The sequence below is a fragment of the Dendrobium catenatum genome, unplaced genomic scaffold (genome assembly GCF_001605985.2).
Source record: "Dendrobium catenatum unplaced genomic scaffold, ASM160598v2 fragScaff_scaffold_1606, whole genome shotgun sequence".
Taxonomy (NCBI): Eukaryota; Viridiplantae; Streptophyta; class Magnoliopsida; order Asparagales; family Orchidaceae; genus Dendrobium; species Dendrobium catenatum.
The window spans coordinates 242,135-314,223 of NW_021320068.1; the positions used below are offsets into that span (position 1 = coordinate 242,135).

General features: G+C 35.5%; 2 protein-coding genes across 4 annotated transcripts; both read left to right on the top strand.

Moving 5' to 3' along the window:
* Nucleotides 1–29,585: 29,585 nt before the first annotated feature.
* LOC110114030 (isocitrate dehydrogenase [NAD] regulatory subunit 1, mitochondrial) lies at nt 29,586–54,452 on the top strand. 3 transcript variants are annotated; one of them, XR_003703082.1, is made up of 5 exons: nt 29,586–30,222; nt 40,766–41,005; nt 50,271–51,016; nt 51,301–51,379; nt 53,946–54,007. XR_003703082.1 is itself a non-coding variant. In XM_028700863.1 (4 exons), the coding sequence occupies exons 1-4, from the start codon at nt 29,686–29,688 to the stop codon at nt 54,218–54,220; spliced, it is 1,119 nt and encodes a 372-aa protein (XP_028556696.1). In that variant the 5' UTR covers nt 29,586–29,685; the 3' UTR covers nt 54,221–54,452. The 3 variants fall into 3 exon arrangements, 2 of the variants coding, with proteins under 2 accessions (XP_028556696.1, XP_020702437.1); XM_028700863.1 differs by lacking the exon at nt 50,271–51,016 and having other exon boundaries at nt 40,778–41,005; nt 53,946–54,452; XM_020846778.2 differs by lacking the exon at nt 50,271–51,016 and having other exon boundaries at nt 29,587–30,222; nt 53,946–54,447.
* A 2,138-nt stretch (nt 54,453–56,590) lies between these two features.
* On the top strand, nt 56,591–57,746 carry LOC110114035 (receptor-like protein kinase HSL1). Its single transcript, XM_020846782.2, has one exon. It carries the CDS (start codon nt 56,618–56,620, stop codon nt 57,533–57,535), a length of 918 nt encoding a protein of 305 aa, XP_020702441.1. The 5' UTR covers nt 56,591–56,617; the 3' UTR covers nt 57,536–57,746.
* Nucleotides 57,747–72,089: the final 14,343 nt, after the last annotated feature.

Sequence of the window (72,089 nt, forward strand, 5' to 3'; positions counted from 1 at the left end):
TAGAAAAAAATAGGTACAACTCGGTACAACTCAGTATTTGCTCGATATTGCTAAGGATTTGCTCGGTATTGCTAGGTATTTGCTCGGTATTGCTAGAAAAAACTAGTTACAACTCGGTACAACTCAGTATTTGCTCAGGATTTGCTCGGTATTGCTAGGGATTTGCTCGGTATTGCTAGGTATTTGCTCGGTATTGCTAGAAAAGACTAGGTACAACTCGGTATTTGTTAGGTATTTGAAATATATCAAAAAGGTGATGGGATGTTGTTCGGCTCATCAAGGATTTAAAAAAATGCACGCATTAATTTGCTCGGTATTGCTAGGGATTTGCTCGGTATTGCTAGGTATTTGCTCGGTATTGCTAGAAAAAAATAGGTACAACTCGGTACAACTCAGTATTTGCTCGGTATTGCTAAGGATTTGCTCGGTATTGCTAGGTATTTGCTCGGTATTGCTAGAAAAAAATAGGTACAACTCGGTACAACTCAGTATTTGCTCGATATTGCTAAGGATTTGCTCGGTATTGCTAGGTATTTGCTCGGTATTGCTAGAAAAAACTAGTTACAACTCGGTACAACTCAGTATTTGCTCAGGATTTGCTCGGTATTGCTAGGGATTTGCTCGGTATTGCTAGGTATTTGCTCGGTATTGCTAGAAAAGACTAGGTACAACTCGGTATTTGTTAGGTATTTGAAATATATCAAAAAGGTGATGGGATGTTGTTCGGCTCATCAAGGATTTAAAAAAATGCACGCATTAGAACCCAAAAAATAGCGGGTCGGGTCGGCGACTTTTCTTCATGCTACGTGTCGCTAAAATATTGGTGGCCGAACGTAGAGGAGCGTACGTTCACCGGACCAAATAAAAGTTCTAGGTTGTAAGACCTTGTTGAACTTCCCTAGGCACAATAAGAGGGGAGTGAATTGGTTATTTAAAAAAACTCTTTAGCACAAAAAGTATCCTTTTGAATTTTTTTAATAACTTAAAATAAACAATTTGTTCACTCGATGTAAAAAAAATACTACAATAAAAGCTTTCTTTTCATTTTATGATAGATAATGAGTTTTAAAATCAATTCTAAATGAATAACTTAATACATGCTCAAGCAATTCAAAATGTTTTATTTTTATGTACAAGTAAATTGATTAAAATATGTAATTTCTTCTTTTGCTAAACACGAATTAACCTAACTGTAGTTTGTAATAAAAAATGGAATTAGTGTATGAAATTTGAAGTGCAAAAACAAAAAATGCAAAAAATTAAAATAAAATAAGAATTAGTACACCAATATTTTATAGTGGTTCGGACAAACCTGACTTACATCCACTCCCTAGAGTCCTCCTCTCCATATGTTACACTAAATCTTTAGTGACTCTCCTTTATCCCCCATAGCTAGGCACAGAAGCCCTTACAAAATCACTTCTACCAACCCGGTGCGGTAAAGGACTATAATCTTTTCACCCTCCTGGTGAGGCAAAAAAGTTGGAATCATTTTTTACCCTTCTAGTGAAGGAAGATAATCTGAAATCTTCTTACACCCTTATGGTGAAGCAAAGAACCTGTAATCTTTTTTCACCTACCTGGTGAAGGCAGAGAACCCCAAATCACTTTCATCTTCCACGGTGCAGCGGAGTAGCTAGGTCTTTTGACACTAAGAGTTCTTCTTACAAAATCTTTCCTTAAGATAATCCTTAAGACGTAGAGGAACTCAGGTGCAAGTTCGTTGAAGCATCTGTGTAGAACTCCCTCTCACACTCCTATGAAACCCACAAGGATCTTCTCCCTCTCTCAAAAACTCCACCCTTCCTCTCCCAAGCTCTAGGATCTCTCTTCAAGCATTTTTTAGAAAATATAACTCAATTAATGCCAAAAAGACACTTACAAAGTCTTAAGAGAACACTTAAATAATGGGCTTAAAAACCCATAAAATTTTAATTTAGCCATTGAAGTTAGTACAGTACGATCTAACGATCATCTAGCATAATACTAAGAATTTAACCAATTAGTATTGTACGATCACCAATTAGTACAATATGCTCAGTTCAAATTATTATTGTCTGTACTTTAAGAAGTTTGATTAGTATAGTATGATCTTTTTATTTTTGCATGTTAGTGATGCACGATTAGCATTTAGTACAATATCATATGTTCATATTGTACTATACAAATAAATAATATTATAGTATGATTAATTTAACCAAATCATATTTCATCCAGGATGAATCCTGGGATGACCAAATATCATCTCTAACGATCATACAACATAATATAGCTTATACAGTACAATAAAAATATAAAAATTAAGCAGATTCAATTAATTAATCACATGATTAAATTAGGCAATAATTTAAACAACATATAATATGATTGGTTTCCTATAATATAAATTTAATAACATTTAAAATTTAAATTTTTTCTTAATTTAATGAACGACATGATTTCTAACTATAAGAAACTGTCTAGTACGATATTCTTTTCATACTGTATATTTAGTTATATTTTAAAATTATTTTCTCAAATAAATAAAATATTTTAATTAATTTCTATGACAACATATCATATAGTATGAAATATATTATACATTATAATGTATAAAAAAATTAAAATTACTTAAAATTATTTTCACTCCACTTGTTCGTGTGTGCTTGGTCACCAAGCTAGCATACATCATAGGACTTGATTCAAATAAATTTTACAAACTCTTTTAATACACCTTATTCAATCAAATTTTTTGCCCTGAATCTTCTTTGAATGGCGCATGTTGTAACTAAAATATTAATACACACACAAAACAATATGCAATACAAATACTAGGAGAAATAAAAAGGAAGCTTAATTATTATTTGGGTGAAGCTAGAGTGAGAAGCTGTGCGGCAGTTAAGAATTTGAAAATTTCGAATTCCCATTTTTTGCTGGTTTGGCGGATTTTCCGTGATGCCGGCAGAATCGACGACGACTACTGATGGTCGCCGGAGATCAACCATCGACAGGAACTTAGGCAATTCGGTCAATTCGGATATGAAGATGTTTCATCCTTTGAAGATCTGTGAACCAACTGATATTCCGGTAAAAATTTCTACTCCTGTAAGCGGTAAAGGAAAACAAATTTTGGAAGAAGATCTGGATCCTTCAACTCCAAAGAATAATGTTTTTAAAGATGTTTCGTCCTCATCTGGATTGAAAATCTATGTCAACAGATTTGTTACTAATCCTCCAAAAATCTCTACTCTAAATCAATCTGTTTCTAACGGATTGGTAGACAACCTGGAAACTGTTTGTGGAAATGTGATTGAAGATGGGTGTCTAAACAAGGATCTGAATAACAAAACTGTGGATGCTAGAAATCCAATTTTTAATCCTTGGATTAAGAAGACTAGCATCAAGATCAATCCCGATAATTTACATGATCTCCTTTCAGACGATGGAATGGCTGTAAAGTTAATAGAAGCCAATGTCAAAGCAAATGCAGAGAGTCTGCAATTCTCTGTGGTGGTCAAAGTTTTTAGAAAAGATATTCCTTTTTATGTGGTGGCTGCAAAACTTCGTCGACAGTGGCAACAATTTGGGAATTTTCATATAACTTCTCTTGGCCTTGGTTGGGTTCTTTGCTCATTCCTATCTTTTGATGCAATAGATAGAATTTTGGAAGGTGGACCATGGTTCGTCAATGGTCATATAGTGGGAATTGATAAATGGAGTTCATCTTTATCTCCTTCTTCGTTAAAAGTTCTAACCTCTCCTATTTGGGTTAGAATGCCTCAACTTCCTTTGCTTTGTTGGGATAAGGACAATGTGGCAAGAATTGCATCAATAATTGGAACACCCTTGTGGATTGATGGCAATATGTTTCAATGGAATAAGAGGGAATATGCAAGAGTTTGTGTTCGCATGCCTCTTGATAAAAAATTTCCTCTTGGAATTTGGGTGGATGGAACAGAAGGCCGTTTTTTGCAAAAAGTAGAATATGATAAGATTTCTTCTTTATGCTTCAAATGTGGGATGATTGGACACTCAGAAAATGAGTGTAAGACGGTTGGTAATCAGAATCCAGCTAAAGATGTTCTTCCTCAAGATAAACCAGTTCAACCTGAAATTGTTCCAGGCGGCAATAAAGAAATTGTTGAAGACTGCTCTTATGGTCCTTGGGTTTTAGTGGAAAATTTGAAGAAAAAGAAAGTCTTTGATTATAAGAAAAAAAGTGGCAAAATTGGCAACAATCAAATACAGGTGGCTAAAACTGTTAAAGTTTTTAAGCCAATCAATAAAAATCCCATTGCTGTTACGGCAGAAGAGGAATCTGGATTGGCTTCTAGCAGGGAAATTGTAGAAAATGCATATTCTGGAATTATTACTGAAACTACTTATCCTCAATCAGAATCAAATTGCTCTGGTCCGGATATAGCTGTTATTACTGTACAAGGGACAGTTTTGGCTAATAAATTTGGAATTCTTGAAGACATAGAAGAAGATTTGATAGTTAATACGGCTCCAAACTTACCTGTCATCAATAAGGTGGAAGAGGGCGAAATCATTAATGATAAAGGCGACAGAACTTCAAACATTGATTCAAACAAAAGTGAAAATGAAGGTGATTCTACCAAATTGAAGTTTAAACTTCAAAAGGAGCTGAAATCTTTGGGTAATAATAATTTCTTGAAAAAGAACATTAAAGAGGAATCTAATAGAAGAATTAGAAAAGGGAGCAATCCCATTTCTAATACAAAATGACTTCATTAACTTTCTGGAACTGCAGGGGGCCAGGAAAAAGGAAGCCTCCCATTACTTGAAGGAATTTGTTAAAGATTTTGATATCTTTTTTGTGGGATTACTAGAAATTAAAATCACTTCTATTTCTAAAATAGAAGTTGGACAGTTGATTGGAAAAAATTGGGAATTTTTTATTGTTCCCTCTATTGGTCTTTCTGGAGGTATGATGATTCTTTGGAACTCATTATTTGTTTCTTTTAATGTATTGAAGTACTCTTCTCAATATGTGATTGGTGAATTGATTCTTTCCAGTAAGAAAAAATGGTTAGTTGCTTCAGTTTATGGTAGCAATGACATGTACAAGCAAAAACTGTTATAGAAAGACTTATCTTCTTTTGCTGAAACAGATCTCCCTTTTATCATAGGAGGGGATTTTAATTGTATTTTGTCTCAAAATGACAAAATGGGTGGAAAAAATTTTGTTTCAAACCAAGGTTCACAAGATATGAGAGATTTTATGAATCTTTGTTACTTCCATGATGTTGGGACTATGGGTCCTAAGTTTACTTGGTGTAATAATAAGATTGGAGGAGCTCGCATCTTTGAAACATTGGACCGTTGTCTGTTGAATTCTAATGCTTTAAATCTGATTCAAATTTCGGTGGTTCGTCACCTTGCTAGAATTGCTTCGGACCATAGTCCGATAGTAATTTGTATTTATTCCAATCAGATGAAGAAAAATAAAATCATGAAGTTCGAAGATACATGGATTTCATTTCCAGCTGCTTACAGGATAGTAGCTAGCTCATGGAGTGAGTAAGAAGACTGGAGGGAATGCATTTGATTGCCTCAATCTCAAATTTAAAAGAGCTTTAAAAGCGGTTGATTTCTGGAGTAAATCCAAGAACATTGAGCTTAATTCCTTGAAGGAACAGCTGAAGAAAGATATTTCTGAATTACAGGATGAAGAAGCAGCTAATGGTGGTCTACCAGATTTCAAATTAGCTTTATTGAGATCCAAAGTATTTGAATTTAATTCTACTCTTGGAAGACTCAACACTTGGTGGAGACAAAGAGCAAAAGTCAAATGGGCAAAGGATGGAGATTCAAATACAAAGTTTTTTCAAGCCTATGCATCTGCTAGAAGAAGTGGAAATTGGATTCATCAAATCAAAAACTTGGATGGTTTGATAGTTGAAGATCAAAAATCTTTTGAACAGACCTTTTTTCAATTTTTCAAGGAGAAATGGAGATTCAGGCATTGCAATCTTAACAAGTGGCCAGTTCTGTCTTACGTATTGATGCAAGAAGAAAAGGAATTCCTATCAGCAGATTTCAATAAAGAAGAATTAAAACTTGTTATACAAAATCTGGAAGCTAACATCTCTCCCGGATTAGATGGTATCTCTTATACCTTCATTAAATCTTATTGGCAAATTATTATGAATGATATGTGGAATGCCATTATTCTTTTCTTTAAATCTGGAATTTTATGTGATGATTGGAAAAAGACTTTAGTTATTCTTCTTCCTAAGAATAACAATCTGGTTTATCCTTCTCATTATAGGCCAATTAGCCTTTGTCTTTCAATCTACAAAATTGTGGCTAAATTGTTGGTGAATAGAATGAAAATTTTCTTTCATAAAATCATCTCAGAAGAACAAGCTTCATTTATTAAGGGCAGATCCTTATCTAATCATATTCTTCTTGCTCAAGAAATTTTCAATAAATTTAAATTCTCTAAAGCCAAAAAGGGATTGATGGCTATTAAAATTGACATGGAACAAGCTTATGATAGCATGAGTTGGGCTACTTTGAAGCAAGTTCTTTCTATTTTTGGTTTTCCAATTGGCTTTAGTAACCTGCTCTTACAATGCATTCAAAAACTGACTTTTTCTATTATGGTGAATGTTTATAATTCAGATTGGATTGAAGGAGAGAGCGGATTTAGACAAGGTTGTCCCTTGTCTCCATATCTCTTTATATTATGCTCTCAATTACTTTCGGAGGCTTTCTCTCAAAGAGGAAAGAATATTGGCATTAAGATCTCCCCTAATGAGGATAGGATCAATCATTTACAATATGCAGATGATATTATTGTCTTTTCAGATGCCAATATGAAAAGTGCTAAGAAAGTGAAGAAAATTCTAAAAAATTATGAAAGATGGTCTGGCCAATCTATTAACCATCAAAAATTAGCTTTAGTATTTGGGAAAGCTGTAAGAAGAAGAAATAAAAGGATTATTTACGGTTTTCTAAATTTTAAAGTTGTTAATGAAATTAACTATCTTGGCATTAAGATAGCATTAAGGAGATTGGGTTTTACAGATTTTCAACAATTATTGGAAAAAGCTTCTTGTAAGCTGAATATGTGGGGTAACAAATTTATTTCTTTTGCCGGGAAACTTACCCTTCTTAAATCTGTTTACTTCTCTCTTACTAATTTTGTTTCATCTCATTCTCTGGTTCCCATGAGAGTGTTAAATGATATTGATAAAATGGGAAGGAATTTTTTATGGCAAAAACAAGGAGGAGAATCCGGTCTTCATTATGTAGCATGGGAGAAGATTTGTAAGCCCAAATTGTATGGTGGTCAAGGTATTATTTCTTCTACTCAAAGAATTGGCCCCTTAAGAGCTAAATTTGCATGGAACTTTATCAAAAATCCTAATTCTCTTCTAAATAAAGTTTTAATTGCCAAATATGGTAAAGATATTTGGAAATCTGAATCTAATAGCTCTTCTTCTTCAACTTGGAAAATTTTGTTAAATGGAGCTTCCTTTCTTAAACATGTGGTGAAATGGAATATCGCTAAAGGTTCAAGCATTAATATATACGAAGACGTCTGGTTATTAGACAAAAATTTGGCAAATTGGCCTAGCTTTATAGCTTGTATGGACCATAAATTCATAAATCTTAATCACTTTATTTCTGAAGATGGATGGATTATTCAAAAATTGAAGGAATTTTCTGGCCAGCAGCTATTGGAAATTATTACTACTATTCCAATTTATTCAAATAATGAGGAAGACCAAATTGAACTGAAGTTTAAACTTTCAAGAAAGTCATTATCTGCTATGATAATGAAGAATAGTTTTATCAATTCTGAAGAAGATGAGAATTGGCAGTGGATCAAAAAGCTACACCTGCAACTACGAGTTGAATCATTCTGGTGGAAAGCAAATCTAAATGCAATACCGACTAATGAATTTCTCTGTTACAGAAAAATTTCGGACTGGAATGGATGCCCGAGGGGCAGTTTATGCATTGAAGATACAGATCATGTAATTTCTACATGTTCTTATTTGATTAAAGTGGTTAAAATACTGATTTCATGGGGATTTCAGCTGTTCATCAACAATAACCTGGAGGAAACTTACAAGTATCTTAACGGGTTGGCCAACTCTAATCCATATTTGGGAAATTTATATTGCTCTGCTGTTTTTTTCACCTGGAAAAGCAGAAATAGACTAATTCATGAAAATAAAGAGAATGGAACTGTGTCCATTGCTGCTAACTCAATTTGCTATGCCATTTCCTCCTATAAGCTTGCTATTTATTCGGACATCTGGGATACTAACTGGCTGAATAAGCTGTCTTATTTTTGGTATCCTCCACCTCCCGAATGGATCAAGCTCAATGTGGATGCTTCTTTATCTAATAATTACAAAGCTGGAATTGGAGGAGTCATTAGAGATAATAAAGGAAGATTTCTTTGTGCTTATGGATCATCTTGCTTACATTGGGATATCTCTCAATTGGAATTGTATTCTATTTTTTTATTGAAGAATTACTTACAAAGATGGATGCTTGAAGCTAAAGGCATTATCATTGAAAGTGATAACTACAATGTTATCAATTTCATTCGGAATTCAGTGAGTAAAGGATATTTCAAAGTGGATCTTGGCCAAGGTATTGATTTCTCTTTTCTTAAAGAGTTTAATCAATTATTATTTCATTGTGTAAATAGAAATAGCAATAAGTTAGCCGATTGTTGTGCTAACATTGCTCGATCTAGAGATTTCTTTTGGGATGATTTAGCCTCTGATAATATTCCTCCGATTTTTATTTATTTATTAAAGGAGGAAAGTGATAGGATAGCTATCACTTAGCTTTTGTATTAATTTCTTTTTCTAATAATATTGCTATGTGTATCTTCTCAAAAAAAAAAGGAGAAATAAAAAGGCGATTCAATAATATTTATTATCCTCAAAATCATAAACTCGGAAGCCCAAGTTGCAACACCTAGATGGATGTCTCTCAATCTCTTCCCAACTAGCTAACTTCATTAAGTATCTTGGGATAGGTTGAAAAGTATTTGATAGCACTCTATAGCCTCAAGAAATGTGAGGTTAGCTATGAAAGAAGCATTTTTATGAGTCATACAACCTTAAAATAACTCACAATTCTACTCTGAAAATATATTATTTATTTAACATCAAGATGTAGGCATCTTAAGTAACTAAACATGCACACTGTGATAAATATAAATAGACAACCATATCATTGAAAATACTCTATATTACATGATCTCGACATACTCATCATTACTGGAGAAGGCCTTCCTTAGCTCACTTTCAATGTCATCATCATCCTAATTTGGAGGGGAGTACTTAGAGGCTTGGTTAAGAGACATCCCTTTAACTTCAACCCCAATCTTGCATTATACAAGTCAAACTCCTTTAAAGCCATGAACAATGCCTTTCTAAAGGCACTAATGCTCCAGATCTTTATCTTCAACATTAAATAACTATTATAAGCCTCTTCAACATGATTTTGGATCTTCTTTAGATAAGTTGAGGATGCTTTTAAATAACTATCATAAGCCTATTGAACATGATTTTGGATCTCTTCGGGATAGCCTAAGGATGCCTTGAATTCTTCCACAACATTTAATGAAATAGCCTCTTTGTAAGCATCAACATCTAATATGATAGGATCTTTTTCTAGAAGATGATCTTGTAATTCTTTATTCTCCTTCTAAAGAGCCTTTTTTTCAATCTAAAGGGCAATCTTCTCTACTGTAAGTATCTTTAAGGCTTCATTTTTTGACTGATTTCTATTGTTGCAAGTCGACCTTATGAGTTTATGTTTTTGATGACAACAAAGATTATGGCTCATTTTTTATTATCTACTTATATTTATAATATATGTTTATTTGTGTGTATACTAACTTTTTAGGATTACGATGCACCATTCAAGACTCAAGTATTGGTAGAACATGTTTTATTTGTAATATTCATTAATGTATTTTTAATTTCTTGAGTTAAATCCTGTAAGGGAGTATGCTTACTTGGTAACTTGTATATACACTTTCAGGGGAGTGAGTGTTGAGTCTAGTAATTAGGTTGTTAAGCCTAAGTTAATGTCCCAAAGGCTACCAAGAGGGGGGGGTGAATTGGTAGTTTAAAAAATTTAAGCCCTCTTTTAAAATTATGTTGAACCGAAATTTAACTTTAAATGAATTTTTTATAAAAGTTTTTCAACACAATTTTTTAAAACACCAAAATTAGATTGCAGAAAAATAAAAAAAGTAGTAAAATAAAAGGACACACGATTTAAGTGGTTTGTCTAAAACCAGGGACCTACCATCCACTCCCTGAGGCACCCTGCTGAGTATTGCCATAATACGCAATAGTGTTCTCCTTTGCACCCACAGCAAGGCGGAGATAGCCTTACAACACTCGTTTTCACCACTCCCCGTGCGGTGAGAATCCGTCCATCACTTTCCTATGTTGGCGGACGTCATCCTTTACCTCGTAGTGTGGGTAAGAACCTTCATCCTTTTCACACTCTCCTGTGTGGGCAGAGACCCTTCGTCCTTTTCACCACTCTTTCCTAGTGTCGGCAGAGGACCGGATCTCCTTGACAGATCCTCTTCGCAAGAAATCTAAGAAGGAAGAAAAAAGATAAGTAATCTCAAATCACAAGTAGAAATCTTACCCTTTGAATCATGCAAAGTCTTCCGCTCCAGTGGTAGAAATCCTTCTTGACTTTGCTCTCTCTCACTTTCTCCTTTACTCTTCTTCCAAAAGGCATGAAGGTCAATGAGCAAAAAGATTGGGTGGCAGGTCTAATTTGAACTATATATAAAACAAAAGGACAAGAAAAACTGCCCAAAAATTGGCAAGTTTTCAATTCTGTACGCAGTGGATCGTCCCGTACGATCGCGGATCATCCTAGCGATTTTTAACTTAAAGTGTCAGAAATGATCCATAATATATTATGGTACGAACTTGTTCGTACCGCTCATCATCTCGACGAACTATGTTCGTCCGGTACGAAGCAGTTATTACATAGATCGGTTCCCAAAATTCTACAGGACGTACCCAACTGACGTAAGTCGGTTCAGTTCATCCTGGGACGAACATGTTTCATCCTGGGACGATGTTATACAGAGAGTTTCGTCCAGGGACAAAAATTTATTTCGTCCTGTATGATTTCATACAAAGAGCTTCGTCCAGGGACGAAAATTTATTTCGTCTTGTACGATTCCATACAGAGAGCTTCGTCCCGGTACGAACCATATTTTTCATCTGGACGAATAGTGCAAGGTGAGAATCCCGAGTCGTTCATCCCGAGATGAATATTAAATTCGTCCTGGACGATTAGGACTTAGAAAATTTTCTACCCGCCTGTTCGATCCATTGCTCTTTAGAGGGGTTAGTTGACATGATCGTCCCGTACGAAACAGGTTCGTCCCATACGATCAGTTTACAATAAGTGTTCCCCAAGAGTGTATGTTGTGATTTTTCACTCAATTACAATCACTCCCTCTCATTTAAAAACTTAATTTACAAATGAATAATTTGAAGTCTTCATCGCTTGGAGTTAATTTTCCTGAAATGTTAGTACACACTAGAGCAAAAAATAAATCTTTCAAAAAGTGTTAGGAGATATATAAAACAATAATATTTGAAATCATCAAAACAATATAAGTTGCAACAATGTAAAACATGCAAATAGCAACTCTCTCTACACACAACGCACTGTCAAAGGCAATCATATAAGAAGTACACCTATGGATCTGAGGGGCCCTCGTCTGGAGGAGGTGGCTAGTTGAAGAAGGAAAAATATATATTCATCATAGCCACATTGTTGTTCACCGAGTCAAACTGACCTCATATCCAATCCATGTCCTGCCAGTATTATGCGTCCTACTGATTTAAATGAGTTTGAATTTGATCAAAGCATTGATCAAAATGACTCTCCAGTTGGTCAAAACGCTGGACCATCTCCTGAAAGTTAGGTTCATAAGCAAGCACAGGCGTAGTTGCAGGTGCAGGTGCTCCCCCTTCTCCCTCAGAATCATCACTTGCATCATCCCTCCCAAAGAGTGCTCTAAAAAAAGCCTTAGTGAAGTAGATCAGTAACTCAAGTAGAGGATCAGGATGTACAAGATTGTACTTCTTATCAAGAATGTAGGTCACTAGGTGTCCTAAAGCAATATTCTTCTTTCTCTTATGAGGATATGACCAATTTCTGAAAGCCCATAAATGTAGTCAATAATGAGTTGGGCTTCATCTATAGGTTGACCAGTCATAATAAGGTAAATGACAGTGGATAGAAGAGGAGTAATATTGATACAATCACCAGGTTAAGTAATAATAGAGGTTCTAAGAATATGCTAGATGATCCTTGCATTTTAGTTCAAAGTGGACATCCTAGGTAAATGGCACACTTGTTCAATCCTTCTAATCACTTTATTTATTTCTGTCCAATCAAAATCAAAAGTAGAGGTTAAACTATGGGATCTAATTTCTTGGGTCCTTAAATGCAAAAATATCCTCAAATCTTCCTTAATAATTTTTTCCCGCTTCTTCAGAACATAGGATCTAAACCTACTTTGGTCAGTACTAAAGGTCATGTTGGCAAGAAAGTAGTGAAATGTGCCCTTGTTGTATGCGTGAATTAGGGTCAGAATGAAAGTAAATTGGGTGGTGGCAAAAAGATGCATTACGAGAAAGTTAATATTTTCTTGGAGAAGGATTCTAGAGGGTGTAATCTTGGCAGAAACAAACCTAGGAAATGAATCCTCATTAGTTCTAAACAGAAAGTTGTCTTCATCATTCCTAGAAGATGAACCCTTAGTAAGTCTACCTCTCTTGCTAGAACTTGCCATTGAAGGATTAGAAGATGAGAAGGATTTGAAAGGCTATTGAAGGGAATGAGATTTGAGTTCTAAATCCCTTCTATTTAAAGAAAAATAATCTTTTGTATGTTTGAAAAGAGTTTCATACCGTACGATTGATAGGTTCGTATGTACGAAAATAAATTTCGTATGTCCGAACAAATATGTTCAAAATAAAATGACTTCATAATCACACAATTTATGAGACATCCTTTCGAACAAACTTTTTAACCATATGTTCGTAAAGATGAATAGGTGTTCGTCCGGGATGATCTATTATTTAAGATCATTTTAATGACGGTTTGATTCGTCCCCCACATCGAATGCCACATGATCATATGTATGAATCTCAAGTTCATACGTACGATCAGTTATAATAACTAATTTTGCCCATATAACCATCTACATTCGTGTATATGAATGAATACACATCGCCCGGGATGATCTATAGATCGTACAGTATGATATGTAGAAAATTAAAATGATACGCAAATAGATCAGAACAATGATCGACATGCTACAGAATTCGTACAGGATGAAAATCATTTCGTACAGTACAAATAGAACACTTAAAAAAATTCACATGATCAATCAAAAATAGGAAATTTGATGTAAAAACATTTCAAAAATCATATAAAATAGAAAAATACAAAATCACAAATGCAAATACACACATAAAATTCAAAAATTGAAAACACAAAAAAAACACATATCAAGTTTAGTTAGGAGGCTAAACAGAGAAACTAGAGAGAGATTGTATGGATTTTCAAATTTCTTTTTCGGCGGGTCTAATTTTTCGTGGTTGGTTTGGCCGGAGCTCCGGCAATCCGGCGGCACGAAGGGACGGAGATGGAGCAAAGACGTCTCATTCCTTTGGATGCTTGGAAGAATTATAAGAATGGTATTTCTGTTCCGATTCTTGATTCGTCTGAGATCTTTAATGGCGGATCCAAGATTATGGATGGTTTCAACAAGAACTTTAAAGGGTTATTTAATAAGCCTTTGGTTATAAATGAGGGGGGTTTTTTGCTAAGGAGGAGATCCCCAGCCATGTTCCTAGCAAGGGGAAGAAAGTACTCGAAGAGGTTTTTCTGAAACAGCTGGAGGATTCACCAAGTCTTGACGGTGGAAGTATAAGTATCCATGGTCTAAATTTAGGAACTTCATCTTCTAGAGGACTGAGGATCAATTCTAGTCTTGATCGTGATACAAAGTCTTTGCCATCTTCACCAATTGTTAAGAATTCTAATGTTCCGTTGAATTGCATTTCTAAGGATGTGGAGAATGTGGATGTGGATTTGTCTTTGAAGAAGAATATTGGTTTACCTATAGAGGCTCCAGTTGTGGATTTAGCTAGTCCAGGTATTGCTTATGGGGGGAAGAATCAGAATGTGTGGTCTCAATCGGCATGGAGAAAGAAATCGGATGTGAATCTAGACAATCTGGAGCTGGGATCGTTTTTGTCTGAAGATGGTAAAATGGTGGTTCTTCACACTAAGAAAGAATTGGAGAATGTAAAGAGATTGGAAAAGGCTATTGTGGTGAAAACTTTTGGATATAATATTCTGTTTCATGTGGTGAGTACAGAGTTGAGAAGACAATGGGAGAGATTTGGTAAATTCCACATTACCGGTCTAGGTCTTGGATGGATCTTATGTTTGTTCTTGGAGGAAAAAGCTGTTGACAGTATTCTTTTTGGGGGTCCATGGTGGATTAGAGGACAGGTAATTGGTGTCGATAAATGGTCAGTTAATTTCAATCCCTTATCTCTTAAAGGCATTTCTTCGCCAGTGTGGATTAGGTTGCCCAATTTACCTTTTAAATGTTGGGATGAGGTAAATATTTGTAGAATTGCTTCGTTGGTTGGCAAGCCTTATCTACAAGATGGGAACATGTTCCAGTGGAGCAGAAGGGAATTTGCTCGGATTTGTGCTCGCATTCCTCTTGATACGAGACTTCCACAGGGTGTGTGGGTGAAAGGTTCTGCTGGGAATTTTATCAAAAAGTGGAATATGAAGGGATTTCCAAAATCTACTCTGATTATGGTAGAATTGGACATTCTTTTGAAGAATGTGGTGAGTTGAAACAGAAGGTGGAATTCGATTCCAGGATTGCAAAAACTGTAGGTGTGATTAATGGCCAGAAATGCAAACGGTGGCTGAGAAAGCTCTGGATGTTAAGGAAAGAAGTATTAATAATCCCTGGATTCATGTTCAGCATGGTAAGAAGGGACTGAATAAGGTGGCTAATAATAGAAGATTGTTTAATAAGAAAATTTCTGTTCCTATGAAGAAAATTTTTATTCCTAAGGTGAGTATGTCTATTTTAAAAAATATGAGGAATGTGGAAGTTACTAACTTGGGTAATAAGAAAGTTGAAGCTTTGGTAAGTTCGAAAATTCCTGAAGATGTTGATAACGAAGTAATTGTAGATGACAGCCCGGATGTGGAAATGAATCCAGCGCCTGAAGGTAAACAGGGAGATATAACAGAGGATAATTCTGCTATTGAAGTTCTGAACAGTTTCAAGGTGTTATCTGATTTAGAAGAAGCAAGTACCTGGATTGGAGTAGAGGAAGGGGAGATTTTGGTTCCTGACAAAGAATTGGATTTAAGTTGTATAGTGCGGTGTGATAAACAAAAATCTGAGAGTTTTCAAAAGACTGGGAAGGAACTGTCTATTCCTAATGGATCTAAGGTGGGGAGCCATTCTTATGAGAAAAAAGTTAAGCTGATTAAGGAGCTTAAGTCTCTTGGATCCGGAAATATTATTCCTCATAATAGGAAGATTGATGGTGGAAAAACTAAAAAGGTTAGGGGGCCTTCCCCCATCTTTAAATAATGACTTCCCTGCTTGTTTGGAATTGTAGAGGAGCCAAGAAGGTTGAGGCTGCTCTATATCTTAAGGAGGTAATCAAGGATAATGATGTTTTATTTGTGGGCTTATTAGAAACGAAGATTAGTTCTATGGAGCAAGCTTACGATAGTATGGGATGGCAAACATTAAGGCAAGTTCTTACTTAGTTAAATTTTCCTTCTAAATTTATGGAGCTTGTTTTGCAATGTGTCCTCAACCCCAAGTTTTGTATTCTTATTAATGGGAAGAAAACTGGATGGATAGAAGGGAGATGTGGATTTAGGAAAGGTTGTCCTTTATCTCCTTTTTTGTTCATTTTGTGTTCTCAAATACTATCTGATGCCTTAATCTCTAGAAGAAGTGGTATGGGTATTCCAATTTCTCCGTTAGCTCCTAGAGTATCTCACTTACTCTATGCATATGATATTTTAATCTTTTCGGAAGCTAAGATCAAAGAAGTCAAGGAGTTGAAGGAAATCATTTCCAATTATTGTAAGTGGACGGGGCAGAAGGTTAACAATTTGAAATCTATGATTATTTTTTGGGAGGTTTACTAAAAGGAACATCCAAAAGAAGATTGTTAAGAAGCTCAAATTCAAAGTGGTGAAGGAAATTAGCTACCTTGGTGTGAAGATGACCTTAAGGAGGCTGGTTGCTTCGGATTTCCAGGTTCTGCTGGAGGCTGCTACTAATAGGCTTAATACTTGGGGGAAGAAATGCATTTCCTTGGAAGGAAAATTAGTTTTAGTTAAATCAGCTTTCCTGTCTTTACCTAAGTTTTTGTCTACTCTTTCGTTAGTTCTTTTGAGTATTCTCAAGGAATTTGATAAGATGTGTAGAGGGTTCCTTTGGAGTAAAAATAATGGCAATGCTGGACACTCCATTATGCTTCCTGGGAATTGCTTTGTAGGCCGAAGATTGAGGGTGTTAGAGGATTGTTTTCTGCTGTGTCAAAGGTTGGTCCTCTTCGAGCCAAATTTGCTTGGAATTTTTACATGAAGCCTCATTCTTTATTGAATCAAATACTAAGAGCTAAGTATGGGGAAGATTTGTGGTTGGAGTCAGTGAAGGGAGGAAGTTCATCCACTTGGAAGATTATTACTATGGGAGCTAAATTTCTAAAAAATATTGTTAGATGGAGTATTTCCAATGGGGATTTTATCAACTGGATGAATGACTCTTGGATTTTAGACAAATGTATTGCTAAATGGCCTACATTTGTTAATATTCAAAACATTTCAGATGTTAAACTTAGCTCTTTCATTTCAAACGGTGACTGGAATTTGGAGAAGCTTAAAGTCAATTTTGGGGAGCAGCTTATGGAGATAATTTCTAATATTCCTATTAATATCAAAAGAAATTCAGATGTGCTAGAGTTGAAATGTAAGTTCGTTGGGAGATCTGTCACGACCTTGACATTTGAAGCAACTATGGTTCATGAGGAGGAGGTTGCTCATTGGAATTGGATGAAGAAGCTTAAGTTAAAACAAAAAATTGAACTTTTTTGGTGGAGACTTCACAGAAATGCCCTTCCATCCAATACTTTCCTGGTAAATAAGAGAATAAGCAATTTTCCTGGTTGCCCGAGAGGTTGTGGAGCAGATGAGGATAACTGCCATTTGGTTGGTAATTGTTTCAAGATCCGAAATGTAGTAGCTTTGCTGAACAGCTGGGGTTTTTCAATTCCAATTTTTAACGGCTTTATGGATTGCCTGGAGTGCCTTCAAAGGCTTGTGGGAAAAAAATCTCTTAGTGCAAACATTCTTTGTACTGCTGTTTATCTTGTTTGGAAGAGTAGATGCAAGGTGGTTCATGGTGATAAGGATGATTCGGATAATACTATTGCTGCGAATACTATTTCCTTTGCTGTTAGAAGTAACTTTTTAAATATTCAATCGGATAATTGGGATGCTAATCAGCAATTGCTGTTGTCTCCTTGGCATCCTCCTCCACTTGGGTGGATTAAAATTAATATAGACGTAGCTTTGAAAAGGGATATTTTGTCTGGGATTGGTGGTGTTGCAAGAGACGAAAAGGTAGATTCATGGTTGCTTTTGGAGCTCATTGTTTGCATTGGGACATTTCACAATTAGAGCTTCTAGCGGTTTTTTATCTGAAAAATGTGGTTAAGGAGTGGATGTTTGAAGCACAAGGTGTCATCATCGAAGGGGATAACTTCAATATCATAAAGATGCTTCAAAATTCGGTCAAATCATGGAAGGTTAGTAGATTCATTGATGATAATTTGGCCTTTCTGCTGAAGTTTAATCAAGTAGTTTTTTTCCTTTTCGAATAGATGTAGAAACAAATTAGCTGATATTTGTGCTAATTTGGCTCTATATAGATCCTTTTTATGGGAAGATCTACAAGATGATTTGATTCCTCCTTCTTTCTTGTATTGCTTGAAGGAGGAATGTGATGCTTTAGGAAAGACTTGATTTGTATTTTTTTTTTGTTTTTGAGTTTTAATGCATTTTAGCATTTTTTTCAAAAAAAAAAGCATTCAAATCAATCACACCAAGCCTTATTCTTAAAGTGCTAAATGTATCAAAGGCTAGCGGTTTAGTAAAAATATGTACAAGTTGATTTTCAGTTGAAACATGTTTCAATTCAATTTCTCCCTTGGATACTTGATCCCTTATGAAATGATGTCTTGTGTCTATATGTTTGGTTATAGAATATTGAATAGAATTTTTTGAAATACAAATGGCACTAATGTTATCATAATAAATTATAATTGTGCCTATTATAAATCCTAAATCAATCAACTGTTATTTCAACCAAAGAACTTATGTCACAGAACTTCCTAAGGCGATGTATTGAGCTTCAATAGTAGATATGGCTACGGAATTCTATTTTCTACTAAACCAAGAAACTAAAGAATTTTCAATAAATTAATATGTTCCATATGTACTCTTTCTATCAATCCTACAACCTGCAAAGTCTTAATATGAATATCCAATTATTTCAAATAAAGAGCTGAACTTAGGATACTAAATTCCTAAGTTCTGAGTTCCCAAGAGATACCTCAAAATCCTTTTTACTGCTATCAAATATAATTCTTTTGGATCTGATTGAAATCTAGCACACAAACAAATACTAAACATAATATTGGGTCTACTAGCAGTCAAATAAAGTAAATATCTAATAATTTCCCTAAATTTCTTTTGATCAATAGATTTTCTCTTTGAGTCCTTATCAAATTGAACTGAGGAACTCGTAGGTGTACTAATAGGTTTAGCATTGTCCATTTCATACTTTTTGAGGATGTCATAAACATACTATAACTGACTAAGAAATATTCCTTCTTCAATTTACTTAATGCTAAAAATTAGAAAGTAACTTAAATCTCCCATTAGGCTCATCTCAAATTTACTACTCATTATTTTAGAAAAACCAATAGGCCTGTACTTCAATTTGAACCAGTATCATCCAAAGATGATATCATCAACATAAATTTATATAATGAGTATATCTTCTCCTAATTTCTTTAAAAAGAGAGTGGCCTGCACACTTCCTTTTTTAAAAGATATCTCAAGTAGGAAAGTGCTTAACCTCTCATACCAAGCCCTAATTTCCTATTTCAATCTATACAATGCCTTTTTTAATTTAAAAATATGATTTGGGTATTTTGAATTTTCAAAATTGGAAGTTGTTCAACATAAACATCCTCTTGAATTATCTCATTTAAAAAGACATTTTTAACATTCATTTGAAATAATTTGAATCCTCTAAATTAGGCAAAGGCTAACAAAACTCTAATTGCTTCAAGTCTTGCAACAGGGGCAAAAGTCTCCTCAAAATCAATCACTTTAATTTAATTATACACTGTAGCTACCAATCTAGCCTTATTTCTAACAATAACTCCTTCGTCATTCATTTTGTTCTTAAATACCTATTTAGTTCCAACTACACTTTGATCCTTTGGCCTTATAATTAATTCTCAAACTTCATTTCTTACAAATTGATTATATTCTTCTTACATTGTCAAAATTTAAAATTCATCTAAAAGTGCTTGATTTATATTTGTGAGTTTTATCATAGAAATAAAGGCTGAATGATTAACTTTTTTGCTTAGTCATATTACAAACATATTTTTTAGGTTATGATTTTGATGATGGCAAACATATCGATAATCAATTCTAAAACAGTAATGCAAAACTAAACAAGCTTTCAAATTTTCGAACAGAACAAGTACAAACATACTATAAGAGTAAGTACAAACATACTACTTGACATCTCAAAAAGGAGGAGGAAACTAAAAACACAAACTAAAGTAACTAAAAATATAATACAGAAAAAGAAAGCAATCCACAGAAAACAGAAACTAAAACTACATAAACGAGGGATCCTGATCATCAGATGGAGGCGGAGGTGGTGGAGCCTGCTAAAAGTAGCTAGCTAGATTAGTAAACTGAGCATTGAACCAAGTTATATCCTGGTCATGCTGCTGCTACTGGTGAGTAATGTAGCTGTCCATAACGGGCTAAGTCCTCTATGCGGTGCTGCTCGTAGCGGGTAATGTCCTCAAAATATTGCTACTCTTGTGCAGCAATGTAAGCGTCAAAATGGGTCTCCCAACGATCAAATATCACCACTAACTGGTCAAACTGTGAGTGCTGGAGAAGAGGAGCAGGATCAGGAACGGGAGCGGGAGCCTCCTCCTCTTCGGCCCCTTGAGGTTCCCTTATCCCCTGGGTGGAGACGAGTACTATAAAGGATATTGAAAGAGCTGTTTGAGTAGCAAGGAGGCTGAAGGTCATGACAAGCAGAATATTGAAGATTATATTTGGTTTAACGAATATAGGCTATGAGATGTCCTAAAGCAAGGTTGAGTTTCCTCCTATGGCCTGGATTGCGAATTGTTGTTAAATGATCAAAGTATCAAAAAATCAAGTCAATAACATTAAACTCTCTCCGGGCCATGATGAAAAAGGTAGTCAGAGAAAGCAGAGGAGTGATGTGGACTCGGTCCCCGACTTTTGAAATAATGGATGTGCGAAGGACATGCTGAATTGTCCTAGCATCTTTGACTAAAGAGCTAGTCTCTCCAACATGAAAGGGTGTGTTGGTCTGGCGAAGAAAATGATTTGCCGTGGACCAGTCAAAATCATGGATAGCTGCAATAGTTCAGCACAGTCCAGATATGTGATCTCGACCGGGCATCGATTCACATAAGAGGTCAGGGCTGTGAAAGTAGAATTTATATAAAGATTTGCATAAAATTCTAACAGAAGTTCTGAGGAAAAAGGGACAGCAAGGGTAAGAATGAAATAGAGAGAAGTGTGAGCAAAGAGATCCATTACCGTATATGAAAGGTGGACAGGATTGATGGTTCTGGAAAGGGTGATGCCACATTCTTTGTAACGACGGTAAGCTGCTTGATCCTCCACTTCCCTGAATCGAGGGTCCAGAGTGGCCCTCGAGGAACTTTCAGAAGCCTATCGGACTCACTTCCCACCGGGACGATCGCAAGATCGGCCTGGATGATCCATTCAAAAACCCTTGGTTGCTCCTGACTGATTTGGATCAGACAGCTCAAATTCAGGGCGATGCTCTGGACGATTTTCCTCTGATTTGAACTGATCGGCCGGGACGATCGTGAGATCGTCCGGGACGATCAAGCAAATTTTCAATCGTCCAGTTTACATTCAGGGCGATGCTTTGGCCGATCTTATGAGATTTATATGAATTGGCCAGGACGATTTCAATATCGTCCTGGATGATAAAGTCGGCAACTTATAATTAATGAGCTCCTATAAAGCTCTTCTATTTAAGAGCTCTTGTTCAATGTTTTTGAAAATCCTTGGCTGTTGTCTTGACCTGAGAAAACCTAAAGGAGAGAGAGAGAGAGAGAGAGTGAGAGAGAGAGAGAGGATCTTGTGAGTGGATTCACAAGGGTTGCTCCAAGCATTGTTCCACTTCTTCTTCCCTAGAGTCTCTTGTCCTTGGAAGGGTTGGGAGAGATAAGTTTCAGCAAGTGATCGTGGTTCTCTGCCTGCTTCAGGAGGAAGCAAAAGGAGTTGGGTTCTCTGCCTTGCCAGGTGTGGCAATAAGAGGTATTTGTAAAGGCTTCTCCGCCTATGTGTGGGGGCTAAAGGAGAGTCATGATTGTAGTGCAATACTCGGAGGGCGCCTCCGGGGAGTGGACGTAGGTCGAGTTGACCGAACCACTATAAATTCGGTGTGTTCTTGAAAGTTCGTTAGGGATGTTAAGCCCTATAGAACTGGCCCAAGGCTAACCAAGATTTTCCGTACTTATTTTTCCATGGTGATTTTGGTTTGTGATAATCGTTCTTTTGATCTTAAAGAATTTTTTAAAATACCAATTCACCCCCTCTTGGTTAGCCTCGGGACTAGTTCATAGGGCTTAACATCCCTAACGAACTTTCAAGTCCACGCCTAGTCCTAACACCCTCACTAGGTTTACCTATAATCAATTCATTTGGGTGTTTTTTAGAAAATCTTAAATCTCTAGAAAATGAATTTTCTATCTCCTTCTTTTCATCCAAAGCAATTTTCTCAATATTTTAGGAGTTATTTTCTATCTCATCCTCTTCCAAATTTGGCTCTTCTAAAATTTCAGATTCATCAAATACAATATGTGTGGTCTCCTTAACAACCAAGGTTTTTTATTAAACACTCTATAAGATTTTCTAACACTAGAGTATCCAATAAAAATTTCTTCATCTGATTTTAAATCAAATTTTCCTAAGGTAGATTTTCCATTGTTGTGTATAAACACCTTACATCCAAAAACATACAAATGTGACAAATTAGGTGTTCTCCCACTAAGAAGCTTATAGGGTGTTTTGTTCAAATTCGATATGATGTTCACAATATTCATAATATAACATGCAATGATAATTGCTTTAGCCCAAAAATATTTAGGAAGTGAATATTCTGCCAACATGGCTAGAGCGACTTCTATTAATGTTATGTACTTCTTTTTGATTACCCCATTCTGTTGAGGGGTTCTAGAACAACAACAAAAATAATAACAACATCAAGCCTTCATCCCACTACATAGGGTCGGCTACATGAATCCTTTTTCTCCATTATGTCCTATTAAAGGTCTAATTCTCATTTAAATATAATAAAAAAGGTCATTCCTAATATTTTCTAACCAAGTCTTTTTAGGTCTAGCTCTATCTCTCTTAACATAGGTCAAATCTAATAACTCTACTCTCCTAACCTGGTCATTGGAAGGCCGCCATTTTATGTGACCAAACCATCTAAGGAGACTCTCTCTAATCTTATCTTCTACTGGGCTACTCCAACCTTTTCATGTATATGCTTATTTCATATCCTATTTCTAAGTGTAAAGCCACTCATCCACCTAAGCATCCTCATCTCTGCCACACTTAATTTAGTATTATGCTTCTCTTTTAATGGCCAACATTCAGCACCATAAAGCATTGCAGGCCTCACTACCATCTTATAGAATTTTCACTTAAGTTTGAGGGGTACTTTTCTATCACACAACAAGCCTGATGCATTCCTCCACTTTAACCATTCAACTTGAATCCTACTGATAATATCCCCATCTATTTTACTATCACTCTAAATAATAGATCCAATATATCTAAAATGTGTACTCTTATTAATGACTTGATCACCCAAAGTCACAATCCTCTCACTAGGTCTATTACTACTAAAATTACACTCCATATATCCCATTTTAGATCTACTCAAGCGAAAACCTTTAGTCTCTAATGTTGACCTCCATAATTCAAATTTACTTTTAACTCCCTCTCTAGTCTTATCGACAAGAAGAATATCATCAACAAAAAGCATACACCAAGGTACATCCTCTTGCAAATGTCTAGTGAGAACATCCATGACTAAAGCAAAAAGATATGGGCTTAAGGATGATCTTTGATGTAACCCAACCAAAATAAGGAAATACTTGGTCAAACCACCTTATGTTTGAACACAAGTAATAGCTCCTCCATACACATCTTTAATTATTTGAATATAAGCATTATTAACTCCTTTCTTTTCAAGAACTTGCCATAGCACTTCTCCATATGCTTTTTTCTAAATAAATAAATATCATATGTATATCCTCTTTATTTTCTCTAAATTTCTCCATCAACCCTCATAATAAATGTATGGCTTCCATAGTCGTCCTACCCGGCATGAATCCAAATTGATTGTGAGAAATATTAGTATCATGTTGCAACTTATGCTCCATAACTTGCTCCCATATTTTTACTGTATGACACATTAAATTAATTCCTCTATAATTTGCATAATCTTGTGCATCACCTTTGTTCTTTAAAACAGGAATTAACACACTCATTCTCCACTCATCTGGCTTCTTTTTTGTCTTTAAAATAGCATTAAAAAGTTTAGTAAGCCAAGAAATTCCTTCATCTCCTAAGAATTTCCACACCTCTATTGGAATATCATCAGCTCCAACAACTTTTCCACCTTTTATTTTCTTTAAAGCCTCTCTAACTTCGGTTTTACTAATACACATACAAAAATAGAAATCTTTATTATCATTTAGGATGCTAAGGTCGCTATAGTCAATCTTATTTTCACAATTTTCATTAAAAAGTTTAGCAAAATATCTCATCCACCTTTGTTGAATATCATCTTCCAAGAAAGTATTTTTTGATCTTCATTCTTAATACACTTCACTTGAACTAAATCCTTACTACTCCTATCTCTTTGTTTGGCTAACTTATACATATATCTTTATCCCTCCTTAGTATCTAATCTATTATATAAATCACTAAAAGCTAAGGTCTTTGCATCACATATTGCTTTATTAAATTCCTTACGAGTCTCTTTATATCTTTCCCAATTATTAGAATTTTTAAAATTAAACCAATTTTTATAATAAATCTTCTTATTTTTAATTTTTTCTTACATATTTGGATTCCACTGCCAATTATTTTTACTATTAGAAGTTTTTCCCTTTGATACTCCAAGTACATCTTTTTCAATATTCTTAATATCACTAGTCACTTTTTCCCATATAACATTAGCATCTTTATGCACAGATAAGATCTTACGATATAAAATTTTATGCTCAAAAATATTTTTATTAATATTCTTTAAATGCCCCAATCTAATTCTAGAATATCATTTTATTTTATTTTTTATTTTTTGCCCCTTTATCTTAAAGTCCAAAACTAATAATCGATGTTGGGTGTATAAATTTTCACTATGAATAACTTTACAATCTTTATAATCTAAGCGATCTAATTTTCTTTTAAGAAAATAATCAATCTAGGTTGTATTATAACCATTTTTATAAGTGATGAGATGCTCATTCTGCTGAGGGATCCTTGGTGCAGAAAAATTGTAATCAATTTATTTCTCTTTATAATAATCCTCAAATTTTTCATTTTCAAATTCATTGTCGTGATCACTTTGGATTGTTAATACCTCACATCTTAGTTTCCTCTGAATCCAAGTTGAAAAATCTCTAAATTCCTCAAATGATTCACTCTTATGATATAAGAATTTAACCCAAGTGAATCTTGAAAATCATCTACAATAACAAATCCATATACCTTCCCTCATAGACTTACAGTTCCAACCGATCTAAAAAGATCCATATGTAAAACCTCCAAAGGTTTACTAGTTTTAAGATTCTTATTGGACTGAAAAGAGAACTTCACTTATTTTCCTAATTGACAAGCATCGTAAAGGTGGTCCTTAGAACAGTCTAATTTTGGCATACCTCTCACTAAGTTCTTTTGGGTAATTCTTCTTAGATTTTTCATGTTAGAGTGACAAAGTCTCCTATACCATAGCCATGACTGATTAGAAATAGTTTTCAAATAAAAAGTAGTAGGAGTTTTGATACAATTTTTTAAATCTAGCATATAACATTATTTACCCATTAGCCATCCAAAACATCATTATCATTTAGGCTTAATATGCACCTAGTAGGAAAAAATTTTACACTGTATTTTTTATCACATAGGTGGCTAATACTCAAAAGATTATGCTTTAAGCCTTCTACAAGTAGCACATTTTCAATGAAACATTTTTCAAAATTTCCAATCATACCTAACCACCTTCCTAGTGGTGTTATCTCCAAGTGTAACCCTGCCTCCACTTCTTTCTTCCAGCAATATAAATTACTTAGTATCTTCAGTCATATACTTTGAGCAACTGTTGTCCACGTACCAAATTCTCTCACGAGGCCTTGTATAAGAGCGTGCCTGTAAAACTATCAAATGTTAGACCTGAGAACCCAAACAAGTTTGGGTTCTCCTTTTGATAAATTAAAACTAGATGCATGTATGATATATTTAGGTTTATGCATCTTAGGTTTTCACATCAAATGAGTTTTCCTATCCAAATTACAGGTGTGTGCTATATGTCCAATCATCCCACAAGAATAACACTTAACTCTAGAAAATGGATTTCTTAATTTTCTATAATTACTGTCTCTTCCTGGGTTGTATAAATTTTGGATATAAAATAAAAATTATAAGATCTTCAAGTGTTGGTGGTTTCCTATTTTTCTCAAGAGCCTCCACTTTCAATTTCAAAAATGTGTTCATATCTTCTAACACATTATTACTATATTTCAAATAATATTCTTTATTTTTTGATTTGTCCATAAATTTCTTAAATTCTTTTTCCAATTTTACATAGGATGTTTTCAAAATCTCATTCTTTTTATTCAAGTTATCAAATTCATCAAGTAAGATCATGTGGTTGTTATTAATTAATGCATGATCTTTTCTAAGGATTTCGTGTTCTCTCTGCAGTTCTTGTAATTCCAAATTTAGACTAACATGTGTTTTCTTTAGCTTCCTATATGCATTATGTATCCTTTCAGAAACTTCTAATAGTTCAGCATAGGTTAAGTTACATACCTCTTCTTGATCTAACTGATCAAGATTATCGGCCATCAAGCACAAGTTGGTGACTTCCTCTTCGTTTTCAGTTTCTGATGAATCCGAAGCCGAGTTCGCCCAAAAAGCTCTTTGGAATCTCTTCTTACCCTTCTTCTCTTTTGATTTCTCCTCTGCCTTCTTCTTGTTAGGAGGGACTTTTAAGTTTGGTTAGTCTGACTTTAAATGTCCAGGTTTTCTGCACTCAGAGCAAATTACATTATTAGAAACCTTAATATTTATATTGAACTTACCTCTGTTTCATTGTTGGCATCTCTTCTGCTTCCTCTTCAAAAAGCTTTTAAACTGTCTATTCATCAAAGATATATCATCCTTATCCTTAGGTTGCGATAGATCACTCTCCGACTCCTCCACTTTCAGTGTAATGTTCTTCTCCTTCTGTTGTTCACCTGCAACAATCTTTCTTTGACTCACTCCTAACTCATAAGCAATTAGTGATCCAAGAAGATTGTCAATAGAGTAATCATTTAAATCTTTTGACTCTATAATTGCAGTTATTTTAGCATCATATATAGTAGGAAAACAACAAAAATTTTTTTTAACCATTTTAGCGTTCATTAGTTCCCTACCCAATGCATGTAAATAAGTGACAATTTGAGTAAATCTTATGTACATATCGGAAATAGATTCATTGGGTTTCATGCGAAATAATTCATAGTCATGTAACAAGATGTTTAGTCTAGATTGATTTACTTCATTGGACCCTTCATAAGTAATACAAAGTCTATCCTATATGTCCTTTCCACTTTTACAAGTGAAAACTTGTATGTAGTTTCTAACTTAAATGCACAAAAGAAACTGTTTAAATATTTTATGTTAAGTTGTGCTAAGTCACGTTATTCTACAGTCTAATCTACAAAGGGTGTTTCAACTCTAACACCATCAACTAATCTAGTTGGTTTTGTATACCTTTCTTGAACTAAGATCCACATACAATAATTTAGTGACTGTAAAAATATTGACATGCGTGTTTTCTAAAAATCGAAAGGTATGTTGTCAAACAAAGGATGTCTAGTTATAGAGTAATCTTCTGGTGTGTTCTGATTTCTAAATGTAGCAATGCTCATTAATAAAAAAGTAGTCTAAACTTATGATTTTGAAACAATGCTCTGATACCACTTGTTGATTCTATAATAGATTGTTAAACCTAAGTTAATATCCCAAGGCTAACCAAGAAGGGGGGTGAATTGGTACTTTTAAAAGTTACTTCTCTTGGATTTAAAAAGTAGAAACCAGTTCATGATTAATAGTAAGTTAATTGAGATTTTCAAAGCAAAATTTTCAACCACCCAATTAAGTAACTTGCATTAAGTAAATATGTAATGGAAAAAATAAACGACACAAATTTATAGTGGTTCGATCAAACACGACCTACATCTACTCTCTAAAGACTCCCTCTTCAGGTATTGCACTATTACCATAAGTGTTTCTTCATTTGCCCCCACAATAAGGTGGAGAAGCCTTTACAAAACTCTCTTCCACCAATCCTCGGTGCGATAGAGAACCGTCGGATTTTCACACTCTCCAAGTGTAGGCAGAGAACCTTCATCCTTTTACATCCTCTAAGTATAGGCAGAGTACCTTCGGCTATTCACACTCTCCAAATGTAGGCAGAGAATCTTCATCTTTTCATACTTCTCAAGTGTCGGCAGAGAACCGGATCTATCTGAAGATCTTCTCACGAGCAATCTAGAAAGACAAGAGGAAGAGTGATAACAAACAATTACGTAGAGATTCTTACCTTTGAGTAACATTGTGAACCCTTTCACACTCCACTTACAAGAAATCTCACTCAAACATTCTCTCACACTCTCTCTTACAATTGCCCTTGAAGACTCACGAAGACAAGATGATAGATAGATTGTTCACACGTAAGTTTTAGTGGACCTTCTATACAAAAGACACGAAAAACCGTCCAAAAAACTGAAGTTTTTAATTTTGAATGTACACGATTGTACTGTCCGATCGTATGTTCATATGTACGAATAGTTCAAATACTGTTGCGTATAAACCCATTGTGAATTGATACGAAATCATTTCTTACCCGATCATCGTTCGGTACGAACAGAAAATTTTTAAAGTTTGTATGCATGAAATGTCGAGACGAAATGAACAAAACAAGAACCGAGACTTTGCCCCGGTATGATTAAAAATATCATCCCATACGATCTTCATATTTGGCCAAAACAGAGGCTTTCGTCCCGGTACGATCCAAAATTTCGTCCCATACGATCTTCGTTCGAGGACAAAATAGAGGCCTTCGTCCCGGTACGATAAAAAATATCATCCCGTATGATCTTCGTATTTGGACAAAACAAAGACCTTCATCCTAGTGCGATTCAAAAATTTCGTACGTACGAACTATACTTAGAAAAGTTTTTGACATTTCTGTTCGTTCCATTGCTTGTTGGGGAAAATAACTGACCAGATCATCCCGTATAAAGTAATATCATACTGTACGATCATTTTAAAAATATGAATTTTAAAACTCTCCCCCGGTGTGTGTGTGTGCTCAGTTATTCAATTACAATCACACTCTCTCAGACTCAATAAAATGAAAAATACATATTTCAATTACAATACACTCTAAACTGATCTTGAATGCACTAAACTTTTCTTATAAAACATATTTTAGTTTTTTTTTTCAGATTGCATGTTGAACGCAAGCCTGTCTTGCCCACTTTGCATTTTGCATGGAAAACACATGCCTTGTTTGCATTTTTCATGCCAAACGTGGACCTGTTTTGCGTTATTCACTTGAATGATACTTTTTACACAACTCTCCTTGGCCTATTGGTTGAGAGTTTAGGCTTCCAACTAAGAGGTTCAGGGTTTGAGTCTATGTGTATGCGTTGTGTGTGTGAGTTTGCTTTAAATGGCCTAAATGCCCCCAAAAAAAGAATGATACCTTTTAATTTTTTTTTCATGATTATTTTCCTAATACTTTTAATAGAAATGCTCCATTTAAAAATTTCGCTTAGATTAAATGTGTATTATGCTTGCTTCAAAAATTTGTCCAATTACAAAACCCTATTTCTTCTCTGGACAATGCTTTCTTTGTGAAGAACTGCTGGCCGCTTCTTCAGGAGCTAAAATCTAGCAATGGCATTTAGATCTATTTCTCGTTTTGGACAATACCTTCGATACGCCAGTGGTTTCTCTCCTTCACGGTTTGGATCAGTGTTCAACGAGAACCGGCGGTCCGTGACATACATGCCACGGCCCGGCGACGGTGCGCCTAGGGCAGTGACGTTGATTCCCGGCGATGGAATCGGTCCCTTAGTCACTGGAGCCGTGCAGCAGATCATGGAGGCGATGCACGCGCCCTTGTACTTCGAGACCTATGAGGTCCATGGGGACATGACGTCAGTGCCGCAGGAGGTGATCGATTCGATTCGAAGGAACAAGGTTTGTCTCAAGGGGGGCCTGGCTACGCCAGTAGGGGGTGGTGTGAGCTCGCTGAATGTGCAGCTAAGGAAAGAGCTCGACCTCTACGCTTCGCTGGTTAACTGTTTCAATCTCCCTGGGTTGCCTACTCGGCACGAGAACGTTGATATTGTTGTGATTAGAGAGAACACCGAGGGGGAGTACTCTGGGCTTGAGCATGAGGTGGTTCCCGGTGTTGTAGAGAGTCTGAAGGTACTTAATACTTGGATTTGAAATTATGTAGTCGTGCTTTTAAATTATTGGGATTGCAAAGAAAAAATGTATTTAGAACAATCATGTTGGTATAGGAGAATCCATTTGAATTTATCTTTGGAAGATTTATTATGAAAGCGGTTTTTTCTCTAAGAAAATTAATTTAAAAAATTTATAAAGCAAGCAAATGATTTTGTATATGATTTTTACTGCTATGGCAAAGATATTGATTGACTACCATGATAACTTTTTCGATGCACATGACCTAAAAAGATGTTAGGTATGTTAAATTTTAAAATATGCATGATTGAACATTAAATAGCATTGGAATAAATTGCGGAGGGATTAAAGAGATTTAATCTATGTCTAAGGATCAACATTTGGCAAATTAGTTGTTTTATTATTGGTGATGCCATTATTTTCCACACTTGACTGCTCATATTGTCTCGTCTGATTTTATTTATCTTCACAAATGTAATCTTAAGTAGCAATAGAAGCAAGATAAAGCAAATACTGACCTACGTTGCAGGATTTTTGTCCGGCCCAAATTATTGCTTCCTATCCATGATGAATTATGCATGATCTTATCCATTTACAAAAAAACATGATATTCTTGGAAGTATAAACTTCAAGGAATCACAGTAAAAGGCTACAAGCAAGTCATTGGATTTAGAATGTTTTTTTTTTTTTAAATTAGAAAAATTGGCAATGAAGATTATGAGAATACGATTGACTGCATTGATCTCAGCACTCTAATTGAATTAGAGTTTTTTTTATCGTCGTATTAGTAAAATGGAAGTTAGAGAAACTTAAAAAAAATAACATGCAAAAAGGCAGTCCAACTTGATGATATTCTAATAGAGGTGTGGACATGCTTTGGAGATGAATGAATTTATTAGCTTACTAAACTTTTTAATATTATTTTAAAGACTATAAAGGTACCAGATGAGTGGAGTAGTGTTTTTATTCTATTTTTAAAAATAAAGGTGATGCAAAAGAGTGTGCGAGTTATAGAAGAATTAAATTAATGTGTCATACATTGAAACTATGAGGGAAAGTAATTGAGCATAGGCTATGAAGTAATACCAATGTTTCTCAAAATCAATTTGAATTCATGCCGAATAGATCTACTATGTAAGTTATACACATGGTTTAAAATTGCGCAATATGAGGCTCGCCTTGAGGCCCGCCTTTGCGCAATTCCAGTAAAAAACGTCTCGATGCTTACGCATCGAGTTTTTTTTATGAGGCTTGCGCCTCAACTTGGTTGATTCCCGCCTTGAGGCCCGCCTCGCCTCACTGGCATGAGGCTTATGCCTCTTGAAATAAATGCCCGACATTGGACTCTATAGGGGAGGAGGAAGGGGAGAGAGAAGTTCACCATAATTAATGATGATTCAAATGAAGAACCCCTTAGTGATGACAGTGCTGATGACTTATGAGTTCATGTGATATGTCATTGTTATTTATTTTTGGAAATCGGAATTATATATTAATGAAAAGAATATTGTGATTTCGGAAAGATAGAATTTTGAGTTGAATTATATTTCATGTTGTCTTATTATTGAGATTTTTTGATTTCACTTCATATCTTATGCTTTTTTATGTTTTATATTATTCACTCATTAGTATATAACAAATTTATCACTTTATGTTTACGCAATCTTTTGATTTTGAGGCTTACGCCTCAAAATGCCTTGAGGCTTACGCCTCGCCTCACGAATGAAAAAGGCCTCAATACCCGAATACGCAATTTTAAACATTGGTTATACATTTATTAAGAGATTTGATGAAGAAGTATAGAAAGAATAAGGAGGATCTACATATAATATTTATTGATTTAGAGAAAATATATGATAAAGTTTCAAGAGAAGTGCTCTGGAGAGTTCTAGAAAAGAAAAGAGTTAATAATGCTTATATTCAAGTCATTAGGATATGCATGCAAGAATTGTTACTTGTGTTCAAATAGAAGGTTGTTTGACCAAGTTATTTCTTATTTCAGTTGGATTACATCAAGGATCAGCTTTAAGCCCATATCTTTTTGCTCTAGTCATGGATGTTCTTACTAGAGATTTGCAAGAGGTTGCACCTTGTTGTATGCTCTTTGTCGATGATATTCTTCTTGTTGATATGACTAGAGAGGGAGATGAAGGAAAACTTAAATTATGGAGGTCAACTTTGGAGTCTAAAGGTATTCATTTTAGTAGATCTAAAACTGAATACATGAAGTATAATTTTAATAGTAATAGATCTAGTAGGTGGATTGTAATTTTGGGCGATCAAGTTATTAAAAAGAGTACACGTTTTAGATATCTTTGGTCCATTGTTGAAAGTGATGGTGAAATAGATTAGGAGATTATTAGTAGAATTCATGTTGGATGGTTGAAGTGGAGAAAAACTTTGGTTCTATTGTGTGATAGAAGAGTACCCCTCAAACTTAAGAGAAAATTATATAAGATGGTAGTATGACCTGCAATGCTTTATGGTGTAGGATGTTGTCCAATAAAAGATAAGCATAAACTAAAGTGTTGCTGAGATGAGGACGCTCAGGTGGATGAGTGGCTTTACATTTAGAAGCATAATGTGAAACATATATATATATATATATATATATGTATATATGTGTGTGTGTGTGTGTGTGTGTGTGTGCGTGTGTGAAAAAGTTGGAGCAGTTCTAGTGGTAGATAAGATTAGAGAGAGTCGCCTTAGATGGTTTGGCCACATAAAACGTTGCCTTCCGATGACCCGGTTAGGAGAGTAAATGTATTAGATCTGACCTATATTAAGAAAGTTAGAGGTAAGCCTAAAAAGACTTGGTTAGAAAGTATTAGAAATAACCTTTATTTATTAGATTTAAATAAGAATTTGACTTTAAATAGGACACAATTTAGAAAAAGATTCATGTAGCTGATCCCACTAGTGGGATAAATGCTTGATGTTGTCTTTGTTTAATGTAGAAAAGTTGTCACAAGTGTCTTATAAGAAATTTAAAAGGCAATAAGTATTAGTCTTGATATATTTCCTTAATTTTCATTGCTAATCATTTTCAAGTGTAGATTAGTTTTATGTGGTTTTGGTAGGTGCAAGTTTTATTTCACAACTAAATTGCACCAGTTTCATGCAAAACATATTTAGCATTCACGATTGGTTGCAGTAACACCCATGCATATTCTTTTACTAATTTTGCATTCATTCTTTTAGCCCGTTGCATAGCAGTTATGCTACCAGGTTGTTCTTGACAACATTTTTGCCCAAGCTGAAATTATTTTACCATCATATTGGTTCACGTGTAACTTTCCATCGACATTTATCTTGTCAAATTCATAAGTTATTGCTTCTTGAAGCATGCAACTACTGATGGATGTTTTAATTCTCTTTTTCCTAGTTATATGCTACTTTTATCTCCATCTATTTTAGTAGGATAGAAAAATCCTATTTATAGAAAAACTTAACATTTCATGATCAGTAGTATGCTGATAGTGTTTCTAATAGCCTATTAAGCTTGAACACTTATAGAGGGTTTTTGCATCATGTTGTACATCACGTCGAGGATTTGAATGCTATGTTGATCACACCATTGACATGTCCTATTTTTTAATTACTTCTCTTTTTTTAAATTCAAAATTTCATATACATCTCTTGAACACCTTTTAGTGAACTATTAATAAATCATGAATATGTGCTGGATATATATTTTACCTTACATTTTTTAGAATTTTTAATAATATAAATTGCATACATTTTATGTTTAATATTCAACCCAATGTTCACATGTCTTATGTTTTAACTAATTCTTTTTTTTTCTAAATTAAATATTTCATAAACATTTGTTAAACACTGTTTAGTGAGTTCTTAATAAATCACGAATATGTGTTCGGCATATTTTACCTACAGCTTTTTTTAAATTGATAATAATATAAATTGCATGCATCTTATGTTTGGTATTCAACTTGGTGTTCACATTTGATGTAGAATTGTCATGCTTACAATATTTTACATTTCCATGTTGCCATGCTTGTGTATGCACATCGTTAGTTAGGTAGAGCTGCTGAGTGTTCCAAATCTTGAGGTTCCTGTTCCATAAAAAGGATATTGAAATACTTCATGCAACATAAAAAGAGGTAATGTATGTTTGGGGGTGGAAAATCACTATTTATTTTGGTTCTCAGATTTGACATCAAGCCATTTTTCATTGCTTGTGATGGATAAAATGGTTTATCTCAATGAAGGCTTAATTTATCACTCAATGGCCTGCGGGATATATTTAAGAGTACATGCTTGTAATACAAGGATGCAACATCTAGGGGCATAAACAAGACGAGCATGAATGAGCGAGGGCTATGTTTGACGTGGCTCAACAACTATCGAGCTGAACACATGTGCTCATGTTTGTTAACAAAGTGATAAATTTTGTTTGTGTTCTCCCATTTATTATTGAGTTAATATAAGTTGAACACAAATATTTTAGTCAGTGACCATCAATTATATTAAGAGAGAGATAGATAGAGGGAGTTGTTGTGCCCATTTCCCCATGCTTGTGTCTGTACATCTTTGTCAAAGTCTAGTTAGGCAATGTTACTAAGTGTTTCAAAAAAAGCTTCATTCTACAGGAAAAAGATGGATAAGATAAGTTTAGGCATAGAAAATGGAATTATATTTTGGTTCATTAATTGGACCTCAAACCAATATTCATTACTTGTGATGCATAAAGTGGGATAGTGTTCATGATGTATGAATGCAACATACTAGTGGGGCAAACGAGTCAAATATGAGTGAGCTAGTGGCCCGTTCGATTTAATTTGCTATCTATTGAGCCAATTCATGTTTGATAATGAGTTGAAAACTCCTATTCTTATGGGGCTCTTTTGTTACCAAGCCAAACACAAACATTCCTAGTTGATGGCCATCAAATTCATCAAATATTTATTAATTTATGGCTTAGTTTGCATTAAATAAAGTTTTTTTGTTTTAGATAATTCATTATCATTTAAGATTCATAGAATTTAAAAATATATATTTTCATGATTTATTTGGTATTTTCGATGGATTCTAATAATAAAATGCATGAGTAAAATGAAAATTATGTGTGTGAGATGGAGAGAGCGTAATTGTACATGCTCTTATATGTTTGACTCATTTTTTAAACGAACTAAAAAAATCTTATTTGAACTTGTGTGAATTACTTAATGAACAATTATTGAGTTGAATGAGTTGCTCGAAAACATTGAGGTTTTGGATACTCCTATAACACACATGATACGATATGAACATGGAAATAACTTAAATTTGACATTGCCTTTAGCGTCTTTATATGAGTTATGAATTTCTTTGGTGAGGTGTTTTCTTATGTAATTTGTGTGCTATTTTAGTTCATATGGGAGAACAGGGTCTTTATAATACCTATGGGGTGTCAACTCATATAAACAGGTATTATTTGGGTTTGAATTGAATTGGATCTGACTTGAAACTATGTAAATACCAAATATGATATTGTTTATAGTATAGGTTAGAATGCACAACCAAAACCCAACTTGATACATACCCGATTGACTCGAATAACTTGGTTAATTTGAATATGACTTGTTAAGACAAATGAGAGATGCTAACTAGTCAATCAGATGATGCGTTTTAGACCTAAAATTAGAACGATTTATTTTTTGGGTTGATTTAGGGATTTTTGATCAATCGGAACTTGACCCAAATATTAAATGGGTCAACATTTAGACTCTAAACCAACCTATATATTATTTTGATCAACCAAAACCTCCTATTTTTTTAGTTAGGTCTGTGTCAAATCATTTATTGATTCTTTTAGCCATGCCATCAAACTAGACATCCAAGTTATTAGTTAACCTCTAGCATGATAGGTTATATGAATTCAGTGAACCTAGGGGCAGAAGTACTATATATCAGTAGCATATAGTGCACAACAACAACAATATTAATATTTTATGCTACTATATGGGGTTGGCCACATGAATCATTTTTCTCTGTTGTGTTCTACAAGAGTCAAGTTTTATTTAAATCTATAAATCAAAGGTCATTTTTAATATTTTATAACAAAGTCTTTTTAGGTCTAATTCTACCATTTTTAACATAGGTTAGATCTAATATATTTATTATCCTAATTTGGTCATTGGAAGGTCGATATTTTATGTGATGAAAACATCTAAGACGACTCTCTAATCTTATCCTCTATTGGAGATACTTCAACCTTTTCATGTATGTACTCATTTTTCATTCTATCTCTAAGCGTAAACCTACTCATCCAATTGAGCATCTTCATCTCTTCAACACTTAATTTTATGCTTCTCTTTCAATAAATAACATTTTGCATTACAATTCTTATCATATATAATTTTTCCTTTAAATTTGAAGGGTACTCATATCACACAACATGCCTGATGCATTCCTCCACTTCAACTATCCAACTTGAATTCTACTTATAACATCCCCATCTATTGCAACATTATTTTATATAACAAACTCGAGATATCTAAAATGTACACTCTTTTTAATGACTTGTTCACCCAAAGTCACAAACCTACAATTGAATCTATTGCTATTAAAATTGCACTCAATGTATTCAATTTTATATTTACTCAAACAAAAACTTTTAGACTCTAAGGTTCGCCTCCTAAATTCAAGTTTTCTTTCTATTCCTCTAATCTCATTGACAAGAAGAATATCATCAGTAGAAAACATATATCAGGGTTAAATTTTTCCCATATAACATTAGCTCTTGCACGAGTAATCCAAAATTTAAGATTTTGAATTTTGTTCTCAAAAATATTTTTATTAATATTTTTTTAAATGCCCCATTTAATCCTAGGATAATATTTTATTTTGTTTTTTTATATTCAACTCATTTATCTTAAACTCCAAAATCAGTAAGTGATTTTGGGTATATAAACTTTCATTTGGAATGATTTTATAATCTTTATAATTTAAATGATTCTTATAAAGAAATAATTAATTTGAGTTTTACTATGTTCATTCTTAAACTTGATGAAATGTTTTTCATTTTTTTTAAATACGATATTAACAATTATAAAATTATAAGCTAGTGCAAAATCTTAGATGATTATATCTCCTTCATTAGTCGCTTCAAACTCATAGCTACTATAAATGCTTTTAAAAATTTCTACCACTTTACCAATATATTTATTCAAATCTCCTCCAAGAAAAACTCTTTCTTCAAGAAATTTCTTTTGTATTAATTATTTCTAAATCATTTTAAAATTTTAATTTTGAAAACGTATCTAAACCTACTTGAGGAGTATAAACACTAATAATATTAATAATTTTAGCATTAACAATAATATTTAAAACTATAATTCTATCTCAAATTCAATTAATTCCTATAACATTATTCTTCAAACTCTTATCTATAATCACATCCAACATTTTTTCTAGTATGACTCTTACATGAAAATCAAAATTTAAATCCCAAACTATGAATCTCCTTAGCCTTTTCTCTAACCCATTTAGTTTTTTGAATGCATAGAATATTTATCTTACTATGAATCATAATATCTATTAACTCCATTAACTTACTTATTAGAGAACCTATATTTCAAGATTCTATTCTAATTCCAATTTGAAGGATTAGCTTCTTTGCCCACACCAACTATGATGTCCCTTATTTAACACTACATCAGTGCATCGATGCAATAGCCATTGCACACTATTCTCTGTATTAAAATTATACTGTGTTGCTTAGAATTAACACAATGTTATATATATTCGCCTATAATCATTTATATGATGTTTTTTATGATATTCAATGTGAAATCTAGGTATAAAATATTAAGAGAAATTTTGGTATTATTCTTTATGTATTTAGGGTATTACATATAACCATCTCCGTTCACTAATCTATTTATTTTTATCATTTAATTAGTATTTATAGAAAGATGTTTTTATTTGATTCTTGAGGAATCTTTTGATAGGAAATGGATGCACTTTTTAAAAAAATTAGTGAATGAAACACGAAAGTTTGAGAAGAAGATCACCCTAAAATAATTTTTATTGAAAGAACTATAAAGAGAAATGCAAGATACAATTCGATCTTCAATTGGAGAGGAATATCTGGCTCTCTCAAATCCCCAGCCGCCGGCTAGAGCCCAAATAACCTAAGAATCAATCTAAATTCAGCAAACTCCAAAACATCCTCTTGAAATCACCCTATTGTCAGCCTTAAATAGGCTCCCATAATTCCTTCCCAAATCATCCCCTTCCCCTAAATAATTCCCTCTCATATTTGAAATTAAATTAGATTTATTTTCCTAATTAATTCCTCTTAATTATAATTAAAACTTTCCTAAATAATACCCTTAATCCCTTCTCCTCTTCCCTAAATAATTCCCTCTTAGATTTTTATTTAAATTATATCTCTTGCTTAAATAATTTTCTTTCAATTATATTTTAAACATTTTATAATAATTTTCTTTTGATTCAGAACCTTCATAAACAAATTCCTCTTGATTAGGAAACTTCTTGATTCTCTCCCAAATAAATAGGCCGGTCCATCAATACTCCCCTATTAAAGTGTCACCTTGTTCTCAATGTGGAATGAAGACAACTGCTATTGAAGCACTTTACTATTAGCACTGGACTGAAAAATAAATTAAAACTGGGTCGAATGATCCCCTCCTGCATCTCCCTAATCAATCTCTCGATCTCATCCTTCTGGATTTGGGGATGGTGGTACAGACGAACACTGATAGGTGAGACTCCTTCCAGAAAATCACATGCTCTCATTCTTGTGGAGGAGGCAACCCTTGAATTGGCTGGAATACCTTTCGATGCTATTGGAGTTATTGAACCATGTCTGGTGCTTCTATCTTCTCCTCATCTTCTTCTCCTTCCAAACTTTTTAGCTCTACAAAAAATCTCACTTCTTCACCCTTTCCCCTCCTTGGAAATGAATCCAAAGATGGCATCTACTCTTCTTTCCCCAAAACATCTACCTCTCAATCCTCCCTCATTGTCCCTATATTAGGGCTTCCCCCACTTCCCAGTCCAGTCAATGATGCTCACTTCTCCGATGTTGTCGGTTGAGTGTGAAACTCCAATAGTTTCCTTATCATTCCTTTTAGGTTGGAAACTTTTCCTCCATTGCTGTCATTCTATCCTCAAATGCCGATTTGAGTTGGCCAACTTTTCGTTTAATACGCTCTTCCAAGGCATCAACTTTTTTTACTGCTATAGGTCCCAAAAAAAAACTCTAATACCAATTTAATAGGAAGTGGATGCACTTTTTACAAAAATCAGTGAATGAAACACAAAAATTTGGGAAGAAGAATGCTCCAAAATAGTTTTTATTGAAAGAATTATAAAGAGAAATGCAAGACACAATTGGATCTTCAATTGGAGAGGAAGATCCGACTCTCCCAAATCCTTTGCCGCTGGCTAGAGACCAAATAACCTATGAATCAATCTAAATTCAGCAAACTCCTAAATATCTTTCTGAAATCACCCTATTGTTAGCCTTAAATATGCTCTCATAACTCCCTTCCAAATCAACCCCTTTCCCTAAATAATTCCCTATCATATTTGAATTCAAATTAGATTTATTTCCCTAATTAATTCCTCCCAATTGTAATTAAAACTTTCCTAAACAATCCCCTCTTAATTCCTTTTCCTCTTCATTAAATAATTCCATCTTAGATTTTTAATTCAAATTAGATTTCTTGCTTAAATAATTATCTCCTAATTATAATTTAAACAGTCCTAAATAATTCACCTTTGATTAAAAACTTTTTTAAACAGCTCCCTCTTGATTAGGAAACTTTCTGATTCCCTCCCAATCAAATCGACTGGTCCATCATCTTTTAATTTATCTTTTTTGTGAATTTGTAAAAAATGATTAGAAGATTATAGTGATGCATATTAGTCCTCATCTTCCTTGTGTGAAGCTGCTTCTCTTGATCAAGCGTCCTTGTTTTTTTTAAAAGGGTCTCCTGCTTGTTCTTTCTTTTACCTTGGGCTAGTTTTGGATTGGATGAGCAACCGATGAGGCAAATTGACAGGTCCTTTTGGAGTTATGCAGTATCTCAAGCAGAGTAGGCTGGTGCTGTTGCTATCACCGCATGTTCACTTATATTCTTTGTCCTGTTTATGCCTGTATTATCAATCATACATATATGTAGATATTTGTGATCTTGCGTCATCTGGTGTGGAATTCCAAAGGTGGTACATCAACTTGTAGATCTCCATCAACTTGTAGATCTCAGTAGATTCTTGAGGGTGTTATAGCATAGTAATTTAATAATTTTATAGAAGCATGTCTCACTCTATTTTTCATTATTAACAGCTCTTCAAAAGGATTTGTTAATTACTTAGAAATTAGTTTTTCAAACAAAGAATTTGCTGCAGTTACCTTAAGGTTCTCCTTAAAAAGGCTTGGGCCAAGATTTATTGTTCAAAATTATTCCTACATATATATATATATTTTTTTTCAAACTGCATTATATTTATTTCTTGTTTGTTTTTTCTTGCACATTTGGTGGTTTTCATGTTCTTACAAATTTCTTTCTAGGTGATGACAAAGTTTTGCTCAGAGCGGATTGCAAAATATGCTTTCGAATATGCCTACCTTAACAACAGAAAGAAGGTTACTGCTGTGCATAAAGCCAACATAATGAAACTTGCAGATGGTTTGTTTTTAGAATCTTGCCGGGAAGTTGCAACAAAGTACCCGGGGATTAAATATAATGAAATTATTGTTGACAATTGCTGCATGCAACTTGTTTCAAAGCCTGAGCAGTTTGATGTCATGGTGTGCCACAAAACACTTGATATTTATTTTGACATATGTTTACCTTTCTCATATGCCTATTTGATAGGTTGCTGATCTCTATCGTATTTCATGCTAATGCCAGATATTATTCAATGTTAAATCTAAACAGTTTTTTTTTATTTTTTATTTTTGTGTATTGTCAATATTTCTTGTTTTTTGGATGGGAAGTGCTGGTCTTGATTTGGCTGGGGCCAATTATCATGTTTAAGCTCTTAGCAATGCTATCATATCTAGTATAGAGGTTTTAGGGACTATTTGGTTGCCTAAAAAAGGAATGCAGTGTAAAATAAATCTAGTATAAAGTAAATGCAGTGTATTTAGAATACTTTAGGGCTGTTTAATTATCTGCAAAGTAAATGTAGGGGAACTGGTTTTCTTGTTTGGTGAGGTATATCCACAGTAAAGTAAAAGCAATTTGTTTTTAATACCTTGGTTCTGTTTTGTATGATGTGTAGTATCAAGTACAATATAATATTGAAATGCAATAACAAAAATATAATTCAATATTTTAATATAAGATATTTATTATTTAAACAATGTGAAATTTCATATATATACTTGTCAACAGCGCAAAATGGTGCTTGCTATGGCTCATGCACAGCGTGGCGCACCTACGGCGCTAGCTGCATGGTGCGGCGCACCTGTTCAAGTTTGCGTGTGCCATTTGTGCCATGTGTGCTTAATGACTCATGGCGTAATGGCGCACGACACGCGCAATTTGAATTTTAAGGATTTTTTTAATATAATTATAAATAATTTTTAATATTTATATATTTAATTTCTAGAATAATGCATTAATTAATTTTAAAATTATTTGATATATTTAAAATAGTTTAGCTAGGTTTTATTAGACTTTATTTGTATTCACCCATTTGTATTTCGTAAATCCAAAATATATGTTAAGGCATTATAGCTTAAAATATATATATATATATATAATTTAAAACATACCTAAATCTTATACAAAAGCCCCAAAAAAAATCACACATTCTTGCACCCCAATGCCGCAACAACTTCCTCTCAATTGCTTCGACGTCTAGCCCACCGCCTTCACCATGGCCATCACCGTCGTAGCCTTTGTAGGGGATCACTAGAAAGCTACACGCCCTCATCATCTCGTCTTAAAATTTTGAAGTATTATCTTAGATGAAGATACTTAAATAAATGAAGAAGAAGCAAATTGAGAAGTATTGAACCATACAGGATGAGGCACAAAAGAGATCAATTTGTTATGACAATGATTCAAATAAAAACCCCTCTTAGTAAAGATCCCTCACTCTCACTCTTAATAACTGGTTAAGCGAAGAAAACTTGCATGATCTTTGTAATGCAACAATTGAGACGGACTAGGAAGAAATAAGATTCGGGAGAGAGTTCACCTTTTGTTTGGATTCGGATGAAAGTTGCCACTGAACGGGAGGTTGTTGTTGATCAATAGCGGTTGCAAGAGAGAAGAGGAGTCATTCCACGCACTCTTCGACGGAGTGGTCATTCTTAAGGTCTATGTTGAAGAATGGAGAGCGGATGATGTCAATTAACCCTTGATCGTCGAAAATGAAGCCATGATCTTGTTCTGGATCAGCCATACATGAGGGGACAACAAACTATGGATTGGGGGAACTTCTGACAACAAACAAAGGACTTCGGGACGTCAGGACAACAAATGACCTTTGCTGAAATTTTTGGACAGCAGTTTTTATATGTCCATGAAATCCTGACAGCAGTTTGTGAGGTGGAAAATCTTCTGAATCGAGGTTTGATGGTAGGGAATAGTAGGACTAGTTCCAAGTAGAGAGGGGAGGTAGTGGGGACCGACTATAGAGGAAGGAAAGGGAAAGTAGCTCCGGATTTTGTGTTTTGATAAAGGAATGGAGGCAATTCAAAATCTGAAATTTAATTTCAGATTTTAATGATTGGGGAGGAGGGAGAAGGTTAAATTCTCCATTAATTGGGGATAGGGAGGGGCGACAAACTCTAATGGGAGGGGATTTGATTGGGAGCATTAATAAGAAAGAAAGAATTAGAGGAGAGAGTGGTGGGGCCGGCTGCTAAACCTAGGGGGAGGATTTATGGATTGCTTGATTTGGAATTGTAAAATAGGAAAAGCGATTTAATTAACTCCTATTTAAAATCCCAACTGGCATAATATGGGGAACTTTTCTAAAATAACTTCCCTATTTTAAGAAATACTTTCAAATTAAAATTCATTTGAATTTAAGAAAAAAGAAAGACTTCCAAATTTAAAAGGGATTAAATTAGGAAAGTTTTAATGCTTGGTTTGGAAATTGGAATTTGAAGGGGAGGGCGTGGGCTAGCGGCTTGGGGAAAAGGAGTGGGGAATAGAGTTGGTGGCTTGGAGAGGGGAGATGGTGGATGATGGTTGGTTGAGGCGGCCTAGGGTTTAGGGTGAGGTTCGGCCAAGGGAGATGAGAGGGAAGGGGAGTCGGCTTGGGGTTTTGAGGTTGTGGGGTTTTGGCCGAGAGAGACATAGGGGATGGGGCCAGCGGTTTGGGGAAAAGAAAGGGGAGGAAGTGGGTGGAGGTGGACCACGAGCCTTGACGCTTCTTGCGGCTGGTGGGTAGTATGTTACCCTCTCCTAGGGACTTGAACCTCTCACCAAAACTCTCTAAGCTCTCAAAACACAATTGCATAAAATTTTCTTAAGAATATTCATCATCCCCCTAAAAGGAAGAGGAGGGGGCTTTAAATAGCCAAAATACAATAGCAAGACAAAAGACAAAAGTGCCTCTAAGGGTCACAAACAACTACTACCTCAAGTGAGGGTAAAAATTAAAAACTGTGATAATAAATCAAACTTCTTGTAGTTGGTGGGTAGTATGTTGCCCTCTCCTAGGGACTTGCACATCTCACAAGAGCTCTCTAAGCTCTCAAAACACAATTGCATAAATTTTCTTAATAATATTCATCATCCCCCCCCCCAAAAGGAATAGGAGGGGGCTTTAAATAGTCAAAATACAATAGCAAGACAAAAGTGCCCCTAAGGGTCACAAACAACTACTCCCTCAAGTGAGGGTAAAAATGAAAAACTGTGATAATAAATCAAATACACATATAAATCTAATACAAATGATAACTCAAAAATAAAGTGGTGTGATCGTGGCCGTAGATCGTCGGCCCCTTCTCTGGTAGACTCTCCATGGTCGGATGTCCTCATCACCTAGCCTTATGTGTACCCTGGTAGACTCTCCATGGTCGGATGTCCTCATCACCTAGCCTTATGTGTACCCTGATATTGGTTTCGCTTGTCAAGTACAATCAGGAATTGAGGTCCTAGCCTATGTACCCTAGTTTATGTAGGAGCATTTGGTGCAAATGCTTCCAAAGCCCCAAGTTGATGGGAAGTTTGCAAGCAAGTTTGATGGCCAAGGTACTAACAATTACAAAATCTATGGAATTTGCCTGGCCAATCAGCACGGAATTCCCCTACTTATTAGTTTGTAGCTATGAGGAGAGATGGGCTAACATATGGGACAAACCTCTCAACACATTGGTCAGTCCTCTGTCATTTTTAAGGAATAAAAGAGTTGCGTACATTGCTCTTGCATCCTTCTTCTATGGAGAAATAAGTCTAGTAACATTCTTTATGAGCTATTAAATGCTTGATCATATAATCCTGCATTTTATTGCTTCTCTTTTTGTTGGCTTAACGCAAATAGTTAAATTGTAATTTGAATGCTTATGCTTTGTTATGGATGTTGACATTATCATATTTGGGGTCAGGATAATGTGATGGCTAGAAAATGCACCATGCTCATGAAAGTATTAACCAAGTTATCAGTAGGCTATCCTCCAAGAGGTTATGCGAGTACCTTGCTGAAAGATGACCATTTCCATTGCTGGTTCAATTATTTTGAATTGTGTCTAATCAGCATCCACATGCTTAGTAGCGGGAAAAATCAGAAGGTTGAAAGTTGGGTAGGGACACGTATTTCAAAATATGGCCATGGAAATTAAATTGAATGTTTTTAATTTTTGAACTGTAGCAAGTGATAGGGTTTCCTTTGATATCTATTAACAGTGATTTGAGAAGGAAAATTCTTTATAATTTTTTTTAGGGGCAATGATTTAATTATTAAATTTTTTTGCTGCTGTAATCAAAACCTAGATCTCAACTTGGATGTTAAGGGGCAATTCAATTATGCTATTTGCTCAATTTTGAGCGGGTGTGATGATGTTTAATTCAAGGATAAAGTAAAAGAATAATGAAATGCAGATGAAGAGAACACTATAAAATGTTAGCAGGATTAGGTAGCATGTTACATACAATGCAGTTTGTTATCATATAAAGACAACTTAATCATGATGACAGCCTATTTATAATTGGTTAATCTTGTTTTCTTGATGTGATTAATGTGCTCTGCAGTTATTCTCTTGTATGTATATATATATATATATATATATATATATATATATATATTGAGATTTAATTACAATCATGTGATACTGAAGATCATGACTTGAAATGATGGTGTGGATTTGTGCAATTTAAGATTCATTTTTTAATATTCTTTGAAGTTTCATGAACTACTTGTGTGTAGGCCTACCCTAATAAATGTGTTGCTATATATTATGCATTTTAATGACACCTGAGGACCTGCAAGAATTCCAGACCAGGAAACAAAAACAAAACAAAGATCCTGAAACAGTGAAAAACAGAGAGGCTCACCTCTCGAAATGAGAAAGGGAAGGAGTTCTTACTCCAGGCGAATTTCTATAGAAATAGTTGTAAAAGCTGATTCTACTACATTCCTTACTACCTTTATATTTCCCTATGATTTTGATACTATGTAAAATATGATAATAGGAATTACTAAATATAGTGGAGCAGCAACTAAGCAGATAAAAGAAATAATATCACTACTGTAACCGAAATGGCAGAAGAGCGTGGAGGAGAAGTTGAGTGGTATGATGTGCCTCAGCTCCAACGTATGTGCTGCATTAGTCCTCCCCGGCATCAGAAGAGCTCGACTCCGACGAACTGATCGTAATCAAAGATGCGTCTGGTGGCTTATATAGCCAAATATCGGAAACGTTAAATGTAGGGGAGGTATTGTGGCCAGCTGGTAACTCTACTGTATAGCGTTGTTGTTGATTTCGGTAATGATTGGAACAGGACCAATCTTGCGGCGGCTCAGTTTGTTGTAGGTGCCCGGAGGAAATCGTTCATGCTGCATTCTAACCATCACAAGGTCTCCCACATTAAATAGTGTCTGTCGACGGTGGCGGTCGACTGCCTCCTTATATTTCAAATTGGCTTGATTTAGCTTTTCGTGGACATCAGCCAACATCTTGGAGTATTGGTTGGTAAAATTGGTGGCGGATCCAGACTTGCATTTAGGTAACACAGCTACATCCACGGCAATGTTAGGTGCTTTGGTATACACAATATTGAAAGGAGGCTTACCAGTGGATCGATTGACCGTGGAGTTAAAGGCAAACTCGACTGTACTTAGCATTTCTTCCCACTGTTTCGGGTGGTCTTGAACTAGGCAGGGAAGCATACTACCCAACGTGCGGTTCACCATCTCGGTCTGCCCATCCGTTTGAGGTTGATAAGCAGAGCTGAGCCGTAAATCGGTGCCTAGCCGCTTCCAAAGCTCCCTCCAAAAGTGGCTTATTAATTTGACATCTCGGTCTGATGTGAGACTCCTCGACACACCATGAAGACGGATAATCTGGTGAAAAAATAGATGAGCAATATGGAGAGCATTAGAAGTTTTATTACAGGCGACGAATTGTGCCATCTTAGAGAAGAGGTCGACGACGACCATAATTGAATCATTGCCCCTATTTGTCCGCGACAACCCAAGGACAAAATCCAGGCTGAGGTCCTCCCAAATTGAGTCTGGAGTGGGTAACGGTAAGTACAGACCGATGTTTTGAGCCTTGCCTTTGTAGCTTTGGCATATCGAGCAGCGATCTACGAAACGAAATACATCGCGGCGAAGGCGAGGCCAATAGAAGCGACACTTCAACTGAGCCAATGATTTGTCCCGACCCATGTGAGCAGCAAGCGCACCGCAGTGCACTTCCCGAATGAGATGTTGGCGCTATGACAAGATAGGAATACACAGCAGGTTGTTGTGGAAGAGGAAACCATGCCTAATAGAGTATCCTGGAGTTGCTTCATTTAGCTGGCATTTGTTCCAAATGTCGAAAAAGTCAGGGTCGGTTGCATATAACTCCTGTAGGCACACCAAACCGGAAAATTCTGTTTGGAGTTGAGTAGCTAAGAGGGCCTTCCGACTAAGTGCATCTGCTACTTTGTTATGCTGTCCGGCTTGATGCTTGAGTGCAAATGAGAATTTCTAAAGGAAGGCCACCCATCGAGCATGCATTCTATTGACATGTTTCTGATTATTGATAAATTGGAAAGCTCGATTTTCAGTACAGAGTATGAACTCTTGAGGGAGAAGGTAGTGCTCCCACTGTTTAAGCGCTCAAACAAGAGCATATAATTCTTGTTCATAGGCCGACCAACGTTGACGTGTGGGGCAAATTTTTTCACTCAGGTAAGCAATTGGCTTGCCGTCTTGTGACAGTACCGCCCCAATTCCGACAGATGATGCATCAGTTTCCACCATAAAGAGCTTGTCGAAATTGGGTAAAGAGAGAATTGGGGCTGTTGTGAGAGCTGTTTTAATGGCAGCAAAACTGAGTTGTTGTGGTTCTCCCCAGCTGAATGTTTTCGACTTTAGACAGTCAGTAATAGGACTCATTATCGTGCTAAAACCATTTATGAATTTACGATAAAAGTTTGCCAAACCATGGAAACTGCGGACTTCGAAGAAGGAACGCGGCGTCGGCCAATTCTGTATTGCGGCCACCTTGTTTGGATTTTCCCGGAAACCTTGCCCCGAAATGATAAACCCCAAGAATTGCACTTGAGGCGTGGAAAACTCGCACTTATGCAAATTGAGGAACAATTTGTTGGCTTGCAGAATGCTGAAGAGCTGTGTGAGGTGTTCCAAATGCTGCACCAAGGTATTGCTATACACCAAGATGTCGTCGAAGTAGGCAATGCATAACTTCCCCCAAATTGGTTTGAGGATATCTTGCATCATTCTCATGAAGGTGGATGGAGCGTTGCATAACCCGAACGGCATCACTCTCCATTCTTATAACCCGAAGGGCGTTTTGAAAGCTGTTTTCCATTCGTCGCCAGGACGAATCCGAATTTGATGGTAGCTGCTTCGCAAATCCAGTTTAGAAAAAATTGAGGAGCCTTCCAACTCGTCTAGCAGTTCATCGATTCGGGGCACTGGAAACCGATATTTCACAGTGATCTTGTTTATGGCTCTGCTGTCAACACACAAATGCCATTCGCCATTTTTCTTTGGTACTAATAAGGCCGGAACGGCACAACGGCTGATGCTCGTTTGAATGAGCTGTTTATTCAAAAGCTCCTCAATGATAGCCTGCAGTATCTGCTGCTCCTTGGGATTTAACCTATAATGAGGGAGGTTCGGTAAGGTGGCACCCGGTACCAGATCAATCTGATGCTGGATATTCCGTAGGGGAGGGAGCGAGTCAGGAAGTTCGTTCGGGCTAATGCTACTGAACTCCTGTAGTAGACGGCGGACTTCCGGAGGGGCCTCCAAGGACTCAGAGCCAGGAGAATCCACTATAACTAAAGCCCACATAGGAACTAATTCTTCCAAGTGAGCAAGAGGCTAGGACCCGACACCAACTACATTACTGATGATTGTGGTTGATCAGCCAAGGCCGGTCGGTTTTCACGGGGTCCTGGCAGCAGCCTGAGACGTTTTCCCTTCCAATCTTGTGAGTATGCATTGGCCCGACCATCATAGATAGCGCCTGTATCGAATTGCCTTGGTCGGCCAAGAATTAGGTGGCACACATCCATATCTAGCACATCGCAGACGTAATGGCGCCCAATAGAAAAAGTGACTTGGCACATTTCTGTAACAAGAATATCAATTCCTCTTTTGACCCAGCTGATCTTATACGGCTGCGGATTCTTTGTTGTTTTGAGCTGAAGGGTTTGAACCACTGAACGACAGATAATATTTTATGTACACCCGCTGTTAATAAGCAGGTCGCACACCTTCCCTCTCACAGTGCATCGAGTTTTAAAAATTGTGTGACGTTGAGTAGCATTGGGGTGTCTAGGTGCAATTAGCAGCTTCTCAAGAACACATACCAAAGGATCGCCATCGTCACCTTCCAAGTCTTCAACAACCAAATCATTCGGCTCGGCTTGATCCTGTAGCGCATCCCCCTCTTCCGTTTCTAGCAACTATGACTGTTGCCGCTGAGGACACTCATTGGACTTATGTCCTGGCTGAAAACAACGAAAGCATTTCAGTGTACTGGGCTTGGCATACGGATTATTCTGCTGCAGTATTTTTGACTTATGCTGGGACTTGTTCTCCAAATTCAGTGCGGGCTGTTTGGATTGTGTTGGGGATGGCAATAGTGGGGAAGTATTACTAACGGTTTGGAACTGAAGGGAACTTCCTTTCGTGGCGTCAGGTGTGGAATCAGGAACTTGGCGTTGAGTGAAGGGAGTTCATGTGGGCCGATTGAGCTGCATTTAAGCTCGGAGGGCGAAATTGATGGCCTGTGATAATGACCACATGGAATTTAATTCGAGACAGTCTTGAATGCTGTATTTAAGCCCTTCGATATATTTAGCGACCAGCTGATTCATTGTTTCTTTCAAATTGTTCCTGGCGCTTAGTCTATGGAACTCTTCGGTATAATCACTTACCAAACGATTGCCCTGAACACATTGTTGATACTTCATGAAGATGATCTATTCATAATCAGTGGGAAGAAATTGAGCTCGGGAAGAAATTGAGCTCGGAGGAGTTGTTTCATTCATACCCAGCTACGAACGGGACCTCTACCTTCCCTATGCCGCACTGCAACAACTGAGTCCACCACGCGCTTGCCCTGCTGTGGAGTCTACAGGCCACATACTTAACTTGCTTTGTTGGCTCAATTTCCATGTATTCGAAGAAGTTTTCCACAGCCTTCTCCCAATCCAGGTAGTCCTCAATGTACAAATTACCGTCAAAAAAAGGTATATCTACTTTGACCTTAAATTCTGCTTGGTGTCGTGGCGGTAAATGACGTTGTCGATGCCTGAATGGATCTCCCTGATGCTCTAGATCAACATTTTCTTCCTCCGTCTCGCTGCCGAATCCCTCTTGTTGCCGATATAACTCTTCTTCTGAATCCGAATCTCTTTGTGCAGGAATGGGAATTCGGCGCTGGTGCCGATCAACTCCCAAACTACGTCGGCCACCGGGAACAATTGGCGGTGCCTGTTCCCGACGTGGTTGAAGATTTGTGTCAGCCGCCTGATTGAGGTTTAGCTCACGGCGCAGCGTTACCGAAAGACGTTGCACATCTGTTGTCAACGATTTCAGTTGGCGCAAGATGGCAGTCTGGTTTGTCCACAGCGTCTCAAAGCTCCGATCATCATCGGTGGCCGGTTCTTTGCCTCGTTCTGTCATCCCGTTCGTCTGGAGGTGCTGTCTCTGATACCAGATAATGTCACCTGAGGACCTGCAATAATTCCAGACCAGGAAACAAAAACAAAGATCCTGAAACAGTGAAAAACATAGAGGCTCACCTCTCGAAATGAGAAAGGGAAGGACTTCTTACACAATGCGAATTTCTATAGAAATAGTGTAAAAGCTGATTCTACTACATTCCTTACTACCTTTATATTTCCCTATGATTTTGATACTATGTAAAATATAATAATAGGAATTACTAAATATAGTGGAGCAGCAACTAAGCAGATAAAAGAAATAATATCACTACTGTAACCGAAATGGCAGAAGAGCGTGGAGGAGAAGTGGAGTGGTCTGATGTGCCTCAGCTCCAACGTATGTGCTGCATCACATTTGGATCCTTTCCAAATGCCATGGAAATTATCGTATCAACCATACAATCCATTTGCGGCTGCTGGGATTTGACTCCACCAATATTAAGGTGATTCTGAAAAAAAAAAAAAAAGAATCGTTCCCAGCCATCCCAGTGGATGGACGACTGAGATGAGGGAATTTTATCATATAATTAGAATTGTAATTTGGGGAGAATCTACTTCCATTGTTTCACTTTTAAGTTCATTTCTGCAGTTAAATTTATTTGGATTGATTCATAAAAGATTTCAGGTCCTGATTATCCACTTTGAAATAATCCATAGTCTCCAAATTTTATGACTACTAATGTTTCATTCACCATTGTTTTAACTCAGGGCTCTATTTTATTTGCAGGTCACTCCAAATTTGTACGGGAATCTTGTAGCAAATACTGCTGCAGGTATTGCTGGAGGAACGGGTGTCATGCCTGGAGGTATCAGCTCAGCACAAGCCCTACTACTCTCTCTTTTTTAATTGTCTATTGATGGAAAGTCATTATACTTGAAAAATAGATTTACCACATGTATTTGTGGCAGATTGCATCATTCAAAATTTTGTTTAGCAGTAACCTCGGTTCCTTTTTGAAGATCTTCCAGCCGTTTCATCACATATAATTGCTGGAGGAAAGGGTGTCATGCTTTGGTCGCCCATGGACGTCACCATATTTGGACTTTATAGTACATTCATTTTATTTCAAACTAAAAAAAAAAAACATTCACTTACATTTATTTTATACTTATCCAAATAACATCAAATTTCAAACTTAAAAAAAAAAAAAAAACATTCACTTACATTTATTTTATACTTATCCAAATAACATCAAAGTATTTATTTTACTCTGCATTTTTTTTACACTCCATTCCTTTTACATTACATTCATTTTTTAGCCACCAAACAACCCGTAAATCTTTTTATTTTATTGTGACATTAGCATGTTTGTTTTAATATTGAGAATATTAATATGATGGTAAGTTGTGATTTACATGACTTCAGCTCGTCTTATTGAATGCCTTCTTTTAATATGCTAGTTCATTCATGCAAACCTAGAGTCCTGCTCTAAAATCTGGTTCACCTTGGAACGATGCTTACAAACCATGAACAGATCGCATGTTCTTGAACTTAAGAATGAGCTGCATCAACTCAAAATGAGAAAGACATCCATATTTCAGCATCACTTTGAAATCAAACAACGTGTTGATGCTATCAACCCTGTTGGATATCAACCCTGTTGGTTCTACGATTGATCTCAAAGATGTATACACTCAATGGCCTCCCGCCTGCATATAATGCGTTCAAGATTGCAATTCGCATGAAACTTCATCCCATAAGTCTAGATGACTTATATGCCTTGCTGTGTAGTGAGGAAGTTAACCCATCTACTGACTAATCTTCTGAGTACACTGCCACTAATCGAATGAGCTCTTCATTTACTCTTATGGCATACCACACGCCAATAGTGCAGTAGGGTTCTACAACAGGCAATTAGTGGAGCAAGGTATTATTATAATGTAAGATGTATCTGCTAACACCGCCCCTCAAGTTAACAATTTGTCATGTATCGTTAACTTGCTATGAAATTGAATGAACCGAGGAATTGATAACGGTTTGGTGAAGATATTTTTCGGTTGATCGAGTGAGGCTATATGATAAACTCAATGTTTAAAATTGCGTATTCGGGTATTGAGGCATTTCTCATTCGTGAGGCGAGGCGTAAGCCTAAGGCGTTTTGAGACGTAAGCCTCAAAATCAAAAGATTGCGTACTCATAAAATGATAAATTTTTTATATACTAATGAGTGAATAATATAAAACATAAAAAAGCATAAGATATGAAGTGAAATCAAAATATCCTAATAATAAGACAACATGAAATATAGTTCTAACTCAAAATTCTATATTTCCCAGATCCCAGTATTCTTTTCATTAACATATAATTCAAATTTCCAAAAAATAAATAGCAATAACATATCACATAAGAACTCAAAAGTCATAAGCACTGTCATCACTAAGGGGTTCTTCATTTGAATCATCATTATGATGAACTGCTCTCTCCCCTTCCTCCTCTCCTATAGAGTCCAATGTCAGGCATTTACTTCAAGATTTATGTAAGTTTTAATATATATATAGCGTGAGGCATACGTAAGCCTCATGCTGGTGAGGCGAGGCAGGCCTCAACCAAGTTGAGGCGCAAGCCTCATAAAAAAAACTCAAGGCGTAAGCATCGAGGTGTTTTTTATTGGAATTGCGCAAATGCGGGCCTCAAGGCGAGCCTCATATTGCGCAATTTTAAACCATGGATAAACTACAATGTGTTGGTCTTTGATGCAATCCCGAATGAAGTGGTAGTCAACTTCAATATGCTTAGTACGGATATGAATGACAGGATTATGAGGTCAGGCAATAGTGGTGGTCTTGTCATAGTAGACTGGAGTAGGAGAAGTGGGAGAAATCTGAAATTCAGTCTTCTTAGCCGCATAAGATCACCAGTAAGTGAAAGCTGCTTTAAAAAATAGTAAAAAATGTTCCAAATAAAACCTAAGTCACGAACCTCCGTTCTATTATAATAAATGATTGAGTAGAGCAATGTTAATTAGCTACATCCATTGATTTGGGTTGGTTAACATTGTGCCTTCAAGCATTACAAAATTTAGGACTAGCCAGTTACACCAAGTGACCCTGGTATTACGGAAGTCGTATTTGAATCCTCCGTGGCCCAATTGGGTTCCCATGGGGCGGAGGGAACAGCTAAGGATCATCAAAGGGAAATTATAAATTTGTCATCTTTCTTGAGGTACATGGCTGATGATGTCATGAATTTGTGGTCAACTATGATTTACAATTTGGTTGTACAATCAAGATTATTATTCTGTGTTCCACCTTAAATTACTAGTCATTAGATGAAGCTAACATGCTCCTAAATCAATTTTGTATATTAATATCAATCCTGCCATCTGATCCTAAGCATTTTAGTAATAATACTTACGAAGTAGTTGGTTTCAGGCAATGTAGGGCAAGACCATGCAGTTTTCGAGCAAGGTGCTTCCGCAGGCAATGTAGGTAATGATAAACAAGTGGAGCAAAAGAAGGCGAATCCCGTTGCTCTTCTCCTCTCATCTGCTATGATGTTGAGACATCTCCAGTTCCCATCATTTGCTGACCGTCTTGAGACGGCTGTTAAGGGAGTGATTGCACAAGGTAAATACATGACCAAAGACCTCGGAGGTAGCAGCAACACACAAGAAGTGGTTGATGCAGTTATAGCACAGCTTGATTGATTGGTTGCCTTGTCAGTGTTGTATCCCCCACTTGGTTAAATCTTAAAAATCATTTTTTGACATTGCACATTCTAACAATCCTCATCTTATATATAGAATTTTATTTACAATAATCTTATTGCGGATCTACTTGTATTGAGTTTCCATCTCTCCGGGAAAAGAAGAAGTGACTATAATTTGGAAAATAATCAACAGTCAACGAATTTTAGTTGGTGGTTGCATCGTTTCTTAAGTTTTGGTCAATGTTTAGCGGAAATTTATTTTATTATTATTATTTTTTTCTCTGGAACCTCATGGTGAAGTCATATGGCCAATTTGGCAGTAATTTGTTTTTTTGCTTGATTATTTCGTTATGCATATTGTTGCTTTATTTGAGCTTTTGAAGTTGAAATAAGTCAGGGCACTGGTGCATTTCTTTCGTTTGTAGACGATGATATACGAAATTGAACAAATTACGCAGCTAAGTGCGATGTGTGTAAACCAGAAGGACCATAAACAACTTGGAGCTTTATTGACTTGTTGCCGAGTATATATATATATATATATATATATATATATTAAAATCATCAATTGTTGCCTTCACTTGAGATTGTTTTCAGGAAATGGCATAGGTAAGCGCACTTTCAATCTATCATCATCATTAGACTTATTCAAACTATAAAAATAAGTTTTGTGTGCATTTCTGTATATATGTGTAGGTAGGAGCTTCAATTCTGTACAATAAGTTGCAGGTGTACATACACTATTCCTTGATTCTAGAAATTTGGGTGACTGGAATTGAAGTCAAATCGGAATTTAATCTTAGCCATCTATTCTTAAATGTATGATTGAAATTAGGGAACTTAAGAGGTGAGTTCCCATTATAATTGTAGAGGACCCAAACTCTTGGAGCCAACTTTTGTTCAAAATTTTCTTATAAAGGAGACAAACTTTAGCCAACAATATGAAGAATGCAAATAATAATTAAAAAAAAAAAAACCACTTCTTATTGTAAAGATAATCCGGTGATTTAAAAAAAAAAAAAAAAACAAAATAATCCGGTGATTTTTATATCACAAGCAAGCAAAATTTATAGAAGAGATTAAGCTTAAGCAGCATGTTATATGGTTATGACTGTATAGATTAGATGTATGAGTTTGATTTGACTTTTAAAACTAAATATTTATTGGCTTCTTACGTGGAATTAAATATTAAATTAGCTTTGTGGCTCCCTTGATTGAAATTGGCCTGGTGCCCTGTTGCTTGCTTTCAGTTGGTAATAATAATAAATAGTTGGCAAGTGAATCTTTCAAATGTAAAGAAAGATATATTCATGTTTGATGTTGGTGATATTGATGCGGAGCATCTTAGCTTATAATGTCCCTTAGGTTATTTTATTTGATTATTACAATTTTGTTACAAGCTTTCTAGAATCTTTTAGGATTCTATAGGTTTTTCTTACATTAGTATATTATATATAGGGTATGTGTAAGAGGAAAGGACTCATTGATGATATATTACTCTCTTTTAAAGCTTTGAAGCTTTGTGTTTCTCATTTTTCCTGGATTGGGATTAAATACTTCTTGCAAGTCGATTCTTCTGACGATCCACTACATCAGTTGGTATCAGAGCCCGGAGCTTGCGAAGAACGATGGACTGTAGAAGGTGGGCTGTCGACGATGATCGAAGCCGAAGAAAATGGGCGGTCAACGAAGATCGACGCCGAATAAGATGGGCGATCGACGAAGATCTCCACCGAAGGAGATGGACGGTCGATGAAGGTCGCCGCCGAAGGATATGGGCGGTCGACGACGAGCGACGAAGCCGAAGAAGAAGGGCTGTCGACGACGAAGAAGACGACTATCCTCGGCTCCAACTTCCACTCCAATGGCGAGATCCGCTGCGGGCTGTCGACCGTGATCGACGCCGTACAGCCCTTCGGGTGGCTCAATTGGAAGCTTCGCTTGCTCGGATTGATGCTCTATTTGTTGATTTCAATCGTTCTTTAGAACGAATATGCACGTGGGCGGACATCTGCACGCACTCGCTCACTCCTAATCTTACATCAAAGGCCGATTATGCACTTGTCCGACCTCCACTCCCGCACGACATGCCACGGCCCGAATCCGCCTCCACCTCAGCGTTCTCCTGCAATCCGACTTCACTCCCTCGGGAAACACCTGAGGCCATCTACCCGTTTCCATTGAATCGAGCTCCTCCGCCTCCGCGGACGACCTTGACTGAAGCAAGCCCGACTGAGCTCCAACGCCTCTTGCCTATGGATGCTGCGAGAAAGACCACTCAATCTCCGCCAACCCCAATTCCACCTCCGCTTTCTCTCACGACCAGAGCTGTGATCTGAAGCCCTTTCAACGTGATTTCGACCCTGACACCACTTCGCTCCGCTTCGGCAAACCCATGCCTGACCTCACACTTATGTGCAATCTGCGCATGTGTTCTATTAAAGAGGAAGTTCTGAAAGGGAAGAAGGACGCGTCAAAGGAAAAATCTATGGATGTATCCTTTGTTCAAATCGAGCTTTACAACAACTCCCTTGCAGGTCACCTAACTGTTAAACCCTCCAACCTCACAGCTCTTCATCAAATTTACGCCCCCATGAACCATTTCTCCTTTTCGATTCCAAATGATATTCTCACCATCCCAAATCATGAAAACCTCCGCCCTTATCAAAACCAGCTGACCGACTCCATTACCAGAACTGCCGCCTCAGAGTCAAAACTACTTGAGCTACATTCGTTGGTGAGCTATATATTAGGCAGTTTTCCAGCTAGACTCGGGGCGCACTTCCATCTCATGTCTGTCAAATTATTCAAAAAGCATCTCTTTGTTGATATTCCGAGAGGAATAGATGTTTGTTGTTTACTGCAGGAGTTGCTTCTTGTAGAAAAAGACTTCACTATAACTCTGCCATCGGGCCTTAGCATAGCTGAAATAACTACAAATGATATGGAAGCGTGTGGCAAAGCCACTGGAAGTGGTAATGTTTTTACTATAGGTGTGAAAATACCCGGTCTGAAATTGATTGCTAAAGATGATCCATCACTATGCTCCCAAGCTGTTCGATGTTATGTCACTAAAGGGTTTTATACCAAATTTGTGATCAACAGGGATAAAGTCAACATAACGCATGGAGACAGAGTGAAGAGCTTGTTGAAATTTAATGAACCAAGAGTTGTTGCAGCTCTTGAATATGATAATGGCATTTTTGCTCCTGGAAGGTGCACAAGCTGCACTGTTGGCGGGAACTCTACTACAGAACCTTACATTATTGCCCACAATCTGATCTTACTTCATACTACTGCAGAGAAAGTATAGCATGATAACTATCAGGTTAGTCAGAAAGGCAGGATATATATTATGCTGGATTTTGTTTGGTATGAACCTCTTACAACTTCAACAGTTGATGAAGCAGAAACTCAAAGGGTGAGGGACCTCCACATCAGATGTTTTCTCCACCCTATAATGTATGGTGAGTATCCAAAATCAGTGCCAGAAATTGTCAAGAAAAGGCTTCCAACTTTCACTAAAGAATAGATTAATATAGTAAAAGGTTATGTAGATTACATAGGAGTTAACCAATACACATCATACTACATGTTCGATCCACATCTTCCAAACAAAGCACCAACTCACTATCGAACATATTGGAATGTTGGATTGGCTTATCAGCGCGATGGTGTGCCTGTAGGACCAAGGGCATTCTTAGACTGGCCGTATATTGTCCCATGGGGAATGTAAAAAGCTGTAACATATGTCAAAGAGAATTATCATAACTCTGAAAATGGAACGGATGATGAGCTAAAGAGGGCAATGGATGAAGGAGTTACATGGAAGAATCTTTTATCTGCATTCAAAATCTTCGATCTAGGCGGACTGAATTTGATGTCTACCATTCGCCGATGACGCGCCTCGACGGAGTCGAGCTCTTTTCACGCAAGGAGAGAATGATGTGGAGCATCTTAGCTTATAATGTCCCTTAGGTTATTTTGTTTGATTATTACATGTTTGTTACAAGCTTTCTAGAATCTTCTAGGATTATCTAGGTTTTTCTTACTTTAGTATTATATATAGGGAATGTGTAAGAGGAAAGGACTCATTGATGATATATTATTCTCTTTTAAAGCTTTGAAGCTTTATGTTTCTCATTTTCTCTGGATTGGGATTAAATCCTTCTTGCAAGTCGATTCTTCCGACGATCCACTACATCAAATATGGATGTAAGCTATCTCATAAGAAGTTGATTCTTCGATCTTGTCTGAAGCTGGTGAAGATCGAGAGGTCTTACAATGTAGGCTTTGTTTGAGATGATTTTCTTATTGCTTCTTAAATTAGTTGTTTAATAAAAAAATTTAATTTTAGGAAAAAGCGGTCCCAAATGAAAGGGGCGGCTTTCTTACCATTTCCATTCAAATTTTAACTTTTGTACTAAAAAATTGCTTTAAGAAAGTGTAAGAAAGTCATCCCAAACGAAGTCATCATCAGTATTTTAGGAAATAGCGGCGGTGTTTAATTTTTTGTGAGATCCTTTCGACTACTTTTTAACTGTTAGTTTTTACTTGTATATCATTGATATAACTAATGTCCAAGTTCAAACATTAACTATGATTTTTTAATTCTCCTCTAAAAAAAAAGTTATCCATAATGATCATACTGATTCAATTTATTTGTCCAGGGATTATTTAAGAATAATGTAGAATTATTTAATGTTTATTTGCAATGCGTAAATACAATCAAATTCACCTTTGTGTGAAACGAGTTAACTTTGATTTGTCATGTACTTAAAACTATGAAATCAATTCAATCTTAACTGGCCCAACTAGCCTAATTTTTAAAAGAGAGTCCCTCTTATATTGGGCATTCCCTTGGGCATGGGAGAGATACGACGACATTGAACCCTATCTGATATTGACGATGAATAAGCAATTATCCATGTAAGGGGCGTTAATGATCCTCATGATCGTGACAATGTATATGCTTATGCCTAAGTATGGTGTTTTGAAATTGTTCGAAAATAAAACTTGTTCAAGTGATTGTTGAACTAGATGATTCTAGGTAAGGGCATATAAGATTCAAATTGGTGGCAAGTTAGTTATTCATACTTGTTTTGAGGGTCAAGTCATACTAGCTTAACTATCTCATTTAAAAATTGACAATGCTAGAAATGTAGTTAGGCTTAGCGTACCATGGCGTGAGACCCTTCTTGATTTGGAAGTTTGTTAAGTGTGAAATCAAGAAAACTTTAATATCTAGCATAAAGATTAAAAATAGGACCAAGGTCTTAGGACTGGTCGATAATTTTTTTTCAATCCTTTTCCACTTGAAATAATAAGCAAAGTTATGTGTTAGAATAACAAACATTTCAATTTTTTCTTAAATTGAGGGGTTCTCTTGGTTCATCACATCCTAAGGTTGGGTTAAGGGGCTTATGATCAATTCATATTTTCTCAGGGGATGTATCCCCTATAAGAGGGATATTTTGGTCCCTTATAAGGGATTTATGATGTACTTAAAAATTAACTGATGAGAGGGATAATTTGTTTGATTAAATGACACATAAGGATAAGTTATTCACTAAATCAAATGGTGGTATACAAACTCACTATAGTAGTCTAATCATCTAAACCTTGTATGATAATACATAAGTTGGGGCATAAGGACATGAACGCACTAATAAAGTTTGGTCATATTTTTTATCAACAAATGTTATTTAACTCTTTTTCAACATATGTGACATTTTTTATTCATACACACCATGGGGTTCCTTTATTGGCATCATCTTTTTTGGGACGTATAATTGGCTCTTAATGCTTGGACTTGCTTAGCTTAAGTTATTATTATTATTATTATTTTTTGACTAGACTGAGTTAATCATTCTTACTGCTACTTCATATACACATGATTTGAAGTGTATTACAACACCTAAAGAGAGGTTGGGGGGGGGGGGGGGGGGGGGCGTGAATTCATAATATATATTTTAATTTTAATTAAAATTTATTTTATGTTATTTTATTTCAAATTAATATAAGCAATATGAAACAATTTGATATCAACTATTTTTATGTAGCCCAATCAAACAATGATATCCATCGATATGATAATGGCTATTTTGATAGTCCAATCATATAATAGAACATGTATCATATAATATGTTATGACTTCTTACATGCGGTTTTTTTTTACATAATTGATTTACGTGACCTTTACTAGTAAAAATTCCTATCACACAATATGATATTTGATTGTATAGTAAGTTGTAGATTATGCATTATGGACATCGTACATACCATTGCTAAATTTTAATTCTCATTAACTAACCCCAAAAGACATGATTTTCATAATAATTAGACTATACTAATTCAAGAATTCAATACAAATAAAAAGACTAAACTTTGAAACATGACACAATCACATAAACATAAGAAATATTAAACAACAAACAAAATATATGAAATAGTAAATAAAAATAGTTTTTTCATGGTTTAAGCACTAATATCAATAACCCCAACTCTAGTTCTAAAGATGCTAAATTTATTATGACCTAGTGATTTTATAAAGATATTTGCCAACTAACTTTCATTGTAAACAAGTTTGAATATTATATCACCCTTTGATATGAGATCTCTAATAAAATGATCGTGAATATTAATATGATTTCTTTTCGAAAGTTAGAGATGGTTCTATGCAATACAAATTACACTAGTATTATGCAATACCTATTGTTCTAAACTCATGTAATTAATGAAATTTTAGAAGAATGTTATTTAAACTTAATTTAATTAGTTATTATAAGTCCTATAATGCATAATTGATCATGAATAAATCCAAAAATTAAAATTGAAAAAAAAATTCAAGTTGCCAAAGTACTAGGAGCATCGACGCATTGGGATGGCCATTACTATAAGGGTGGTGCCACCGCGGTGCTCAACTCTCAAGTTTGAGAAATTTTGGAGCATCTAGAATATTCTACTTGAGCGTAACAGTACTAGGAAGGTTTGTGCTGAGTGTGTATATATATAAAATATCTCAAACTATTTTTCACTCACCCTTTTGCAAGACATCTTTTTGGATAAGGGAGAAGATGAAAGAGAGAGAGAGAGAGAGAGAGAGAGAGAGAGAGAGAGAGAGAGAGAGAGAGAGAGAGAGAGAGAGAGAGAGAGTTAAAGGCTGTAGCTCAAGATTCATTTATCAGGTTTGTTAAGGGTTTCATATAGCTTAATGAAGACTTTTAAATTCCTATCTCAAATTTTAATTCTAGAAGTCAATCACCAAAAAGGGGGGGGGGGGGGGGGGGGGGGGGGGGGGGGACGCCACCCCCCGGCCTAAATTCTTTTGCATAGTCCGGAGGCCAGCCACAGCAGAGCTGCGGGACATTTCTTTGCTACGCACCTCGCCTGGCGCCCTTCCCGGACCTAGCAGCAGACGGGCGGGCCGGGCCTGAATTTAGAGCGGACCAGACTCTTTTTTGTTTCAGCTGCTCCCACGCATGTAGACCGGAAGATCTCAGTTGTAAAGTCTATATGTATTCTTGGTTTTTACAATATTTTTACTATATAACTTTTAGTGTGTTGTTGAATGCTTTATTTTAAACATTTTCCTATAAGATGTTAAATTTATACTGGTTCGATTTCTCTAAATTGAATTAGGGGAATATTAAATAAATGAGGCACTTTAAATTTATATATATAAAAGCCTTGAAACACTACTATGGATATTTCTTTGAAATTATAATTTGAATAAAATAGTTTTATAGGTATGTTTTTATCCACACAATATGAATTACTATCTATAATTATGGTACTTCATACATCATCTTAATTTCTTTTAAACTAATATTTACTTTCTGTTGCATTCAAATTGAATTACTCATGGCATGACATTAGTGGAACTCAAAATTATGTGATATAATAAGTGTACTATTAATGATACAAGTGCCCTATATATTATGTTCTTGCCCCATTTCCCTTATGTGAATGCGAGAGAGATTCTAGCTCCAATTACTGAAAGCAAGTGTAGGAGGTTACTCTATTCTATTATGGTCCCACTAGCTATATACATGTCTGGGAGATTAAAGGAAGTTATCTAGGATGGGTAGTTATAAAAAAACATCAGGACATGTGCATTTGACTCATGTATTGTCTAATTTATCAAATAAAAAATTAATTATGAATGATGTTCTGAATTGGTTTTGGTAAATTTCGATGATTCTGAATGAATTATAAAGAAATGGGAAAATTAAGTATGAAAAATATTATGATATCAAGTATCCTCTAACATCTCAACAAAAATAATAACAACAACATCAAGCCTTTATCCCATTACGTGGGGTCAGCTACATGAATCCTTTTTCTCCACTGTGTCCTATTAAAGGTCAAATTCTTATTTAAATCTAATAAAGAAAGGTCATTCCTAATATTTTCTAACCAAGTCCTTTTAGGTCTGCCTCTACCTTTCTTAACATAAGTCAAATCTAATACCTATACTCTCCTAACCAGGTCATTGGAAGGCCGCCGTTTTATGTGACCAAACCATCTAAGGTGACTCTCTCTAGTCATATCTTCTACTGGAGCTACTCCAACCTTTTCACGTATATGCTCATTTTGTATCCTATCTCTAAGGGTAAAGCCACTCATCCACTTGAGCATCCTCATCTCTGCCACACTTAACTTAGTATTATGCTTCTCTTTTAATAGCCAACATTCAGCACCATAAAGCATTGCAGGCCTCACTACCATCTTATAGAATTTTCCCTTAAGTTTGAGGGGCACTTTTCTATCACACAACAAACCTGATGCATTGCTCCACTTCAACCATCCAACTTGAATTCTGCTGATAATATCTCCATTTATTTCACCATCACTCTGAATAATAGATCCAAGATATCTAAAATGTGTACTCTTATTAATGACTTGATCGCCCAAAGTTACAATCCCCTCACTAGGTCTATTACTACTAAAATTACACTCCATATATTCCATTTTAGATCTATTCAAGCGAAAACCTTTAGTCTCTAATGTTGACCTCCATAATTCAAGTTTACTTTCAAATCCCTCACTAGACTTATCAATAAGAAGAATATCATCAGCCAAAAGCATACACCAAGGTACATCCTCTTACAAATGTCTAGTGAGAACATCCATGACTAAAGTAAAAAGATATGGGCTTAAGGATGATCCTTGATGTAACCCAACCGAAATAGGGAAATACTTGGTCAAACCACCTTGTGTTTGAACACAAGTAATAACAGCTGCATACATATCTTTAATGATTTGAATTTAAGCATTATTAACTCCTTTCTTTTCAAGAACTCTCCATAGCACTTCTCTTGAAAGTTTATCATTTGCTTTTTCTAAATCAATAAATATCATATGTAGATCCTCCTTATTTTCTCTATATTTCTCCATCAAACCTCTTAATAAATGTATGACTTCCATGGTCGACCTACCTGGCATGAATCCAATTGATTTTGAGAAATATTAGTATCACGCTGCAATCTATGCTCCATAACTCGCTCCCATCGTTTTAAAGTATGACACATTAACTTAATTCCTCTATAATTCACATAATCTTGTGCATAACCTTTATTCTTAAAAATAGAAATTAACACACTCATTCTCCACTTATCTGGCATCTTTTTAGTCTTCAAAATAATATTAAAAAGTTTAGTATGCCAAGAAATTTCTTCATATCCTAAGCATTTTCACACCTCTATTAGAATATCATCAGGTCCAACAACTTTTCCACCCTTCATTTTCTTTAAAGTCTCTCTAACTTCGATTTTACTAATATGCTAATAAAAATAGAAATCTTCATTTTCATTTAGGGTGCTAAGGTCATTATACTCAATCTTATTTTCATAATTTTCATTAAAAAGTTTAGGAAAGTATCTCATCCATCTTTGTTGAATATAATCTTCTAAGAAAAGTATTTTTTGATCTTCATCCTTAATACACTTCACTTGAACTAAGTCCTTACTACTCCTATCTCTTTGTTTGGGTAACTTATACATATATCTTTCTCTCTCCTTGGTATCTAATCTATTATATAAATCACTAAAAGCTAAGTTCTTTGCATCACATATTGCTTTCTCAGATTCCTTATGAGCCTATTTATATTTTTCCCAATTATCAGAATTTTGAATTTCTGTTGGTTTGTCGGCGTCGCCGGAGCTGATTGATCGGCCAGTCGGCTTCCTTCTCAGGTGGTCGGAATATGGTCGATCCTAATGGTCGGCCAATTTTACCTCATCTTGGATCTGCGATGGGGAGTTATGTCAATAATCCAAAGATCCGTAATAATGGAGCATTGGTGATCAAAGAACCTTGTGTTGAATAGAAGAAGGTTTCGTCCCCTGTACCTGGTAAAGGAAAACAAGAGTTAACTGATTTAATTAATGGAACTCTGTCTTCAATTCTCAAATATAGTACTAATGAAGTGGAATCTTCTTCATCTGGAATGAAGATCTTCGTCAATAGATTTGGGAATTTCTCAAAGGAAGACCCTTCAATCCAAGATGGTGAGACACACTCATTGGATGTTCGTGGGAATGTCCAAAAGATTTCTGAAGTTTTGAACTCAGGAAAGATGGAATCTGTGCAGAATCGTTGGACTAAACGTCCATTTATCAGGGTGGTAATGCCAATTGTTGAATCGATCTTATCTGAAGATGGAAAGGCTATAAAATTGTTTGAGCCCAAAATTACTGAAAATTCTAAAAAGCTCCGAAATTCAATAGTTGTTAAAGATTTTGGTATGGAAATTCCAGTACAAGCAATAGCTGTGGAATTGAGACGCCAATGGTCTCAATTCGGGAAGTTCCATTTGACGATCCTTGGCTCGGGGTGGGAGCTGTGTTCTTTCTTCTCAAAAGAGGCTGTGGATAAGGTGATCTCTGGAGGTCCATGGTTTGTCAATGGACAAATTATTGGGCTAGATAAATGGAATGCTAAATTCTCCACTACATCACTGAAGGGTCTAACTTCACCAGTTTGGATCAGACTGCCGTATCTTCCACTATTTTGTTGGGATGAGATTAATGTTGTCAGGATTGCATCATTGATTGGTTCCCCTATGCTAATTGATGGTGATATGTTTCAATGGGGAAGAAGAGAGTTTGCAAGAGTTTGTGTTCGTCTGGAACTAGACAAACAACTGCCTACGGGTGTTTGGGTGGATGGGCCTGAAGGAAGATTTTTTCAAAAAGTTGAGTATGAAAAAATCTCAAATTTTTGTTTTAATTGTGGTAGAATTGGTCATCTTATAAATATTTGCAAGGAGAAGGGAAGCTCTCCAAATAATTGTGATGCTCCAGTGACTAAAGAAGGTAATTTTGATTTGCCAAGAAATGAAGAACATGTTGAAAATTCAAATTATGGGCCTTGGATCCATGTTAGTCATAATAGAAGGAGGAGGATGAATTTACTGCCTCAAATAAAGAAGGTGGAGATAAATAAAGGTTTGAAGGAAGGTTGGATTGAAAAAAAAATTATTTCTAGAGAAATATCTAATTCTAATTGTACTTCAACAGAAGAAGTTGCTGAAGTTGCAGCAATTGTTACTACAGATACTGAGAAGATTCATAGTGAAGAAAATACTGCAGGGGAGCTCAATGATCCTAATAGTGCTGCAGAAACTGTGACAAAGATCTCTTCTTATTCTGAGGTATTTCCAGTCCAACAGAACAGATTCAAAGTGTTGGAGGTTAGCACTGAAATGAAAGACTCAGAATTGGCTGTATTGGAAGATCTTGTTTTAGAAGAAGGAGAAATTGTTATAGAAGCTATTGCTTGTAATGAAATGCTTCATTCAAATTCTGGCAAAATTGTTGAAGAAGTTCCTCAAAACATGGGAAAATTATGTTTGGAGAAAGCTAATTCTAGACCTCAAAAATCAAAACTATCAAAAGAACTCAAACACCTTGGGCCTTTGAACAATTCATCTAGAAAAAAAGCTGAAGGTTCCATTAAAGGGAAGAGTGGGTTCCCTCCCACCTCTTGTCCAAAATGACTTCTTTAGCATTTTGAAATTGTAGAGGGGCCAATAAGAGAGAGGATTCTCTTTATTTGAAAGATTTTTTGAAAAACTGGGATGTGTTTTTTGTTGGTGTAGTAGAGACTAAAATCTCCTCTTTTGATAAAGTTGAGATTAGTAAATTGTTGGGTGATGAATGGGATTTCTTCTTGTATCCCTCAGATGGTGCTTCGAGAGAGATTATTATTTTATGGAAAGCAAATTTAGCTATGTTCACTCTGGTAGGATCTTCTCCCCAATGTGTTATTGGGAAACTTGATATCTTCAAAAAAGGCACTTGGATGATCTCGACTGTATATGGCAATAAAAGCTTTCACTTAAGAAGGAGGTTATGGGATCAATTAGAAGATTGTGGTGAAAAGAACATACCTATGGTATTAGGAGGTGATTTTAATTGTCTTTTAGGCCAAGATGAGAAAAGGGGAGGGAAGAAATTCTCTTTTGATCAAGGGCCTCAAGAAATGAGTACTTTCATGACAAAGATTGATCTTCATGCTACTGGCTTGGTTGGGCCAAAATTCACTTGGTGTAATAATAAAACTAGGAATGCCCGCATCCTAGAGAGGCTTGATAGGTGTCTTTTAAACACTAAAGCCTTGGATGAAATCCATAATGCAACAGTTAGGAATTTGGAGGGAATCACTTCTGACCATTGCCCGATAGTCCTCAGAATTTGTAATGAAATTCCAAAACAGTTTTTACATGAAGAAGATTTTATCTATTTTTGGTTTCATCGCTTGTTGTTTCGTAGCTATTGTTCGGAAGGCTTGGAGTAAACCAGTTCAAGGTGATGCTATGGAAGTTATTAATGTGAAGTGAAAAAGAGTGTTGAAAGCACTTCATGACTAGAGTAAGACAAAACTGAAAAACTTTCTGTAACTTAAAGAAACTTTGAAGAAAGAGATATCCATTTTACAGCTTGAAGAATCAAATGACGTGGGACTATCTACTGCAAAACTAATGATGTTAAGGTCTAAAACACATGAATTCAATGTGACTATGGATATAATTAACTCATAGTGGAGACAAAGAGCTAAGGTGAGGTGGATTCAGGAGAATGAAATGAATTCTAATTTCTTCCATTCTGTTGCTAATGGAAGGAGATTGGGAAATGTAATTCGACAACAGAAGAATGAAGATGGTATTTTTGTAGAAGAACATGATGATACTGAAAGAATTTTGTTTAAATTCTTCAAAAATAAATGGAAGGAACAAAACAGCTACTTGGAGGGATGGCCACCAGGTTCAAAATTTTTGTCTGAATTAGATGTTTTGATACTACAGGCGGAGTTCACTTTAATTGAACTGGAAATGGAAATTCAAAATTGCAGCTCGAATGTTTCACCTGGAATAGATAGAATTACATATTCATTTTTTAAAAACTATAAGAGCATTATAGGTAATGAGGTATGGATGGATGTGAATAAATTTTTTCAAATAGGGAAATTATGCTCTTCCTGGAAAAAGTCCCTGGTTATCCTTATTCTGAAAGTGCTAAACCCAGACAATCCTGCCAGTTTTCGCCCAATAAGCATTTGCTGTACCTTATACAAAATTATAGCCAAAATGCTGCTGAATAGGCTATTAAAAGTGGTTAGTGGGCTCATTTTAGATGTTTAAACTGCATTCATTAAGGGTAGATCTCTATCTTCTCATATTATATTAGCCCATGAGCTTTTTAACAAACTCAAAATTTTAAAGGCTAAGAAAGGTTTTGTGGCTCTCAAAATAGATATGGAATAAGCCTACGATAGTATGGCTTGGGAATCTTTAAGATTGGTTTTGGATCGTTATGGTTTTCCAAACAATTTTACTAATCCCCTCTTGGAATGTGTGGATAACCCTGATTTTTTTATCCTGATAAATGGTAAAATTACTAAAGGTATCAAAGCTAAAACCAGTTTTAGACAGGGTTGTCCACTCTCTCCTTATCTGTTTATCCTATGCTGTCAAATTCTGACTGATGATTTGTCTCATAGAGGTAGGAAATTGGGTATTAAAATATCTAAAAATGCTCATAGGATATCACACTTATTGTATGCAGATGACATACTCTTATTTTTTGATGCAAATCTTAAATATATGAAGAAATTCAAAAGGATTATAACAGATTTTGGTAGCCAAACTGGTCAAAAAGTTAATGAGCAAAAATCTGTAATCCTGTATGGAAAATCTGTGAAGAAAAATAGAAGGAATGCTATATGAAAGCTTTGGAGTTCTAGAATTGTTAAGGAGTTCAACTATCTTGGGATCAAGATGGCTTTTAGAAGGTTGGTGGCTTCAGATTTTAACTATATCCTAGAGAAAGCTACTAACAAGCTAAATGTTTGGGGTAAGCAATCTATTTCTCTAGCCGGAAGGCTAGTATTGGTTAAATATGTAATGGCTGCATTACTGATCTTTATGGCTGCTCACTCATTGGTTTCAATGAGTATCTTAAAAGAGTTGGATAAAACTTGTAGAAGGTTTATTTGGGATAAACAAGGAGGTATCCACGGTTTACACTATGTGGCTTGGGACAACTTATGCAAGAGTTGGAAGGAAGGAGGCCAAGGTGTGAATTTAGTGGTCAAAATTGCTGGTTCTTTAAGGACTAAATTTTCTTGGAGTTTGGTGAAAAAGAAGATTCATTGCTGAACAAGGTTCTAAGGGAAAAATATGGAATAAAGATTTGGGAAACTTCTACTAATAAGAATAGTTCTACTTTTTTGAAAATCTTGTCAAGTGGAGCACAATTTCTGCATAAAATTACTAGACTCAAAATTGCATCAGGTAAAGCTATTAACATCTTGGAAGATGTGTGGATCCTTGATAAAAGGTTAAATAGATGGCCAACCTTTATTGCGGTGGGAAATTCTGATTTTCCCCCAATTGAATATTTTCTTAATAATGGTGTGTGGAACAAAGTACTTCTCCTTGAATTCTTTGGGAAGTCTCTGGTGGAAATTATTACCCAAATTCTAATTTATCCTGAGATGGGTGAGGACGAATTAGAATTAATGTATAGGTTTTTAAGGAAAAAGCATCACAGCTTTGGCGTTATCTTCCAATGATATGGAGATTGTGGAGGTGGATTATGGGAGGTGGTTAAAGAAGATAAAACTGAACTCTAGAGTGGAATGCTTTTGGTGGAGGCTTTTCAATAATGCCATACCCACTAATGCCTTTTTGATGTACAGAAGGCATCTTGGGCATGACTCATGTCATAGGGGATGTGAAAGTCAGGAAAATTTTGAACATGTTATGGTGAAATGTGTGAAAATTCAGCAAATTACTGGATTGTTAATAAGCTGGGGTTTTTTGGTTCTCAATTTCTCCTCATCCAGAGATTGTAAACTCAATCTGGAATGGCTAGTAATAGAAAACGAGTTCATTGCAAAGGTATATTGCTCAATGATTTATTGGTCTTGGAAATGCAGGAACTTGGTTAGACATGGTAATCAATAACTTAGCTTAAACTTTATAGCTGCCAATGCTATTAGTTTTGCTTTTGATGCAAACCTCAATCTGTTCATAGATTACTGGGGTGCTAACCAGCTAGATCAGCTATTTTCTTATTAGAACCCTCCTCCCCCAGGATGGATTATGTAAACATTGATGCTTCTCTTACAAGAACCATAAAAGGTGGGGTCGGTGGAACTTTTAGAGGTTCTAAAGGGAGGTTCTTGCTTGCTTTTGGAATCTCTTGCATTCATTGGGAATGTGGCTTCTTGGAGTTATTGGCTTTCCGTTCATTGAAGATGATCATCATGGAATGGATGTTAGATGCAAAAGGAATTATTATTGAAAGTGACAACCTCAATGTTATCAACTAGTTGCATAAGGAGTTGGAAAGGAAAAATCAGAAGAATCCTAATGAAGGAACTGAAGATATTTCGTTCTTGGATGGATTTGGTAATATTCTTTTTCACTTTGTTAATAGAAGTTGTAATAAGTTAGCTAATTTTTGTGCTAACAATGCTTTAGAAGGTGATTTCTATTGGGATTAATTAGATTGCAATAAGGTACCTGTTTTATTTCTCTATTTGTTAAAGGAGGATTGTGATAGGATTCTATCACATAGTAGCTTGTAATAATTTCTCTTTACTTTTATTAAATGCTATCTGCATTTTGATAAAAAAATTATCATAATTTTTAAAATTAAACCAATTTTTATAACAAATTTACTTATTCTTAATCTTTTCTTACACATTTGGATTCCACCACCAACTATTTTTACTATTAGGATATTTTCCTTTTGATACTCTAAGCACATCTTTTGCAATATTCTTAATATCACTAGCCACTTTTTCCCATATTACATTAGCATCCTCATGCACAGATAAAATCTTAAGATCTAAAATCTTACTCTCAAAAATATTTTTGTTAATATTCTTTAAATGCCCCCATCTAATCCTAGAATATTGTTTTACTTTATTTTTTATTATCCACCCTTTATCTTAAAGTCCAAAACTAATAATTGATATTGTGTACATAAATTTTCACTCGGAATAACTTTACAATCTTTGCAATCTAAACGATCTAATTTTTTATAAAAAAAAAAGTCAATCTGGGTTGTACTATATCCTCTAACATCTCTAATACTCTTTAAAGGTAGTAAAATTACATAAATAATACAAGTAGTTTTTCTTCTGCATTCCAAAAAAAGGGAAAGACCCAATAGAATAGAGTAAGATAAGGATAAGGCCAATTAGATTAGCTAGTGAGGTATTTTTGTAATATAATTTTAATACGTTTGATGCATAGATTTTATGGCACTGGGTTATTTTATATAAATATTTTTAGAATTAAATGAAACGATGTTTATATGGCTATTCTTTTTTTAGATTTTATAGTAGTTCTGGTGTATTATTTTTTGGATGAGTTAAATTATATGATTAGGTATTCAATAATTTCATTAGATCATTGGGCATCATAGATGGTATCATAGCAATGGTTTAGAAGGATTGTATTATAACTAGGGCTATAGCAAATGATTTGTAGCTTTAGGAAAATGGAGTTGAAAGTTGGTAATATTAATAGTCTTAACTATGATATGATAAATATATTTATGGTTGAAATTCTTCCTTTTGATATAAATTAAAGTATTACTATATTATGAACCCTTAAGAGTAAGAGCCACCTAATGGAAAAAATTTTAGTTAAGTTTCTACATTTTAGAGTATTATGGGAGATATAAATTTATTATATAGTTTATCATTTTAGTGACCCAACTTATGGGTTAAGCTCAGACTAGGATGATGGGAGTGAGAGGAAATGAGGTTGATAAGCACCTTCAGTTGTTTTTTTAGATTGAATCCAACTTATTTCAAAGATGTAGTGAAGCCTCAAGTATATGAGGATTGGCTGATAAGGATATATAAATCATTTGAGTGCATGCAATGTCCTAAAGACAGAAAGGTGCCATTAGTTATATTTTTATTATATGGAGAGGCAGAGCACTAGTGGATGGGCTAGTAGAAGGAAAGATTTTAGAAGAGGCCAAATGTATAGGTTTCATAGGAGGCATTTATAGAGACTTTTAGGAGTTAGTTTGTGCAACCATCTACTATACAGTAAATATAAGAATCCTTTCTAATATTGGTGTAAGGGAGTAAGATAGTGATATAGTATGATGTAGAGTACACAGCTCTTGCCAAGTATTCTTCCTAGTTGGTTAGTACTCCTAAAGATAATTGTTATAGATTTCTATGAATACTGAGATATAATTTGTTGCATCATTTGATTCTATTTCATTCATAACTTTTTTAAGCTCATTGAGAGAGATAGGTTCGTAGATAACAACTTAAAGTCGACCTAGTAGTAGTGAGATGCCAGTAAGAAGAGATTTGGAGGAGAGCCC

What these genes read in the sequence shown, in the direction of transcription:
- LOC110114030 (XM_020846778.2), top strand. Translation starts at nt 29,686, where the DNA reads ATGGCATTTAGATCTATTTCTCGTTTTGGACAATACCTTCGATACGCC. An exon ending in CTGAGCAGTTTGATGTCATG is followed by an intron (nt 41,006 to 51,300) that starts GTGTGCCACAAA and finishes TTTTATTTGCAG; the next exon opens with GTCACTCCAAATTTGTACGG. An exon ending in AACGGGTGTCATGCCTGGAG is followed by an intron (nt 51,380 to 53,945) that starts GTATCAGCTCAG and finishes AGTTGGTTTCAG; the next exon opens with GCAATGTAGGGCAAGACCAT.
- LOC110114035 (XM_020846782.2), top strand. Translation starts at nt 56,618, where the DNA reads ATGCCTGACCTCACACTTATGTGCAATCTGCGCATGTGTTCTATTAAA.